The 69676-nt window shown below is 38.5% G+C and overlaps 9 protein-coding genes, 1 non-coding gene and 2 pseudogenes across 11 annotated transcripts; 5 read left to right on the top strand and 7 right to left on the bottom strand.

Annotated features, from left to right (window-relative positions):
* Nucleotides 1–9003: 9003 nt before the first annotated feature.
* Nucleotides 9004–12603, top strand: LOC143538044 (cysteine-rich receptor-like protein kinase 42). The gene is made up of 8 exons (XM_077031684.1): nucleotides 9004–9365; nucleotides 10068–10480; nucleotides 10690–10812; nucleotides 10914–11029; nucleotides 11128–11338; nucleotides 11517–11748; nucleotides 11823–11976; nucleotides 12244–12603. Exons 1-8 carry the CDS (start codon nucleotides 9004–9006, stop codon nucleotides 12499–12501), a joined length of 1869 nt encoding a protein of 622 aa, XP_076887799.1. The 3' UTR covers nucleotides 12502–12603.
* A 1195-nt stretch (nucleotides 12604–13798) lies between these two features.
* On the top strand, nucleotides 13799–18432 carry LOC143538043 (phospholipase D delta-like). Its single transcript, XM_077031683.1, has 11 exons — nucleotides 13799–13964; nucleotides 14044–14801; nucleotides 14879–14995; nucleotides 15078–15272; nucleotides 15354–15662; nucleotides 15746–15814; nucleotides 16010–16154; nucleotides 16308–16456; nucleotides 16548–16700; nucleotides 17347–17547; nucleotides 17619–18432. The coding sequence occupies exons 1-11, from the start codon at nucleotides 13799–13801 to the stop codon at nucleotides 17913–17915; spliced, it is 2559 nt and encodes an 852-aa protein (XP_076887798.1). The 3' UTR covers nucleotides 17916–18432.
* On the bottom strand, nucleotides 18184–18522 carry LOC143538082 (putative pentatricopeptide repeat-containing protein At3g11460, mitochondrial pseudogene; annotated as a pseudogene).
* A 17831-nt stretch (nucleotides 18523–36353) lies between these two features.
* Nucleotides 36354–40322, top strand: LOC143538081 (thiol-disulfide oxidoreductase LTO1-like). The gene is made up of 7 exons (XM_077031717.1): nucleotides 36354–36443; nucleotides 36607–36877; nucleotides 37568–37824; nucleotides 38544–38656; nucleotides 38751–38898; nucleotides 39549–39686; nucleotides 39793–40322. Exons 1-7 carry the CDS (start codon nucleotides 36354–36356, stop codon nucleotides 39913–39915), a joined length of 1140 nt encoding a protein of 379 aa, XP_076887832.1. The 3' UTR covers nucleotides 39916–40322.
* Nucleotides 40323–40339: 17 nt separating this feature from the next.
* Nucleotides 40340–40492, bottom strand: LOC143538093 (U4 spliceosomal RNA). The gene has a single exon (XR_013136192.1). It is a non-coding gene; the product is annotated as a U4 spliceosomal RNA (small nuclear RNA).
* A 1009-nt stretch (nucleotides 40493–41501) lies between these two features.
* LOC143538016 (uncharacterized) lies at nucleotides 41502–42268 on the top strand. Its single transcript, XM_077031656.1, has 2 exons — nucleotides 41502–41941; nucleotides 42043–42268. The coding sequence occupies exons 1-2, from the start codon at nucleotides 41556–41558 to the stop codon at nucleotides 42266–42268; spliced, it is 612 nt and encodes a 203-aa protein (XP_076887771.1). The 5' UTR covers nucleotides 41502–41555.
* Nucleotides 42269–45035: 2767 nt separating this feature from the next.
* On the top strand, nucleotides 45036–46242 carry LOC143538042 (UPF0548 protein At2g17695-like; annotated as a pseudogene). Its single transcript, XR_013136181.1, has 3 exons — nucleotides 45036–45165; nucleotides 45245–45582; nucleotides 45661–46242. The product of XR_013136181.1 is annotated as a UPF0548 protein At2g17695-like (transcript).
* LOC143538040 (GDSL esterase/lipase At5g37690-like) lies at nucleotides 45998–48063 on the bottom strand. Its single transcript, XM_077031681.1, has 5 exons — nucleotides 47797–48063; nucleotides 47422–47570; nucleotides 47124–47348; nucleotides 46809–47049; nucleotides 45998–46221 (listed from the first exon to the last, which is right to left on the bottom strand). The coding sequence occupies exons 1-5, from the start codon at nucleotides 48056–48058 to the stop codon at nucleotides 45998–46000; spliced, it is 1101 nt and encodes a 366-aa protein (XP_076887796.1). The 5' UTR covers nucleotides 48059–48063.
* A 390-nt stretch (nucleotides 48064–48453) lies between these two features.
* LOC143538041 (cation/H(+) antiporter 1-like) lies at nucleotides 48454–51739 on the bottom strand. Its single transcript, XM_077031682.1, has 3 exons — nucleotides 51098–51739; nucleotides 49052–50973; nucleotides 48454–48977 (listed from the first exon to the last, which is right to left on the bottom strand). The coding sequence occupies exons 1-3, from the start codon at nucleotides 51251–51253 to the stop codon at nucleotides 48722–48724; spliced, it is 2334 nt and encodes a 777-aa protein (XP_076887797.1). The 5' UTR covers nucleotides 51254–51739; the 3' UTR covers nucleotides 48454–48721.
* A 115-nt stretch (nucleotides 51740–51854) lies between these two features.
* Nucleotides 51855–53898, bottom strand: LOC143538039 (uncharacterized). The gene is made up of 6 exons (XM_077031680.1): nucleotides 53743–53898; nucleotides 53541–53673; nucleotides 53338–53441; nucleotides 53105–53276; nucleotides 52877–53017; nucleotides 51855–52601 (listed from the first exon to the last, which is right to left on the bottom strand). Exons 1-6 carry the CDS (start codon nucleotides 53820–53822, stop codon nucleotides 51948–51950), a joined length of 1284 nt encoding a protein of 427 aa, XP_076887795.1. The 5' UTR covers nucleotides 53823–53898; the 3' UTR covers nucleotides 51855–51947.
* Nucleotides 53899–55256: 1358 nt separating this feature from the next.
* Nucleotides 55257–56147, bottom strand: LOC143538080 (uncharacterized). Its single transcript, XM_077031716.1, has one exon. It carries the CDS (start codon nucleotides 56145–56147, stop codon nucleotides 55257–55259), a length of 891 nt encoding a protein of 296 aa, XP_076887831.1.
* Nucleotides 56148–57840: 1693 nt separating this feature from the next.
* LOC143538078 (uncharacterized) lies at nucleotides 57841–58665 on the bottom strand. Its single transcript, XM_077031715.1, has one exon. The coding sequence runs from the start codon at nucleotides 58663–58665 to the stop codon at nucleotides 57841–57843; it is 825 nt and encodes a 274-aa protein (XP_076887830.1).
* Nucleotides 58666–69676: the final 11011 nt, after the last annotated feature.

Raw genomic sequence — 69676 nt, 5'->3', positions numbered from 1 at the left:
AGTTACAACATTAAAGGCTATGCTGAAGCGAAGAAAGGGATTATTTGCTGGATCTATGATGAGCAGTTGAGGCTCTTCGTGATTAAAAGGTATGACGGTGTTCAGTATTTTAAAAGACTGTTAAGATCGTTTAATACACTGCCGGAATGTGAAGTGAAAGACTTAGCCAGATTGGGGTTAATCAATCGAAGTGACGATAATATGGCTAGAGTTATTGGGAAAATTGTATGGAAAGAAAGTATAAAAGAGAAGAAATTTGAGCTGTTAAAACCACAGAAGGGAAAACTTGTTGAAGACAAGGATAGAGGTTTGAGAGCTGATGGAAAGCCTTGGATGATTATGAAGTATAAACCGATCCGGTGTTTGAAAGAAGTACCGATGAAGCTTATGCCCAAGGATGTGCTTAAAGACCTAAAGTGGTGGTTTGTAGATTGTGAGACAGCTGAAGCCGTGATGGAAGACGAAGACGAACAAGAAGTGCTAAGAGTGTATGATCCGATGCATCCTGTTAATTTATCTAAAGCTGATCTGCAGGTGTTAAACGAGAAGAAGATATTCTATATTCCTGCTTGGAAAGGCGAAGCGAGGAAATATCAGCGAGTAGTCACGGTCTGTGTAAGAGAGGGAGTGCATGCATGAAGATTACAAGACAAGTGCTTAAAGATAAAGATATGAAGCTACTGCCAAGGGGGAGTCTGTTGGTGCATAATGTCAGTAGTTCATAGTCTAGTGTCTGTAATCCAGTCTGTAATGTTAATTGTGTTTTGTTTATGTTTAAGCGAAGTTACTGACAAGTTCGCTTATCAGGCGAACTTGTTAGTCAAGCGAAGTTAGCAACAACTTCGCCTGAACATATCAGGCGAAGTTGTCGTGTATTTATACGCTAGGTCACGGCTTGTTTAGAGTTTTTAAGGTAATCGTATACAGACGTGTGTGAGTCGAGAGACGTGAGAACCAGAGAGTATTGAGTCTGTATTCAGTGATTATATCACGTGTTTCGGTTATAATATAACGTGTGTTCGTTTATTCGTATCGTGTGTTTGTTTGATTCGTGTTCTACGCTCGTAACAACCTACGCAGGGATTCCGCACCTGTGTAGATCGAGATATCCCGTGCAGATCCATCCAGGGAACCTACAGCTAAAACAACAAACAACTAACTAGTGAACCTCCTTCTACGTTTTGCAAACGTAGAGGGACACCACGACCTGCGTTAGGCTAACCTGAACCCTTGAAGCCTCTTAGCCTAACCAGTCCATTCACTATCATTGGTCTTATCTTTGTTGTAGCAACAGCAAGTGTTTAATAATGTTAGAGATATACATATTATTACCCACGATGAGGCCAACGAAGAAACACTAAGCTAACCCTTGGTAGGCTTAACCTGATATCTCAACCGAAGATGGATTAACACCAAACCAACTCCTGGTGGGGCTCGGCTTAATGTTTTCTGGTAATACTTAGCTGACGACGGTTTCGAGCTCCAACTGTCGTGACCTGCAATCGAATACCGTGAGCTCGTTACGAAAAGGGGATTAGGGGGTCTTCTCGTAAGTCGTAACCCCAATCCGGCGCGAGAATCAATATGATAAGTGCTGAGTATTCTTATCGGAAATGAGAGAGTGATGATCCTTTTACCGTTGGTTCTCATGTAGTATTTATAGCCGAAGGGAAGAAGAATGATTGGGCCAACTGTCCCACTCAATGTAACATTCTATTCTCATGGTTGTGCATGATAATGGCTCCTGATTGGTTGGATAGTTTGACGTACGGAAGTCCTTGTCGTGGGCAGGTACCGCGCTGGCCCTTTCTCATTGGTCCATCATGCGTTCGTAAATAGTATAGGGATCCCAATATGTGATTGGTCTTTCCCTTGCCACATGTTAGCTTGTGCTTCGTCACGACAAGTCTTCCGTTGAGCCTATTAACTAATAACTTGTCAAGTCTTTCTTCCGCGAGAGATGTCTATCTCTCTCTGCGGAAGGTATTCTTCTTGCGGGTGGATATTCGCGGGGGGGTCTTCTGCTTCACAAAGGATCTACCATTTGTTATATGGGTTATCTGGTACCCTCCCTTCACATATATTAACTGAGTTCAAAGTAACATTAGCATTAGGCCATTAGCATTATACATTGTTTGATACTTTGATCTACTTATATCTTTAGATGTCAACAAGATCATTAGATCAAGTACCAAACGTAGAAGACGGCGACTACAAGTGCAAACAGGATCAAAAGCAATCGATTGGGCTTCAGCCCACATGAACATGCAGCATATTGGATCAATACTAAGTAGTTGTAGCTTGTAAATAGTAAACATTTTTAGACAAAAGGCTATTAATACCAAGTTTAAAAAAAAAATCTTAACATATTGATATAATGATATCTAATTAGATATTAGTCAATAATGTACTAAATGTCTAAATAAAAAATAGATTAAACCAATTTCCACAGCATACAACATATATATTATTGTTTCTAAAATGCACATGTTATGCGCAATAATATGACAACTGTTAAGATACTTATAAACCAATGTGTGCATTCATAATAAACAAAAATGTGTGGAGAACTCACATTATAGTATCTTTGAGGTAATTTAAATTTTATTTATTTAACTTTAAACTTTATGTAATCTTAAAACATTTACAATAAATGATTACTTAATTACATACTGAATAAAATTAAATTGATTATAAAAATAAATAAGTTAGTTATATCTTTACATAAAAGAAAAGGAAAAAAAAGAAAAAGAAAAAGAAAGGGAAGTATGACTCGTTAAATGACAAAAGAAAAGGTCTACAGAAATTTACAGATAATTAATATATATGTTTTAAAAATATATATATTGTATGAGATTCAACACATCGTTTTCCAGCAGGCCATTGAACAATATATATTTTCTTTATGCCGACCCTACCAGTACATAGAGGTGCACAAACCGGTTTTTTTTAAAAAAACCGGTTTGTGCAAAAAAACCGGTTTGTGCACCTCTATGTACTGGTAGGGTCGTGGACCGGTTTTTTTTAGCCCGGAAAAAAACCGGTTCGGTTAATAACCGGACCGGTTAATAACCGGTTTTTTTCTGTCAAAACCCTAACCGGTCTAACCGGTTAGGACCGGTTAATAAACCGGTTTTTTTTATTAACCGGTTTTTTTTTTTTTTTTAAATTTCGCGGTTTCAAATACGAATATTTGTTTTTTATATTTTGTACTTAATGAAGACCATTATTTTTTCACAGTATAAACAAACCGGTAACTACAAGGCAAACCGGTAACTACAAGGCAAAACGGACTGACTGAAGCCATTCTTTGCTTTCGTTGTTAGGGTTCTTTGCTTGGAAGATGAGTATGAGTGTGTGTTGGTGAATGTGTTTTCAACAAACCAAAGATTAAAAACACATAACTTTCATTTATAGTTTTTACATTAAAAATACAAACATTAAATCGTTATCGCATATTCGTAACTCAAAAATACAAACATTAAATCATTAACACTGAAGAAATCTCTGCCAAGAACTGTTGTTCATGATTTAACTCAAAAATACAAACATTAAATCGTGAACTAGCAAATGCTCCTGTTGTTCCCAATCGCAGTTTGTTCATGATTTGCCTCCATGTTTGCTGTTTCTTTAACTAAATTAGAAAAATCCAAATCAACAAGTAAATAAGAGCACATATTAGGAAAAAGAATGCTTAGACACGATTACATGAACAACTTGCTGTTTCTTACTCATGATTTGCCTCCATGTTTGCTGTTTCTTTAACTAATTTTCTTCGCTACCCGATCCCGAGCTATTTCTTAGGTAATCGTCGTACGCGGCTTCTTCATCGGTCATTGGTTGAGTGTGTCCTTCATTGACCTCGTCTTCATACAAGCCCGCTTCATACTCCATTTCCCCCTCGAGTGAGCGTTGATGTTGTGCCCTATCTAAAGAGTCCAAGTAATCCTTGTAGCAAATCGACATCTCTATAGCTGGTGCAGTGAGTCGAGTCCTCCTAATCGATATAACCCTGCCAGAAACAGAAAAAGCAGACTCCGAAGCTACCGTGGAAGCTTGGACCGTTAGTAAATTTTTGGCCATGGCGGCGAGGATCGGAAACTAATCCTCCTTACCTCTCCACCAAGCCAGCAAATCAAGACTTCTAAATTCATCCGGAGTCATGTGTTTCACAAAGTTGGTACCACCATACCTTCCAAGTTCACTGCTTGGGGTGTTTACCCTTTGACGTTTACCGGCGTCTTCCCAAATCATGTAGTACATCCCCATTTCAAGGTCGGTTTGGGATTGGGATTGGGCAACAGCTCTTAACGAGTCATGAATTTGGGAAGACGACTCGTATTTTGTAAGGTAGACATCATACATGTTTGACAAGGTGGTGTTGAAAGCATTCTTTAAAGTTTGGCTATAATAGGGGTTTTGATCGTCGTTTAACCCAAGCTCATCACAAATTTTTTCTATTAAAGCTTCAACACCACCAACATTGATGCAAGGGTTTAAAGCAGCAGCACATGTCAAAACAGCGGGTAGTTGTTGAAAATATTTTCTAAATTTTTCTTTCATTTTTACACCCATATCAAAATAAGGTGCACCCATACAATCAAGTTCACTCAACTTTGTGCACATGACAGCAATTTTTGGTAAAGCAATGTGGCTTGTTGGATAGTAAACCCCGGATAAACTAGGTGTGCAAGATTTAAAAATTTGAAGGACCTCCGTAACGATCTCAATCAATAACCAGTTTCTAGGATCATATGGTGCACATTTACCCCTACTTGACAAAATTTGATGAAACGCAATTAATGATTCTTTTTGTTGGATGGCTTTCTCAAACATATTACAAGTCGAGTTCCATCTTGTTGGACAATCCCAATTTGGCCCCAACCATTGACAATTAGCTTCTACACAAAATTTTTTGTATCTTGAAAATGTTTTATTGTTGCTAAAAACATCTCATAACATTCTTTTAAAACTGTTTCTTTGCGTTTCGATCACGTTTAACCCATCTTGCACGGCCAAGTTGATAATATGTGCAATGCATCGGCTATGAAAAAACGCTCCATCACAAATAGGTTTATACTTTAATTTTAAATGGCCAACCGCGGCCGTATTGTTGGACGCGTTATCAAACGAAATTGAAAAGATTTTATCTTCAATTTTGTATTGTCGAATGACTTTATCCAAGATTTGAAAAATATTTCTACCCGTGTGCTGGTAATCAAACAATTGAAACGCAACGGTTCGTTTCATCATTTGCCACGACTCGGGGTCAACCCAATGAGCCGTCACACAAATGTATGAGTCGGGCGAACCATGAGGTACCGACCAAACATCCGTTGTTAAGTTTACACCAGTTTGTAAGTTTGAAAAGTATGAAATTAGTTCGGATTTAGCGTTTTTCCATGCTTTAAGACAATCTCTTCTAAGGGTCGAACGACTTACGTGTTGGTAGCGTGGTTGAACATAGTTTTGCATCATCTCCGTGAATTGAGGGTTGTCGAAGTGGTTGAAAGGAAGTGTTTGTTGAATCACAAAGTTTGAAAACTGTTGACGTACCGCTTCAACGTCGTACGTAAACACCCCTCCTTGATTCGTCATCTCCGGCTGCGAACTACTTCCCGCTTCGTCCTTCAAGGCCTTGCAAAAGCGCTGTTGTATATGCGCTTTTAAAGTGGAGTTTGCATCTTTGGCATAGAACTTCAAACAGTGCTTGCATCGAGCTTTTTGGCGACCGTTAGACAGTTCGCATAGGTCGAAATGTTGCCACACATCTTGGTTTCGTTTCGTGGGGATGATCCGAACGACCGTTATGTCTGTGTTCGAGGCACCCATGTTGACGGATGAAGCAGCACTTTGGGAGGCCATGATAATAAGAGCGTATAATCGAGTATGAAATAAACGAGTACGAGTATGAAATAAACGACTACGAAATAAGAGCGTATGGAGTGGTAATGTGGTATAATTGAGTGTGAGATAACAAAATAATCGCGTATGAAATAAACGTTTAGAGCTAGTAGAGTTGTATAATCGAGTGTGAGCTAACCTACCCAACCTAAACTATATATAGTTGTTTGTGGGGGTAAAATGTTAAAAAAAACGGCTAGAAATCAAGAAAAAACGGGCAAAAAAGGACCCAAACGGTCATATGGCCGTTTTATAACGGTCAAAAACCGGTTAACCTAAAAACCGGAACCGGTTTTTGACCGTTAACCGGTTAACCGGTTTTTAGGTTAACCGGTTTTTTAATAACCGGTTTTTAAATTTAACCGGTTTTTTTACTAACCGGTTCAATAACCGGTTTTTGTCCACGAATGAGTAACCGAAGTACTAACCGGCGGTTCAATAACCGGTCTAACCGGTTTTTTAATAACCGGTTTTTCTATTAACCGGTTTTCGGTTAAACCGACCAAACCGGTTCTATAACCGGTTTTTTTGAACACCTCTACCGGTACATATGAAGCCAGGTAGGTCAATTGGTCATTGTTTATATATCTAGCCATTTTTGGGCTACCAACTAATTTGTGCATAAGAGCGTATCTAGTGGATGGAGTATTTATGAGGACGTTTTGCCTCATATGGTGTCACGTCATCATAACCGATCATTACCTTATTATTTTATTATTATTATCAAGAAACAAAAACAAAAAAAAGGCATCAATCACATCCCCCCCCCCTTTCCGATGCTTCCCACACAACGCCCATCACCAAATTTCAACCCAAAGCGCCCCGGGTGACGGTGTTCCCGGGCGCTTTGGGGCTTTTTTGGTTCGCAAAACGCTCCACTACACCCGGTCTAATGGTGTAAAGAACTAAAACCAATACAAATATGCATATAAATGATAAATAGTAAAACTCATTTTTGAAAAAGATTCGTTTTATAATTTGGTTAACGAAAAAGGACGAAATTATAATTCCCCCCTCCTCCCCACCACCCCTGTTGATCTAAAAAACAGTGAAGGTGGTAGCCATGGATGGTTGAAGGTGGTGGTCATGGGGGGCGATGGTGGCTGTGGCGTTTGAATCTTTGATGATGGCGGAGCATGGTGGATCAATGGCGACAGTGGCAGTAGAGGTTATGAAGATGAAACGTGCTCTTCCTTTAGAGTCTTTTTTATATATAAATTAGCTTTTATCCCCATATTGCGAGGGATTTACATTATTTGTTTATAATATTTATATATATTTTTGGATTCTAATTTTATTTATTGTACAAAAGTTAATAATATTCTTAGTATTTGATGATGTAAATGTTTCATAAATAAATGATATGTTATAACCCAGTGTAAAAGCTATTTGGGTTGATGAGACCCATGAACTGCTTATTTGTTTTTATTATAAATTTTTTTTTTTAATTATCAATAGCGTATGTCTTTTTTTTTAAGAAATAAGATATTAATTTTTAATTTATCTTATAGGATTTTCATATCAAATATCTGGTGAGATTAATTTTTAATCTAATGAGATGTTATAGCCCGTTTAAGGAATATCTGGGTTTAGTGAGACCCATACCCGTGAATTTGGGTCAAATGCATGAAAAGCTTCCGTTTACAAATAAAGCAATTTGGTGACTTGAGAAAATAGGAAGCAACCAGAGAGCTTTTAAAGCTTTCGTTTATATATATTATTAGCTTTTACCCCCCCTCCCCCGGTATTATGAGGGTTTTTCATTATTCGTTTATGATATTTAAATTTTTTTGAATTTTATTTTTTTTTATTTTACAGAAGTTAGTAATATACTTAGTATTTTATGATAAAATAGTTTAACATATAAATGAGATGTTATAACCTGGTTTAAAAACTATTTGGGTTTAATGAGACACATCATATATTAATTATAAAGAAATCTGTATTAGTTTTTAGTATATCCCTATTTTTTAGGATTTTCACATCAAATATTTTGTGTGATTTTTAAATTTAATGAGATGGTATAACTCATTTAAAGAATATATGGGTTTGATGAGACCCATACCCGTGAATTTAGGTCAGATGCATGATAAACCTCAATTTACAAATAATGCAATATGATATCTTGAACGAATGTAGGCAACAACCAAAGAGTTTTTAAAGCTTTCGTTTATATATATTATAGAATATAAATTGTTTTATAGTTATCAAGAATTCAAGTTCCATTTCTTTTCGTAACCCGTCAAGTCAACATTAAACATATTTTCTTCTCTACCCACCCATTATTTATTTTATTATTATTTTTTTAAATTTAAATATCATTATATGTCACGACCATTACTTTCAAGTCCAAGTTCCACGCCTTACATGATTGGACAAACCACAAATCTATGTGTTCTATTCACAAGTAATAACCATAAGTTAGGCAAGCCTCCATGTTTTTATTCACAATAAGATAGTTCTATATATGTTCTCGCTATGATCATTAATACGGCTGTCCTGGTTGCGCCGCTTGTGTTATTATTATCCAAGCCAATAATTTCACAAACAACCGACCATGATAACAACACCAGCGTTCTCCTTGGGATGTTTTGCATGTGATCGTAACGCTGTGACAAATCTGTCAACGTATCATAACTCATAAGTGGAAATTGAACTTGGATCTTCAATGAAAACCTCAAAGTGAAGGATGCACCAAATTTTATTTGTTTGCAATAAGCTTTTACTTTTATTTGTTTGTGTGACTTGAATCTAAGACCTTCTTATTTCAAATCCAAATTTTTAAAAAGTTTTGGCTTAAAACAATGAACCACCATGTCATTGGGTTATATTTGGTGAAGGTGTGGTGTGGGAATATAAATAATACAAAAATAATTTGTCCCTCCAACGTTTTTCTTTTGTTTTTTATTTAAACACGACTATGTGCAAATGCATGTCACGACCTTTGACTTTTCAGTCCTCAACTTCACACCACCATGATTAGACAAACCACAAATACATAGTATTTTTTCATATCCATAAGTTAGGCAAACCTCCTTGTTTCTCTTCACAATAATATTGTTGTTCTAGCTATATGATCATTAATTAATAAATATTAATATGGCTGTCGTGTTTGTGCTGCTTGTGTTAATGCTATCTAACTCAGTACTTTCACAAACAAACGACCATGATAACGTTCTTCTGGGTATGTTTTGTGGTCGTAACGCTGTGACAAATGTTCCAAACTATATGAAGAACCGCAACGCCGTGTTTAATGATCTTAGGATGCAATTATTGAGCAAAAGGGTGGTTTACGCAAGAGCGCAGGATTTAAGTGACGGGGACTCGGTGTTTGCAGTCGCCCAGTGCCGGAACTACCTTTCGATGGATCGGTGTGTGGCTTGTTTTGATGCTAGTGTTTCTGGTCTCACCAACTGCACCAATGCAAATGGTTATATTATTTACGATAACTGCTTTATCAGGTAATTATTGCATGGTTTCTTCTATTTTGATGGTAATATTATTTATAAGTGAAAATTACATAACTAATCCTTTGACTAGATAAGTGTATGTGTGGCCAGATGATGTCCTAGGCCACGATATGATTAATGCTGGAGCATGTGGATGATGTTTCATATATATGGTCCTTTTCTATTATAAAACATATAAGTTCATTTTTATTTGTTTTATTCATTTATATGCCTACCGTTATTTTCATTTTTCACTTACGATAATATGTAATTTTATATTTGAGAATAAAATTATTTTGTAATCATAATTATATTTCTCTTCCTGACTTTCCTAACTTTCTTCTTATTTTTTCCATTTTTCATGTAAATCGATATATACTTCACGAATTTAGACAAAAAAAACCCTCATGGAAAAACTGGGGGAATATACATGGTGTTCCCACCATCCCATGATTCCCATATTGTCCCTTTTTTCCCATTTCTCCACGGCCAAACTCCGTGTGCATTTACTATATGATTAAAAGTTAATTGCTGATTAAAAATGTACAACAAGTTATATATTTCCGTCATTGTGCTATGAAAAATATGTGTAATTCATTAATTGGAAAAACATTCCTCATAGAAGATATTATGTTACATACCAAAATGTTTACAACATATAGAAAATATTTATACTTCATATCCGGTTTAATTTTCAATGGTCTTTGTTCTTAGGTACGAAGACTTCAATGAGTTCTATAACGATCCTTATTTCATGACAGATGGGACCGGCCTTCAATATCTATCATGTGGCAATCAATCAGCATCTCGACAAACAACTTTTAATCAAGCTGTGGATGGAGTTTTATCAAATGTCAGGGACGCTACTCCTAAAACCTCTAATTTCTATGTCGCATCCACAAGAAAAATCATAAGTGAAAATGTGACTGTGTACGTGACTGCACAGTGTATTGAAAATATAAATCAAGACATTTGCCAAACTTGCATGAATACAGCGTATGGCAAGTTAAATGATTGCCTACCGAACACCGAAGGAAGGTATTCCGACATGGCTTGTTTCACAAGGTACTCAGATACTCCATTTTTCAATGACAACCAGACAACGGATATCACAAATGTCTTAAAAGGTGAGGCTGGCCACATTAGATTGGGTGAAACAATTTCATAACTATAGTAAAAAAGACGATATTATTTTTGTAAAAAAAAAAAAAGAAGTCAAGGCTGTTTTGTTAAACTAATATGTCAAGACCGTCATTTTGATGATCTTCCATGAATTGAATGTTGGCAGGCTAACCCATAGAATTTGATAACTTTCATATGATTATATATATGATAGGACATTCAAGTAAGCCGGTAGCAGCCATAATTGCTGCAGCCATTGGTGGTGGTGTTCTTTTCTTCCTTATCCTGGTTTTCTGTTTATTGTACCGAAAGAAGAAGTTGAAGAAAATTGAACAAGGTGATTATATATCCATAGAATTAATCTTCACATAGATAAGACTACCAACACTTGTCACGTGAGATCTCGTATATACTAATAACATCCATGTTTTGCATTAGGCTCGCGGGATTTGAATGGGGTTATATACTACAATTATAAAGATTTGAGATCGGCAACAAATAATTTTAGCCAAGAAAATGTTTTAGGGAAAGGAGGGTTTGGTGAAGTGTACAAGGTAATTATTATACTTATTCTTCAGTAATTCAAGCAACCACCTAGAATATTTATTTATTTTGGTTAGGTGACTATATATGTTTCTGAATGCTTTAATAGGCTACCCTTGATAACAATATCACGGTGGCAGTTAAAAAACTCCAAGTATTGCATGCTGTAGCACAACAAGAATTTGAGAATGAAGTGAAACTAGTAAGTAACATTCAGCATCGAAATCTATTGTGTCTCCTTGGATGGTCTAGTGAAGGATCTCACCTATTTCTGGTCCTAGAATATATGCCCAATGGAAGCCTTGACCGATTCTTATGGGGTAAGTTGGAGCTTCCAAACTACTTTAAGATGAAATAGTTAAGGGTGCGCATGGGTTGGTTTTAGATTCTGTTTTTTCAGTGAGGATCTTTTTTTTAGTTTCATGTATACCCCTAGAAATAATCATGTTGATATATATATGCTGATAAATATTTATATGTTGATATATAATAATGGAGGCGCTCAAAGGGGGACTCTGAACTGGAGCCAACGATACGAAATAATATTAGGAATCGCCAGGGGTCTTGCTCATCTTCATGATGAGTTCCATTTCAAAATCATTCACAGAGATATCAAATCAAGCAATATTCTTCTTAGTGATGATTTTAGACCAAAAATAGCGGATTTTGGGTTGGCAAGGTTTCAACCGGAGGGTCAATCTCATGTTAGCACCGGGTTTGCTGGGACATTGTAAGTTTGTTTTGTTAAGTAACCTTACAATTGTGTGCCATTGACATTGTTTTTGTTTTACAACACTATGGCAGGGGATACACGGCGCCAGAATATGCAATTCAAGGTATTCTGTCGGATAAAGTTGATACTTACAGCTTCGGGATTGTGGTTCTTGAAATCATTAGTGGCAGAAGGAGTACTGAATTGAGAAGCCACAGATCATCAATAGGTTTCCTCCTGGAAGATGTGAGATCTCACGTTCACACTCTCACAGTTCTGTTTATGCTCTTTTAGAAACATTACTTGCAACATTATATAAGTAAGGGTAAAAAAACATAGGATGCAGATATACTTTAAAAGACAAACAAAACAAAGATACAATAGATATTGAAAGAACATAGGATATATATATAATCATGACTTATGACTTTTAAGATAATTGAAGATAAAATATTGAACTATAATATTAGACATGAAGATCGCACGCTGATCAGCTAATTACTTGGTAAACAGGCATGGGAGATGTACGAGAACACAAAGAAATATATAAATGTTATTGATGAAACAATGAGCTTGAATGGAAACGAACAAGAACTTGTGATGAAGATCATTGAGGTTGCCTTGTTGTGCACCATGTCACCTGCTTCAGATAGACCGGTCATGTCTGAAGTGGTTTCCATGCTTCAAGAGGGCAAGTTATCGGGGAAAATACAGCTGACGAGGCCTACTTTTCTAAGGAATGAAGATAGGAGGGTTCGTAACTTCGTATAAGTCATGCGATTTAATTTAGCCAATGGACATAAAAAATGCAGACGACAAATAGATGTCACCAAGAGTTGAAGGGAATAATATGTATTGCATATATGCTAGCTATAGTTTTGATTTTTAATAGCTTGTTGTTAAATCAGTCCTTCTAGTTTTGTTGGAGATACAAGTAGTTGATTTTGTTAATTAATAGATATAATGTTATATATTGATACATGTAAACTCTCCAGATTAGAGAGAAGCAAAAGATATTGTGGTAGAAATACAACTATTCAACCTGTTTGTGATCGATCGATGATGGGTTTAACAAAACAAAATAACAAAAAATTTCGCCCTTCTAAAAAAAAATTAATTACTTTGTATTTGTTAGTTAGTTTATAATAGTTTTATATTTGAAAATATTAAATTATTTTTACTTGGGGTTGGTGTCAAAATTTTTACGGGGTTAACATATGTTAAAGCTTCTTGAAAGCGGTGTCAAATTTCATAATAAAAAATCAGCCGGGATTAAATAGATAGTTAACGTGGTGTGGGTGGCCCGTGTTGCGCATGCCTAAGTCCGCATCACTTTGGTTACTTAAAATGCTCAAGTCCGCAACGGCTTTGATTAAGTAAAATCGAAAGTATGTTACTTTATTTAATAACTACAAACTATTATATTTTTTCTGATTCTACTCTTCAGTCTTGACGTTTACATTTATTCTTAGGTTTCTTTCATAACACGCCTATTGAATGTTATAAGTAGTTATAACTTTAAGGTTTACATATATATTCAAAGCTTTAATATGTAAGTAGCATCATGGAAGGAAGAATAATCACAAAGAAGAAGGAAACTATTAGAATATTTCAACTTTACATGTTGTAAATGTAGGATGCCAAATAAAGGAATCAAAGTTATCCTTTGGACAAAGCACACACATTTGCTATACCAACATAATTAATTAGAACGCACTTAACCATATATTATTTGTAATAATTTACAGCATTAGATCCTTAATAAAAAAGATGCTTAAGTCTTATTAGTTGTTACTAATATCAAAGCCTTTGCATTGATAAAAAGAGTCTCAAAAAATTATTTCATGATGTGAATCAATTAGAGTAAGTGGTAACAAATATATATATAATAATATAATTTAGAACTCTTAATAAAGGTATCTAGTACTTTAGTAAATAAAACATAAAATAGCAAGCACAAAAACTAAGGGTGTTTTAGTAATTAAGCTGAAATAGCTTCCTATAAATACGAACTGATATTGGCGCCATCAATCAGCAGCAGTTAATTAGTTAAGAACTGAAAAAATTAATGGCGGATATTAGTCCTTCCTCAGATAAGTTGGTGTTGTTACATGGTGATCTGTATCTCCATATAATTGAAGCTCGTAACTTACCCAACATGGATATAGTCGCCGGCCACATCCTGCGTTGCATGCGGTTCGATGCCTGCCCAGAAGACACTCCGGACACCACCGGTATTATTATATATATACTCTTACCATAATTAGTTAATTATTTCATTATGTTTGTTTCCTTGTATTTATTAAATTAAAGGCTCCGGCGATCTGAAGCTCCGTTCCAGCGGAAGGAAGATCATCGCGAGCGATCCTTACGTCAAAGTCTCAGTGCCTCAAGCCGCGGTGGCACGTACACGCGTCTTGAAGAACTCCAAACACCCTAGATGGGACGAACGCTTCAATATTCCCTTGGCTCATTCGCTGACCTACTTGAAGTTCGAAGTCAAAGACGACGACATTTTCAGCGCCGACTTGCTCGGGACCCTTCATATTCCGGCTGCGGCTATCGCCACCGGAAACACCATCTCCGACTGGTTCGATTTGAAAAATTCGCGAAAGGATGCCGCATTAAGGCTCGAAATGAAGTTCACACCGTGTGAGCAAAATCCCATCTACCGGAATGGAATTCCGGGAGATCCGGAACAAAGAGGTGTACGGGGTACCTACTTTCCGGTTAGGAAAGGCTCTGAGGTGACGTTGTATCAGGACGCTCATATTCAGCCGGAGTCTAAGATGCCGGATAATATTCATTTGGATGGAGGTAGGGTGTACGAGCATAATTCGTGTTGGGAGGATATATGCCATGCAGTATCAGAGGCTCACCATATGATATACATTGTCGGTTGGTCCATCTTTGACAAGGTGAAGCTGATCAGAGAGCCGACGAGGCCTTTGCCGAGGGGCGGGGACTTGACGCTCGGTGAGTTGTTAAAGTATAAGTCGGAGGAAGGGGTTAGGGTTTTGTTGCTGGTTTGGGACGATAAGACTTCTCATAGCACGCTCTTCATGAACACGGTGAGTGAATACTATCTGACATCAAATGCAGTTTCAATTATATTGTTGCTGAATCAATTAATGGTGAACTGGTGCAGACTGGAGTGATGCAAACTCATGATGAAGAAACCAGAAAGTTTTTCAAGCATTCATCTGTGAAATGTGTGCTTTCACCTCGTTATGGAAGTGCTAAACTTGGCCTTTTTAAACAAAAGGTAATTAAGATGTGCTTGTGGTTTATCAAGGGTTGGACATATTCATCTATTTAATTTAAATGTTCTTGTTTTATGTTCTCAGGTTGTTGGAGGTGCTTTTACACACCATCAGAAATGTGTACTGGTGGACACACAGGCACGTGATAATTACAGAAAGATAACAGCTTTCATAGGCGGCCTTGATCTCTGTGACGGTCGATACGACACGCCCGAACATAGGTTATTTCACGATCTCGACACTATATTTAAAGACGATTATCACCAGCCAACAATCCCTGTGAGCATGATCTATATCATCACATCTTCTATTACAATTTATACCACTCAAATTCATAATTTTTAGTTCTCACCAAAATAGGCAGGAACAAAGGGCCCAAGGCAGCCATGGCATGACTTACATTGCAAGATCGATGGTCATGCTGCTTATGATGTCCTGCTAAACTTTGAGCAAAGATGGCGAAAAGCTACCAGATTTAGAGAATTTGCGTTAGTTGCAAAAAGGATAGCCCACTGGCAAGACGACTCGTTGTTGAAAATTGACCGAATCTCATGGATTCTTAGTCCTACCTATCCTGTTCCAGCAAGTGGAAATCACACAGAGGTTCCTGCAGACGATCCGTTATTGCATGTTTCCAGTGAAGATGATCCTGATAACTGGCATGTGCAGGTCATATATCCTCTCACCCCCATCCAGTGGGCCCCTTTAAATACACGGATTAAAGAACTTTATGGGCTTTTCTTGTTGTGCAGATATTCCGGTCTATAGATTCTGGATCTTTAAAAGGATTCCCCAAAACTGTGGATGTTGCTGAGAAACAGGTTAATAACCGAAACTTCCTTTATACTATTTTAAGATGATTTTTTTGCCCGTCTGACCCGTTCATCTGAGACGTATCCTTTTAGTTGAATCATTTTGTTTTAACCAATTTGACCCGTTAGAGATACATCATAACATAAATTGACCCATTTATCTTGATTACAGCATATGTTTTGTTGACATTGTGGTTCTTGCAGAATCTTGTCACTGCAAAAAATATGGTTATAGAAAAAAGCATTCAGACTGCATACATCCAAGCGATCCGATCAGCTCAGCATTTCATTTATATTGAAAATCAGTATTTTATCGGCTCATCATACGCATGGTCGTATGAAAATGCAGGTAACAAATTACATCCTACCTTCATAGCATGCTATATATTTCCACTACTATTTCAACTAGAATGTACGCTTTTCAAGTTAAAATCAAAATATTCTAATGTGAAACCAATGAAATTATTTTGAGGCTAGTGTGTGCTATCTTGCCAAATTTTAGGAGCTGACAACCTTATACCAATGGAGCTGGCTCAAAAAATAGCAAGCAAGATAAGAAACAATGAGCGATTTGCAGTTTACGTTGTCATACCAATGTGGCCGGAGGGGGTCCCCACTTCTGCTACCGTGCAGGAGATTCTCTATTGGCAGGTGTCTTATTGTTTTATAACCCACACAACCATTTTCAAAAATCTAGCGAACCATATCATGATCACGCATAATATAATATTCTACTTTACAGAGTCAGACAATGCAAATGATGTACAATGTTGTTGCACAAGCAATAAAGTCCATGCAACTAGATGCTCACCCTCAAGACTATTTGAATTTTTACTGCATCGGAAAACGTGAAGACGTACCATTCAAAAGTAATCAATTGTTTGCAGATGAGAAGGTATTTAGACGATTACAGTCATATTGCAGTTAGGCATGTAAACTAACTAAACGAGACATGCTCATATTCATTCATTTAACTTTAACTGAACAAACGATCGGACACAAAGAATTAAACGAACAGAGTTTTCTTGTTCATGTTCATAGTTAAGAAAATGAACTTGCCGAGTTCATTTATGTTCTTTCATTAACAATATAATGAGCAATTCATGAGCATAAACGAACAAGTATACTGAACATAGATGGACAAACATATTTGAGCCAGCACCAGTTTTTCGAGTAAAAGTGAACATTAATCTGCCGTGCCTAAAAACTTGATAAAAATTAGACTAAATTGTAATGGACCTGAAAGATTTAAATGATTGTTCAAACAAACAAATTTCTACAATAGTACAGTAACTAACATAAATGAACAAACAATAAACCAACACAAAATGAATGGATGTAAAGAAAAGTTCATGACCGTAAATGAATGAACAATAAGCGCATATGTTCATTTGTTTAACTAAATGAACATAAAAATGCTGTCCGTGTTTGAACATTAACAAACTTCCAGCCAAACGGTTCAATGAAAGTTCGTTCATTTACAAGCCTAATTGGAGTTATTTACAAGTTCATAGAAATTAATATTGAATTTGCGTTTATAGATTTCAGATTCTCAAAAGTTCAAAAGGTTCATGATATATGTGCATGCCAAAGGAATGATTGTGGATGATGAATATGTAATTGTGGGATCTGCAAACATTAATCAAAGATCTATGGCTGGTTCAAAAGACACGGAAATAGCTATGGGTTCATATCAACCACATCACACTTGGGCTGCAAAGAAGCAACACCCGCGTGGACAGGTTTGACCCCTTTGACCACCAATAATTTCACATAACACATGCTAACAAATCACATCCGTGCATAATTTCAGGTCTACGGTTACAGAATGTCATTGTGGGCCGAGCATCTTGGGGTGCTAGAGAAATGCTACAAGGAACCCGAAACTATTGAATGCGTGAATAAAGTTAACAATTTAGCTGAAGATAATTGGATACGATACACAGCTGATAAACACACAGCATTAGAAGGCCATCTTTTAAGGTATCCATTACAAGTAGATAGTGACGGGAATGTGAATTCCTTGCCCGGATATGAGAATTTCCCGGATGTTGGAGGTAAAGTTATGGGAGCCCATTCGCCCACCCTACCTGATATTCTAACCACATGAGTGATTGATTTCCAGCCTATTTATTATACATGCATATATGTGTGCGAGCGTGCGTGTGCCATTATCACGAAACAATGCGTGTTGTAAATTTAAGAAAAATTGTAAACGTAATAAAGTATATTTTAAATAAATTATATGTTTATTAGGGAACCCTCAATATATAAAACAAACAGAAACAAACCTAACTTGGACTTGTGTGCTAAACATAATAAAACCCTGATACTAATAATCTAATATATATTCTACAAAACAAAATATATCTAATCTATTATGTTGTAATTACCCTTCTTGCATATATCTTTTCGGCTAATCTCTCGGCTACTTCCACCTTCCCGTGAGTCTTACACGCAGCCAACAACGCGCCCCATAACGCATCATCCGGAACGGCATCCATCATCTCCACCATTGCCTCCGCTTCTTCAACCCGCCCTGATCTCCCCAGCATATCAACCATACAAGTACAGTGTTCCAAACTCGGTGTCAACTTAAACCCATCTTTCATCATCCGAAAATACTCCTTCCCTTTATCAACCAACCAGTTATGACTACACGCGGTCAGAATTGCGGTAAACGTCATCCCATCCGGCTCCACCCCACCCTCCACCATCCTCTCAAACAAACCAAACACCTACTCACATCTCCCATACATCCCATACCCACTCATCATAGCAGTCCAAGTAACCACATTGGTTAGCTTTCTCTGAGACATTTCATCGAACACCTTGCGTGCACTTCCCAAGTCACCACATTTAGCTTACATAGTGAGCAAAGAGTTCAAATTGGCGACATCTGAATGAAACCCATTTGAGAACACAAGCACATGTACGTTTCGGCCAAACCGTAGAGCCGGAACAGCAGCACAAGAATTAAGAACCAGTGGTAGAGTATGGCGGTCTAAGGGTTTAGCGGCTCGGAAGATGGTGAGAGATTGGTGGAACTGGTTGATGGAGGAGTAAGCTCGGATGAAGGAGCTGTAGAGGAATGTGGATTGGCGATTGGTGACATTGAAGATGATGGATGCTTCGTGTAACTGGGCGCAGACTGAATATGACGGATGAAATCGTGATGGGAGACTCCGGTGATAATTATTCGGGCGTGTAGGTGTTTGAGGATACGCAGGTTTCTTGTGGAGTAACATGAGTCGAGCAGTTTGGAGAATAGGAATATGCTTCCTCCCTGAGGCGTTGTGTCCATGAATATGATTTCTTTCACTCGACTAAAAAGTCAACTACAAAATAGAATTTAGGTAAAAGGGTCAACTTAACACAAAAAGAACCCAACCAGACTTTTGAACTGGAGTTCAACAGGAATAACTGAAGTACTGGTCCCTATTGAGAGTTTGGAACTATGCACTTTATGGCCCATGAATCCATAGCCGATAACGGACAAAACCAAGCCAAACCGACACTACCTAAAAACATTTCAATTATGCTTACGGTTATATATGCCTGGTGAAGAAACACTAAGTGACCCGGTGCAGATTATAGATAATCTGGGGGTTAAGTAATGTTTCCCACGAGAATGAGGTCCAACAGAGACGGTTGTTCTTCAGGGGACCTGCAAAACAAACACCGTAAGCTCGTCACTGAGAAGGGGGGGGGGGTTCCTCCTTGTGACCACCCTCCGGCGTGAGAATCAGACTAGGTTGCTCTGAATATAAGTGTATATTGAGAGATTGCTAGATAACAGGATAGCAGATGATCTTACCATTCCAAGATGTTGGAGTATTTATAGCCGAAGGTAGGTTTCCTAGAAGGTACAGCCGGCTGAATAGTATTCCTGTTCTACCAACAGTGGACTATGCACAGGCCATACTGGTTGGTGGATAGGTTACGGCCAACAGTAACTATGTCGGCTGCACTATTCCTCCAACTGTAGATTATGCACGTCCTACCTACTGTGGATTATACGCAGGCCATGCTGGTTGGTGAATAGGTTACGGCCAACAGTAACACTATTTCACCAGCTGTAGGCTGCGCACGCCCTGCAGTAAGGGTTGGTGAGTAGGCAGCGGCTAATAGTGAAACAGTACTAGAGGGTGCTCCTCCTCGTACTGTTGTCGGTGAGCTGTCACCCTGTGATTGGCTCATGGGCTGTTCTGATCAGATTGTCTGTCCTATCCATACCTTGGTAGGTATAGTACAGATCTTTCAGAATCATACGGACTGGCTCACTTTGGCTGGATTGTTCCCGCCTTGCTCATTCCTTCATGTGACTACTGAAGTATCTATTGTCTTGTGCGTGTAGCCCTGCTGTCTGCGGGTAGCCTTCCCTGATGGCTTGTATCCGCAACTGCGGGAACAGGCGGGGTACTTCACCATTGGGAGGCTTTCCCTGCGTGTACAGCTTGCGTACTGCGCGTAAGGTTCTATGAGCATGGTGGGTCCTGCGGAAGCAGATGGCCTTTGCGCAGACGTCCCTGTTCAAGGTGAGTCTTGCGGGACCAACTGGGCTCTGCTGGGACCTACCTCTTCAAGTCCCCCCAGTCCAATGTTCTTCTCATGAATGTTTAATAAAGTGAGGTGAACTTTTGGACTTTGAGCAAGGGGTTTTGAAAAGGGTTTTTAGTTTTGAGGTTCTCCGTGGGGATTCTTCCCGCGGGTTTCCTAATGTCACTTTGCAAAAATTCCCGATTTTTTTGCTTGATCTTTGGGTATGATGCGGGTAGGTATGTAACCTTCTCGCAAGGCAGGAACGTTGAGTCTTACTTGTATATAGTCTCCATGAGGTTCTGGTGGTTTTCAACATAGTGATCAATTATGCTAAGACCACCAATTCCATTACGGAGTTTCAAACAATATACTTCTCGACGTTCCCGTTATGCGGGGATATTATTCCTCTATCCGCAAGCATTGCCTAGAAGATCCTTCTTGGTTTCAATTCTTTGCGGGTGCTAGGTATGTGAAGGGTTTTGCCTTAACACTGTACCCGCACCTGTCTTATAGTTACTTGATTGCCAAGGTATTCTTGGCTTCAATTCCCTGCGGGTGCTAGGTATGTGAAGGGTTTTGCCTTAACACTGTACCCGCATCCGGCTTATGGTTTCTTGGTTGCCAAGGTATTCTTGGCTTCAATTCCCTGCGGGTGCTAGGTATGTGAAGGATTTTGCCTTAACACTGTACCCGCATCCGGCTTATGGTTACTTGGTTGCCAAGGTAAGGGGTGTTTTCCCGCTTACTTTTGAATCTTTTTTGAATTTTGAATTTCAAAATTCGAAGAGTTGGTAGAAAGATAGGAACAGTCCAAACGTCTGAAACGTCGTGTGACGGTTTCTTCTGACTGTGTCAGGACGTGCAGGAAGTTATGGTGACGTGACATTATATGGTCATTCCAGTCTCTTTTTCAGGCGCGTGGGCGCGATTTTTCGGGCGCGTGGCCGCGAAATTACTGGCACACGTCCTGTCAACAGCTGTTGCCAGCCTGCTTTTTGCCACGTGTCATAGTTTCATTGCACCCTCGATTTCTCTCTCTTCCGCATTAAATTCACCGCATTAATTGCGATTAGTATATAAAGGGGGAGAGGCCTCTTTGTAATCCACACTTTCACCTCTCTTCTTCTTCTTAGTGATTTCCGGCAAATACTCCCCTTTTCAGGCAAGCATTTTCCCGAAATCACTTTCTTCTTTCTGCAAAATGTCTTCTCGTGATGCTGAAGCTGTAGCCGACGATAGGAGTACTGCTGGCGAGTGCCAGTGTGCTCTACCTGTCGATCAGTACCAGTACATCGTCAGGAAGTTCATGCTTGAGTCTCTCGAGCCTGAGTTTCCTGAATCCCACCAGACTGTGTACGATGCCCCTAGTGGCAAGATCGGGGTATATGCTGCATTCTTTGTTTATGGGAACCTTAGGTTCCCATTGACAAAGTTTGTGTACCGTGTCCTGGAGAGGCACGGTGTGCACCTGACCGAGGTGCATCCGATGGCGATTGCCAAGGTCCGGCACTTCGAGTGGGTGTGCCGGATTCTGGGTATTGAGCCGTACGTGGACCGCCTGATGACCTTCTATACTTGGAGGTGCGTCCATGGGTGGTACACCCTGACAACCCGTATTAAGGGTTTGAAGATCTGCGTGACCGAGCGCAGTCTCCGATCGTGGAAGCGGGAGTTCTTCTACATCTCTGCCCGCGCCATCCCCATTGCCATGAAGTTCAAGAAGGGTCAAGCGCTTCCGAGCCTTCACGCTTCCAGCTACCAGGAGGCGGAATGGTTCGCGAAGATATCCCGGGTCCAATCTCCGGTTTACCGGTTTGCGGAGTCCGGGATGGTGCTGCTGGGGATGAGCCGGGTATGGAAGGAGGCGTCTCGGTTTCCCATCCTTCTCGAATATGGTTTGAACTCTATTCCTTATGGTATGTCTTGTCTTTCTTGCTGATATTAGTTTATTTTCTAACTGTTTCTTTTCTTTCAGAGGGGAATAATTTGGAGTCGCTCCTGTTCCCGCGGGAAGCTGACGGTCCCGTGCGGGTGGGCACTCGTGCTCTGGACGACAATGAGTTGCCCATCCTGGAGCAAACGGCGGATCGGTTTGTGGAGGTCTATCCACCGGGCCAAGAGATCCTGAGCCACCGGCGGCCAGGTAAGGCGATATTCTATCCTCAACCCCTCAATGCTGTACCCGCTGCTGGAAATCCTTACATCCTGTCTTCTTCTGAGGAATCCGCAGATGGTCCTCCCCTTGTGCGGAAGAAGAAGGCTGCCGGAGGGAAGGGAAAGGAGAAGGTGGCCTCCACGGCTGATCCGGTGCTTCTATCTGACACCGAGTCAGATAGTGAAGAGGTGGCGGGGAACCCCGGTGGTGAGAAGACCACTGCTCCGGAGGCTACGACTGTTACCTCCGAAGCACCAATGACGACGACGGTGACCGGCGTCAAGAGACCGGCCCCATCGGGCTTGTCCCCGCCCCTCCGTACATTCAGGCTCAAGAAAACCCGTAAGTACAAACATTCTTTTTGTAGATTTATCATACTTCATAAATTAACACTTATCTTCTTGTGCAGGCGTGGATGTTGACGCATTCCAGGGTGAAGTACCGAGTAGTACCTCTCCGCCGATGACGGTAGGCTCGGTCAGCCTACCTGAGGCGTCGACCCAGGCACCTTCGCCTGCTTCCGCTGGTCCAGTTGCTCAATCTTTTGAGCCAACTGTTCCAGCCGAGATGACGTCACCGCCGGCGGTGAGTGCAATTTTTACAGCATCGTTCACCGAGCCGGCGGTTACTGTTGCTGCTGACTCTTCGGCGGCGTCCGCGGCGGACACCATGCCTCCGCCATCGACTGCGGCGGTAACCATGCCGCCTCCGCCACCGGCCTCGACGGCTGGACCTTCAGGTACGCGCGGGACTTCTCGCCGATCTTTGTTACCTTCCCATCTGCCTGACCTTTTGGATGGATTTCCCTTAGGTTCAGGTGATGGGTTCGGTGGCTATCGGCCTGTGATCGACCCTACAGGTGCGTAGGGTTCTTTTGTCCTTTATGTAATTTTTATCATCTTTTCCTAACTGCTTTGTTTATTTTGCAGTGTCGGATTCCAATGAAGTGTATGTTCCAAGATGGAACATACGCCGAGGAACAACCCTTCGCACACCTGTGGAGTGCGTGGACTGGGCTCGCCACGCTGCTCCCCATGGTGCGTTGGGGGAAGCCATGGTTAGCTACCAGGAGGGTAGGCTAACCAACGAGCTTCGGGTTCTCCTGGCCCGGATGCAGCCATGCGTCGAGCTGCTTTGTCGTGAAAACGACAAGTTGAAAGCAGCTCGCGTTAAAGAAGTATCTCAGGCGCGTGCTCTCCGGGAGGAGAACCAAAAACTGACCGCAGTATCTGCGGAGAAGGAGAAGGCCTTCAAGGCCCTCGAGGTTGAGGTTCAAGCGCGACTCGAGGCCCGCTCCAAGGCTGCCCAAGCTGTTAACGAACAGCTTCGGCTAGCTAAGGAGACTGCGAGGAACGCGACCGAGAGGGCCACCAAGGCTGAAGCTGTTGCTGAGCCTCTCCGCCTGGAGAATGAAGAACTTAAAGCTAAGTTAGAGGCTCTTCAACAGGCTCATGATGCTTTGGCTATGGAGGATGCGAAGAAGCTTCAAGAGATCCTGGACCAGAGGGGTGTGCTTGCGCACACCGAGCGGAGGCTTAAGGGCGTTGAAGAGGCCGCTGCAAAGGATGTGCTTCTCGCCAATCTTAATAAGAACGAAGCTGAACGCGCCTGCACCCAAGCTCTGGCTGCCCAGGAATGGCTTCTTCGAGAAGCGTTGCCTCAGGTATTTTAGCTTTATGTCGTCACGCTTTCCTTTGTAGAATAGAAGTTCTTATACTTGTACATTTTTTGTAGGTTGTGCATCGGGTCTTTTCAGAGACATCTTACGACGATGCTATGAGCGCAGCCCTCAACGCTTCTCATGAGGATGGGGAACGGACCGGCTTCCTGCTTGGTCTAGGGTTTGCTGAGAAAGGCGTCCCGCCTTCCAACTTCCCTTTGTATAACGCGGATACCGAAACTATTTATGACCAAGCAGTGAACCAGTATGCTGCCTTCCCGCATCCGGTGGTGGAGAAGGTAAATGAAATTGCTGCTGCTGATGATGGGCTTGCTGTCGTTAGAGCTTTCCTTGAACCGTCACCCTCTGCTGATGGTGCGGGTCCAAGTGGGAGTGGTCCTGAAGCATGATCCAAAAGATCCCTTTCCGCCACTAGCGTAGATATTTGCTCTTGTACTTCTTTTGTATGCGGGTATATACCCAGCAATGTTTGTAATATTCAACTTGATGAAATAAAGAATGTGTTTGTCCTTTTCTTTGTTTATTTTACGCATGTTTACACTTAACAATTTCTTTAGTACTTAGATAAGTTAACTTTTTGACATGGTAAATTATAAGTTTATTTTTGCTTCCTCTTTCATGATTGTGCGGGTAGGACCGTCACTTGCACTTAGTAGGATGGCTAAACTTACATTTATCCTGCGTGGAAGTTTTCCTTATCTTTTCCTTGAAATTTTCTAAGTGTTCAGAATAAGTTAACCTTTGAACGTGGTAGATGATAGGTTGAAGTTTTGCTTCCTTGTTTGTGATTGTGCGGGTAAGACCCGTCACTTGCACTTACAAGGATGGCTAAACTTTACTTACATCTGACCTGCGTGTAGGTTTTCCTTATCTTTTCCTTGAAATTTTCTAAGTGTTCAGAATAAGTTAACCTTTGAACGTGGTAGATGATAGGTTGAAGTTTTGCTTCCTTGTTTGTGCTTGTGCGGGTAAGACCCGTCACTTGCACTTACAAGGATGGCTAAACTTTACTTACATCTGACCTGCGTGTAGGTTTTCCTTAGAACTTTTTAACATTTTTAGCGTTGTGTTTATGCGGGTTTTGCCGCCTTCCACACGCAATTACTTACTTCTTCACGCATTGGTGCGGTGAATACCGGCACATGGGAAGTTCATAAGTTAAAGGTTAGGCTATCAACACATTGTGTAAGGAGAATCATTTCCATTAGAAGTGGCTCTAGGCCTTTTCTTTACAAGTTTGGAATTGATCTACATATAACATTTGCGTAATTGAGCTCCATTCCATGTTCTTGGGATAGGAGTGCCATCGAGCCTTTCAAGCCGGTATGCGCCTTTTCCCAGGACTTCTTTGATAATGTATGGCCCTTCCCAGACCGGGGCCAGCTTTCCTGGGCGCTCTTGGTTTGAAGCCTCGTTGTTACGCAGTATGTAGTCTCCTTCATTGAAGTTGCAGAGTTTTACCCGCGTGTTGTAGTACTTTTGCATTTGTCGTTTGTAATTTTCTTCACGCACTGCGGCTAAGTCTCTGCGTTCCTCGGTTAGCATAAGGTCTAACCGTCTTTCCGCATCATTGTCTTCTGGCTGGATCAAGACCCTTGGTGAGGGTAAACCAATTTCGACTGGGATCATGGCTTTAGTGCCATAAGTGAGACTGAACGGGGTTTCCCCCGTACTGGCCTTTTTCAGCGTTCTGTTTGTCCAAAGGACGTGCGGGAGCTCGTCCACCCAGCCGGATCTGTGTTTCAAGAGTCTTTTCTTTATGCCATCGACGATGCTCTTGTTTGCTCTTTCCACCTCACCATTACCTTGCGGGTGTGCCACTGAGGTAAAGGTGTGGGTGATTTGAAGTTCTTTCAGCCACTGCTGTAGCTTCTTGTAAGCAAAGTTGGTGCCGTTATCGCTCACCAGATTCTGTGGAAGTCCAAAACGACAGATAATAAATTCCCAAATAAATTTTTTGATATGTTTTGCGGTTGTTTGGGCTAAAGGTTTTGCTTCTATCCACTTGGTGAAGTAATCGATGGCTACCACTAGGAACTGAACATTTCCTGCTGCTGTGGGAAATGGGCCTGTCACATCGATGGCCCACTTCTGAAATGGCCACGAAGAAGTGACTGGAACAAGTTCGTTCTTCGGGCGATGCGTGTTGGGTGCGTAAAGCTGGCAAGACCTGCATTTTCTAGTGTATGCCAGTGCATCCATATGCATCCCCGGCCAAAAGTATCCCGCATTGTTCAGCTTAGCCACAACAGCGCGGGGTTCTGCGTGGACTCCACAGATGCCCTCGTGTACTTCCCTTAAGAGGTAGTCAGCATCTTGGTTGTTCACGCATCTTAAAAGTGGGCCAAGAAAGTTACGTCTGTAAAGGTTGTCATTGATGAGTTGATAATTTAGTGCTTTACAGCGTAGTTTTCTTGCCTGTGTTTTTGATTCTGGTAGTGTTCCTGCTGCAAGGTAATTTATTATTGGTGTCATCCACGTTTCTGTACCGGTTTGGATGACACAAATTTCCTTGTGCGGGACTGATGGTGCTTCGAGGAGTTCAATGCGGATGTCCTTTCCCAAGTGGGTAAAGGCTAGTGATGCAAGCTTGCTTAACGCATCCGCAGATTTGTTTTCGCTGCGCTTGACATGTATGACTTTACAATCATTAAAATCACGCATAAGGGTTTTTGCCTGGGCGAGGTACAGGGCCATTGTGTCGTTCACAGCCGTGTACGTCCCATTTATTTGGTTGGCCACCAGCATGGAATCCACGTTGGCTTCCAAGTTTTTCACTCCCATTTTACGTGCAATTCTCAATCCGGCCAAGAATGCTTCGTATTCGGCTTCGTTATTCGTACTTGGGAAATCCAACCGAATAGCGTAAGTATATTCTTGGCCCGCTGGGTTGGTTAATTTTAACCCCGCGCCTGAACCCTCGTTGTTGGCTGCTCCATCAGTGTAGAGTCGCCAGATATCGTTGATGTCTTGTGCTGGGGAGGGTTGAGCCTCCTCCTGGCACTCTTTCTCCCGCGTAGCGGGGACTTCTGCAATAAAATCGGCCAGGACCTGGCCTTTTATGGCTGGTCTTGGCTTGTACTTAATTGCATATTCTCCCAATTCAATTGCCCATTTGGCTAGACGTCCCGATAATTCGGGTTTGCCTAGAACGTTTGAGAGTTTGAAGTTGGTGAGAATGGTGATTGGGTGGCCCTGGAAATATCGTCTTAACCTGCGTGAAGCGTGTATAAGTGCTAAGACTAATTTTTCGAGGGTAGAGTACCGGGTTTCTACGTCTGTTAGTACACGGCTAACATAATAGATTGGCATCTGGATGCCTTTTCGTTCTGTTAGCAGTACTGCCCCGGTTGCTCTATCTGTTGCGGAAAGGTATAGGATTAACTCCTCTCCCGCTTGTGGTGCTGTAAGTGTTGGGAGTTCGATCAGGCGTGACCGAATCTCCCGAAAAGCTGCTTCCGCTTCTGGTGTCCAGCGGAAGTGCGTTTTCTTTAAGCAGTTTCTTAATGTTGACACGAAAGGAAACGACTTATCTGCATGGTTTGTCAAAAATCGATTAAGTGCGACTAGTCGTCCATTCAGTGTCTGAGCCTGTTTGATGGTGGTAGGTGATTCCATTTTAACAATGGCTTCGACCTTTTCAGGGTTCGCTCTGAAGCCATCTTTAGTAACAATGACTCCCAAGAACTTCCCTTCTTCCATCCCAAATGAACACTTGCTCGGGTTGAGCTTCATGTTTATCTTTCTGAGCGTGTTGAAAGTTTCTTCAATGTCTTTCAACATCGCTCCTGGCTCGGGGCTTTTGATGACCAAGTCATCCATATAGACTTCCAAGTTTCTCCCGATCTGGGCATGAAACTCTTTGTCCATCAGGCGTTGGTACGTGGACCCTGCATTCTTAAGTCCGAAGGGCATCATTTTATAACAAAATGTACCATCGGGCGTCCGAAACGCGGTTTTGTCCTGGTCATCTACGGCCATGTGGATTTGATGGTACCCCTTATACGCATCCAAGAAGCATTTAAGGCGAAATGGTGCCAACGAATCCACCTTAAGATCAATTTCTGGTAACGGATAACAATCTTTGGGGCATGCTTTGTTCAAATCTTTGAAATCTATGCACATGCGCCATTGTTTGTCATTCTTCGGTACCATTACGGGATTTGCAACCCATGTTTGATATCTACTAACGCGTATGATGCCCGCGTCAAGGAGTTCCTTGACTTGGGTTCTACACGCGTTAGTTTGTTCAGGCCCCATTACTCTGCGCTTTTGTACGACTGGCGTAACAGCCGGATCGCACTTGAGCTTATGCTCCGCCTTACTTCGGGGTACACCAGTCATGTCAGCTGGTGTCCACGCAAAGATGTCAGCGTTTTTCTGCAGTAGGCGTTTGAGTAAGGTGCGGGTGGGATCAACGATTGTTGGTCCAATGGTAACGGCCTGGTCGGGGTATTTGCCATTGAAGGCCCATTTTTCCGGTTCGGTGATGGTTGGTTTGGCCATTTTTGGTTTGGGTTTAGATGAGACAGATGCGATGCATACCTGGGGAATGCCAGTGATCATCGCTACACCCTCAGCTGTTGGCCATCCCATCATGCCGTGGACTGAAGATACCACGGCGTTGAATCTTGCCATCCCGTCTCTTCCGAATAGGATGTCGTACGTGTGGTGTGGCTTTCTCATCACGACAAAATCCACGTCCTCTGTGCGTGAATGATTCCCATCGGTGAGAGTAACGGGGAAAGATAGGATACCCAGGGGGGTTTCTGTGCTGCCATCAAACCCTTCCATTGAAGCGTAGACCGTTTCCAAGCGTTCTTTGTCTTCATCATCCAGCTTGTCAAAGAACTGCCTGTACATCACCGTCGACGAAGCGCCGTTGTCAACAAGAGTGCGGGAAGTGATGTAATGCCCCAGCTGGCTTTTGATGACGATGGGGCCTTCTTTGCTGGGGCCTCCTGGCACTCGCGGGAAGCGCACCTCAGCTTCCTTCCACGCGCATGGTTCTGTCGCTCGTCTTTTTCTTCCTGCGACTTTGCCATGAACCATGTTGATGCTGATGTCGACGGGCTTTCGTCCGTTACCTCTGTACCGGTTGTCATTTCTTCCTCCCTTCCTGATTGATGCCACGAGATGTGCAAGTCTTCCATCCTTCACAAATGTCTCAACAATATCCTTCAGGGATGTGCACTCTTCAGTACCATGACCCTTTGTCCCGTGGAAATCACAGGATTTGCTCTGATCCGCATTAGGTTTCTGCCGGATCAATGGGGCTTTTGGCCATGGCAATTTCTCCGTGGCAAATATCTCCGTGACGCTCTTGGTGAGTGGCGTCCACCGGTGTTTTCGGTTTGAAGGGTGTGTGTTGTCCCTTCCACCAACAAGAGGGCGAGAGCTGGATGAGGTGTCAAAGTTTACCCTTGACTGCCAAATACCCAGCCGCCTCTTTTTGTTCTGCCGGGCGGTCCTAACGTTGTTCTCCCTTGTCCTCTGCGTGTAGAGGTGAGTACTCTGGGGAAGATCTCTTCCCAGCTGCTTCTCCGTCTCGGCAAAGCGCTTGGCTGCCGTCATGATGGCATCCCATGTGGATGGCATGCCGTCCTTACCCGTTAATGTGCGTATAAGTTCTGGGTACTCGGCGCCCTGGATGAAAGCGGCGCGAACGAGATCTTCACTTACGTTGCCGAGACTCAGTTTCTTGGAGTTGAAGCGGGTGATGAAGTCTAGTAAAGATTCATCCTCCTCTCTCACGCAGTTGAGGATCGTCCACTGCTCTTCAGTATACTTCCTCTGCTGGCTGAAGTGCTGGCTGAACTTATTCTGAAAGTCCGCCCAGTCATATATGTGGTGGACCGGTAAACGATCGAACCATGCCCTGGCTGCTCCGACCAGAGTCATCTGGAACATGTAACACCACGTGGGCTCCGTCCAGTTACTGACGGTAGCCCCTGCAATGAACCTGTTCAAATGGTCGTCTGGGTCGGATAGACCATCATAAGTGCCAATGTTGGACATTTGTTTGGCACTTCTTGGGGCAATTGCCTCCGCAATGTCCCTTGCAAATTTCGACTTTCCTGCATTCGTAGCAGTTGGTCTAAAGGTTTTGGAGAAGTCACGCGGGTTTTTCTCCGCATTTGATGGTTTAAAGGCTTCCCCAAAATTCCTCTTTGGCTGGGAGTCCGCTTCCTTACGCTTCCCTTTCGCCTCATGGCGAGGGTTTGCGTCGGTATCGGACTCCTCCCTCTCGTCTGAGTACTCGCCCTCGCTGTTCATAATGAGGTGTTGGCGAGTACTGCCGAATTCGTCAGCCTGTTGAACTGAACGCAAGCGTTCGTCCAACTCAGCTTGGAACTCTTTCTGACGTTCTTCGGCCCACGCCTTCACTTGATCTAGTGTTTGGCGAGGGACCCTCGTACGTTTTTCCAGCTGGGTATCGGTGAACCCCAGTGGAATATTTACTCCACTTGCCCCGGCTTGGGTAGTCGGGGTAGTGTTCGTAAGGATTGTATAACCGCCGGTGTTCCCCCCAGTTGCTGGGGTTGTTACCGGGGTTTCTTGGTCGGTTACTGGCCTTTGGACCGGAGTAACGTTAACCATTTCTTCAGAAAGTTCGAAAAAACTAAATTAGTTCTAGCTTTTATGCACGGATGGCGCCAATGAAGAAACACTAAGTGACCCGGTGCAGATTATAGATAATCTGGGGGTTAAGTAATGTTTCCCACGAGAATGAGGTCCAACAGAGACGGTTGTTCTTCAGGGGACCTGCAAAACAAACACCGTAAGCTCGTCACTGAGAAGGGGGGGGGGTTCCTCCTTGTGACCACCCTCCGGCGTGAGAATCAGACTAGGTTGCTCTGAATATAAGTGTATATTGAGAGATTGCTAGATAACAGGATAGCAGATGATCTTACCATTCCAAGATGTTGGAGTATTTATAGCCGAAGGTAGGTTTCCTAGAAGGTACAGCCGGCTGAATAGTATTCCTGTTCTACCAACAGTGGACTATGCACAGGCCATACTGGTTGGTGGATAGGTTACGGCCAACAGTAACTATGTCGGCTGCACTATTCCTCCAACTGTAGATTATGCACGTCCTACCTACTGTGGATTATACGCAGGCCATGCTGGTTGGTGAATAGGTTACGGCCAACAGTAACACTATTTCACCAGCTGTAGGCTGCGCACGCCCTGCAGTAAGGGTTGGTGAGTAGGCAGCGGCTAATAGTGAAACAGTACTAGAGGGTGCTCCTCCTCGTACTGTTGTCGGTGAGCTGTCACCCTGTGATTGGCTCATGGGCTGTTCTGATCAGATTGTCTGTCCTATCCATACCTTGGTAGGTATAGTACAGATCTTTCAGAATCATACGGACTGGCTCACTTTGGCGGGATTGTTCCCGCCTTGCTCATTCCTTCATGTGACTACTGAAGTATCTATTGTCTTGTGCGTGTAGCCCTGCTGTCTGCGGGTAGCCTTCCCTGATGGCTTGTATCCGCAACTGCGGGAACAGGCGGGGTACTTCACCATTGGGAGGCTTTCCCTGCGTGTACAGCTTGCGTACTGCGCGTAAGGTTCTATGAGCATGGTGGGTCCTGCGGAAGCAGATGGCCTTTGCGCAGACGTCCCTGTTCAAGGTGAGTCTTGCGGGACCAACTGGACTCTGCTGGGACCTACCTCTTCACCTGGCTAACCGAGATCAAGTCAATTTTTGTTTTATTTTCTAGCCTTTTAAGCATCTAACCGACTTTTACCCACCTAAAATCCAATATTTGAGATCTAATCGTTGGTTAATGGCTATATCATTGTTTTGAGGGGCTTTTTAACCTTCATTTAGGTTCTTTTTACCCTTTGCTAATGTGTGCTTGCATAAATAGGTATCGTCAGATGTGTTGGTTTAATCACAAAACTCAATCACTCTCCATTCTTTAAGTTTTAAAAATGGTATAATTTTTGTTGGTGTTGAATTTCGGTCAAGCAACTTATCTTTTGTTGTGCTTTCGAAAGGGTATGCTTTTCCAACACCTGCAAGTACAATTTACCAAATCTATTATAATATCACATCTTCAAATTTAAGCTAAAAGCAATAAAAAAACCAAGTTTATTATAATATCATATCTTTAAAAAAGTGGGATTAGTATCCAAAAATTAGATGAATTGTAAACAATCAATTTCTTTATGATTTATGTTAAAATTCATCTAATTTTTGGATACTAATCCCACTTTTTTAAACAACGAGCACGAGGCTCTGATACCAGAATGCGGAAAGTCTGTTATGCCGTTAAGCAATTTATAAATGTCTATTATGTCGTTAAGCAATTTATGAATGTTTGTTAAGCCGTTAAGCAATTTATAAATGTTTGTAAACCATTTTTTGAAAATGGGTTTTATATTCAACATGTTTTGTTTATGGAATTCTTTATCTATGAAAGACATAAAAAAGTCTTTAAATGCATGAAAGTTATCTGACAACTCGTTTATTGATATTGTCTTTGTAAGAGACATGGCTAAAATTTTTTAATTGAAAAGTTTTTTTAACAACTCTTAACAATTCTTTGTTTATTAATTTTTGTAAGACATGTGTATATGTCTTTAGATTCATGAAAGACATGAAGTCTTTATTTATTTTCTTAGGTTTATTAGGTTCTCAATGAGAAATCATTTAGTTTCAATAAAGATTAATCGAGTTTTGTTTTGAAAAATCAAATTTTTGTAAAAATGCTTAAGGAGAGATTATAATAAATACTTTTGAAGTAAATTAACAATCATAAAATAAATCATACCTCTTCTTCTTATCCAGCTAAGAGAATCTTTTAAAATTTTCAAGTGACCAACCCAACCAATTTGTTCCCTACGGCCTCTTGCCTCAACGGTACTCTTATGGCTCCAGAGCTCCAGGTTTTGCAAAATTCTTAAAGATGAACTGGATGGATAATAAGAACTGATATATTTATTTCACAACTGTTCTTCCTTCTTAGTACTTACATAATACTCTCCTTTAGCAAGGATATTACTCACTACTACACATGATTACAAGTAGAGAAAAGAAAGATAGGTAACAGTGCGACTAAGAATGAGATGTCTAAACTTAAGAATCGTTCTCCTTTATATAGGAGGAGAAGATTTATACAATGGACAAAAATGCCCTTCTTAATTTGTCATGCATGACGTTTTTAATCGACATACCCATGTGTTGGGTCCAGTTCCCTGGTGTCTTCATCCGAGTAATAGCTGTAAAGTTGAGAGCTATTATCTTCTTTTGTACTGACTGGACAATATTCGCAATTATGATTTTCATAAGTGCGCTGAAGCTCCTGGACATAGTCTTTCTTTTGTGACTGGCTCTACTTCTACTTTATTAAAGATGATTCTTTGCTCAATTTTTTCTAAAGCTTCTTTCTCGTGCTTTGGTAGTGGAAGACTACTAAAGATGGTAATTACATAGTGGTGACTGTAATAGTTTACTTTATTAAAGTTTCCAGCTTTTATTTTTTGCAAGTTTTCAAGTATTTTTAGAAAACTCTTGACCCTTATTTCAATCCAATTGCTCGGATCTTCATATTTTTCTTCCATGACTTTGGATGGATTTACGGTTCTTGTTTTAGCAAGACCGATTTCCAGATGATGGTAACTTTGGAAAGTATTTCCTTGATGCCAATCTGGGAGTGTAGAGGTACACTTGATGAAGATGTTAACATCTTTTGCTGCTGCAATCTTTTTTCGAAAGTTTTTGATAGCTTTCTTCATTCTTTCGGCCATTAAATTAATTTCTTGTAAATTACAGGAAGGGTAAATATACTTAGCTAAACCAGCAGAGAATGCTGAGGAGATAAGTTCTAGGCTTGCGCCTGGACAAAAGACAATTAAACTTTTAGTAGCTTTATCTTCTGTGTAAATGTGCTCGGTTTTAAAGTCAACTTGACTTAAGGACCGCGCTTTAGACCATAATGATCTAAATTCATCAAGAGATACAATCTCTGAGGATTCTTCTTCTTCTTTTTTCTCATAAAATTTTGTTTTTGATAGAAATGGTGAAGCTTTTCTAAACTCAACGGTTCTTTCTTGTTTTCCTGGTTTTAAAGGTTCAGGAAAAATTGTTACCTTCAAAGGTATTTCCCTCTTTTCAAAATTTGCTGAATAGCGGGTGGCTTCTTGTTGGGCTTGTGCTAACATCCCAAATTTTTTGAATGGATGGCTGCTTCCATCTACGTAACTTTTGACTGTTGACCAGTCTTCGTATATCTCCCTATGCTCACCGTAAAAAATGACATAAAACCTTGTTTTGGGATTTTCTGGTCTCTGGGTAATTTGAGAGTAACTTGGTCTTAGTGAGACCTCTTCAGTTTTTGACAAACTGTCAGCCATCAACGGATTTGATTTGTCTTTACCAGAGCCGTTTGCTTCTGGACTAGATGAAGATCTTAGTTCTTCATTAACATTTCTTTTGCTTTTTTCCAAAGAAACAGGAGTAAACGGACTTGTTTTTTCCATATGCTAAATTTCCTTGTACTGCTCCTAAAAGAGCATCTTGTCTGTTAACAATTCTATTGTCAACTAGAGCCTTTTTTATAGGAAAATTAATTCCATCTCTAAATTGTGCTTTTAGAAGAATTTTTACAGTTCCTATATGCACCATGTTCATGGTTCTTCTTAACTCAGGTTTCATAGTCAAAAGTCTTTTTGCTATTTCTCCTTTAGTTAGAAGAGGTAGATATACTTCTCCTGAGGTATCTTTTATATCTACTGAAAATTCTTCAGTATTGAAGCAGTAGAAAATCTTATTTTTTCTAGAGAAAGCCCTTGAGACTAAACTCTGTAAGTGATTAGGTTGATTAAAAACCGTTTTTGTGTCAAGCTTGAATTTAAGCTTGTTAATTTTTTCTAGTTGATTAAAATTAATCATATAATCTGAAGTAAAACCGTTTTCATTTTCTCTAAAGTTTATTACTTGGGTTATTTTTTGATTGTTTGATGTTTCACAATCAATTTCTTTATGATTTATGTTAAAATTCATCTAATTTTTGGATACTAATCCCACTTTTTTAAAAAACGAGCACGAGGCTCTGATACCAGAATGTGTTGGTTTAATCACAAAACTCAGTCACTCTCCATTATTTAAATTTTAAAAATGGTATAATTTTTGTTGGTGTTGAATTTCGGTCAAGCAACATATCTTTTGTTGTGCTTCCGAAAGTGTGCTTTTCCCACACTTGCAAGTACAATTTACCAAGTTTATTATAATATCACATCTTCAAATTTAAGCTAAAAGCAATAAAAAAACCATTGTATACATCTCTATTTGTGCATTGTAGCTTCAAGTTCCTCATATACATGTATATAAGTTTATAAATGAAATATAGATGGTTGGTAACGAAGATTTAGGAATTATAAAAAAATGATATTTTGAGATAAGATATATTTGACTATTTTGCTATTGCTTGTCTTTAGATAACTTTTTTTAAATTAAGAAAAAAGAATACGAAGGAGTAAAATAACATAAGCAACAAAAACCATCCTTAGACTTAGAGAATTGTGTCAAGGGACGTGAATATAAGCAGCAAAAACCATCCTTAGACGTGAATAGCATAAAGATTATGTTATGGTTATAGATGTTGCCACAACTAGTCATTTAACACAAAAGACTTTAACATGTTTAATGTTTGAAAACAATGTGCCTAACGTGAGTTTCTTTCTTGTTTTTTTTTTGAAAGGTGACTTTTATAGTGGTTGAATCTTCAGCCACAGCTCTCGGAGAGAGCCCCAACCGTCCCACTCAGGTCAAGACTATGTTGTCTTAACCGAGCCCACGCTTGGTTCCACGAGAAAATTTCGAGCCCCCTGCCACCTGACATGAGTTGTCTGCCCACAAGAGCAAGGTCTTTGGAAAGGGACACTCAAATAGAAAACTCGTGTCGCCATCAAGATTCGAACTTGAGAGGCCAACCGGCTTCAAGCTCTTACCCATCATTTGGCTGGCCAGTTGAGTGGTATGAGTTTTCTGAGTTTGTTTCTTGTAGGCTGTAGCTCAAATACAAGCCATTTTAAACGAGTCAATCAATTATATTATCCTTCCATTTTGATATTTTAATTGTTATTACACAACACACTGATTGATATTGATGACTGATGAGAAAGGAAAAAGAAAAGAAAAGAAAGTAGCAAACCGGCGAGAATGGCGACGTTCATCAACCTCTCATCTTCGTATGTACTCTCCCGTCGAAAACACAGTCCTCTAGTTTCTTCTTCTCACCAACTCCTCAAGGTATTCTCTTCTGGTAGCATGAATAATTCGATCCAGCTGTGGAATTATATAATATTACCCCTTCCAGCTCCCAAACCATTTAATACGTACCATCTGATTGATTAACTATTTTGGTTTTAACTAATTGAATACTTGACCTAACTAATTTGGTTTTAAATTGAAGAGTCATTCGGGGGGTTACAGTTACAGGAGCAGACTTACACTTAAATGCTTGAATGATCCCACTACAACAGATGATGATGATGATGCTGCTGTCCAATCTCAACCCACTTCTGCCTTTTCCTCATACACTTGGTCTGCAGCTCTTGGAGGCTTAGGCTTGCTTGAAACTGCTTACTTGACTTACTCCAAACTCTCCGGTTCCGATGCCTTTTGCCCCGTTGCTGGTGGTTCTTGTGGCGATATCCTTAATAGTCATTATGCCCTTGTTTATGGTACTTTCCTGCTCTATCTTCTCACTTTGTTATAATTCTATTGTTTACAATCATGATCATACGGATGTCTATCTTAATATGGCTTCATATGAATCTCATCAAAGTGAATGGAGTTTCTATAACAAAGTAAAGGAAATCCTCTTCAAAACTTGAATCTAACCACTTGTAAGGTAAAAATAAACATAATCTCATTTGATTGTATTTGGAAGGTTGTTTTCAATGCTGCTATTATGTATCGACTTGGACATAGATTATTAGGATACCCCGCTAATTCATTACAGACGGCTATTACCAAATTAAAAGTGGTTAGCAAAGATTCTTGTCTCTACAACGAAATAATAAGATAATAAAAGTTTACACATTGATTCTACTGAAGATGGAAAATCAGACATGCCTTCCACTTTCTGGAATTTTTCGTATTTAGCCTGCCTATCAGACCTTCAATTTCTTGATTTCAAGTCACATATCTATATATGAGTACAACAAGTTACTTTGGCCTAGCTATTAGACCTGAATTTCTTCATTTGAAGCTTCAATTTCGCAAATCAAGATTTTCCCCCAATTTCGTCAATCTTTAATACTTTTCTTTTTAGCTTAAAACACGTAAATTATTGATTGGCATAATTTATGGTTTAAAAATGCGTAAACCTTTTATTCGTCTATGGTTTGGCATAATTTTGGGTTTGGCAGGTATTCCTCTTCCCGTGATTGGAATGGTTGCATATGGGACCACAACATTTCTTGCATTAAAGTTGGCTTCAAAGGACTTCCCTTTTGGGATTGAGGAAAGTAATGGTGGATTAATATTACTTGGAACAACTACCGCAATGGCAACTGCAAGTGCATACTTTTTATACATTTTAAACACACAATTTCCTGGAGCTTCATGTTCTTATTGTTTAGTATCTGTTTTCTTGTCATTCTCGTTGTTCCTCACTACTGCAAAGGTACATCCAATTTAAATTCCAGTTTCACAAAGCAATATATCCACTTGAATTATATGACGTTTCTTTTGATTTGTTTTTTTTTTTGCCTCATTGTTTTGTTACAATTGTTGGTTGAAAAAAGGTGACATGTAGGCTTGTAAACGAACCGAATGAACACGATTGGGGCATGTTCATGTTCAATCGTTTAGCTTTAACCGAATGAACGATTAGACATGGACAGTTAAACGGACATGGTTTTCTTGTCCGTGCCCGTTCGTGAAGTAAATGAATGTTTCATGTTCATTCGTTAATAGTATGAACGAATGATATTCACGAACGTGAACGGACGAATATAAATGAACATAGATGAACGCATCTAAACTAACATAGTTGACAAACACCGGTTAAAACTAAACAAGAATATCAATCTGTTCAGTCTAAAAAGTTAACAAGACTAGATTACATTGTAACGGGCATAACAAATTGATTGAATAATTGAATACATAAACAAACATTAATGAACGAACTAGAGATGTGCTCATGTTCGTTTAACTAAATGAACAAAAAGTTTTGCTCATATTCGTTTGTTTATTAAAGAAACGAACTTTCACGTTGAATGCCTGTTAACAGTTCACGGACAGTTCACTGAACATTAGCTTCGTTTATAGGCCTAGTAACATGGAATCATTGTTATTATCAGTATAGTTATGCAGATATTTTTTATCTGATTATTTCTGCAGACTTTAGGGTGGCAAAAGATCCGAGACGAAGTCGGTTTACTGTTATGCATAGCGGGTCTCGTTTTTGCTGCTTTAAGCAACTCGTATAGTGCAACTATTACTCCACCTGCACGGTATCTTCATTGCTGCTAAATAAACGTTTATCTATGCGTCTCTTATGAAGAATTTATATCATATCATTCTTTTATTTATCTTTTATATGTGTAGATTTGGGGAGAAATTCTTGCCGTATTTTCCAACTGAAATCAAGGCTCAATCGAGTCCCTTAGCTCTTAAACTTGCAGCACACCTACGTTCGGTTGGAGCTAAAATGTATGGAGCCTTTTGGTGCTCACATTGTTTAGAACAGAAAGAGGTACACAAAAGACATTTGATTTTATTTAACTGCAGCTAAATTTGTATCTAGTTGTGATATGTTCAAAAGGTTATTGACACGCTTTTTACATCAATCTAAAACCATGGAAACGAATAAAGTCGTGATATGCCCAAAAGAATACCGACACATGTTTTACACCGATCGTAAATTATAACTTGTCTACCGATGTTGGTGTTCAGTTCTTCACAAAATTTATACCAGAACGCCGAGAAAACAAAAGTAAACATACACGTGTATTTAGCTTTTCAAACATCAGATTTAGAAAGTAAAAACTTTGTGGCTGTACTTCAAAGTACAATTTTTTTTGTCAAATTATAAAAATTGAAACTATGCTAAAGACATAACTTTTGTGATTGATTTATAAAAAGAGAAAACTATGAAAAGAACTTTGTTTCCAAACTTTAAAACAAAAAAAAAACTTTTGTGGTCAATTTGGAAAAGGAAAACTTTACTATTCATGCACAGATTTCCCATACACCAATATTAATATAAATATGTAATTGAGTTTAATTTTATTTAAGAATTAGGAACTTCTTTTTTACATATGGTCATGTGCTAGTTTTCTTGATCCAGTTTATTATTCGTGTTGGAATATTAAACGTGATTTCTGGTTTCTTGTACATGTGTAGATGTTCGGTCATGAAGCAGCAAAGCTAGTGGACTATGTGGAATGCTTCCCAGATGGATTCAAAACTGGAACTGATTTAAGTCAAGAGTGTAAGAAAGTCAAAATTGAAGGTTTTCCGATGTGGATTATCAATGGTCAGGTGAGAATGTTAACTTAAATAATATTCGGTAGAGGATATAATTATGGATTAAACATTTGTATATAAATGTTAATAATTCTGGGCATTACTTGTTTTTGGAGATAAGACATATAAAGGAATTCAAGATTTCTCAGAACTTGCAAAAGCATCTGGATTTGAAGATGGTGAGTTCAGTAGAGAGCTAGCAGAGATTGCTAAACAGTCTGCTGAGGCAGACATGCAACCATGATGTATGTTAGGTATGTTGTTTTGTGCTCGATGTCACTTTACATGCATGCATACATGATATTATCATGGGGCTTTGTTGAGTTGAAAAATTCCAACTTTGTTGTAATGTGCAACATCAACATGTCCTGGTTGTGTTGCACTGTTGTAGACATTTTAGGTATTAATTTACAGGACTTCATTAGAAGAATAAAGATTACGTGTATTCATAATAAATCGGTTTCGTTTTACCTTTTGGTTAAATTTTGTAACTAATTTCTGCTCATCATGTAACTTTAAATGTTTTTGTTTTCAATAATATAGAACTAATTTCTATGCGATTATAATAAATAATGTAACTTTAATATTCTTGTTTTCAAGAATATAGAACTAATTTGTATACGATTATAAAACAATCTAAAGCTAAATATTTATACTTCAAATTGTAGGACTTTACCCTTGAAAGGGAGTCCTTCCAGAAATTCTCGATGGCTAAGGGAGACCCAAAGCCAAGGAGGGGGTTTGGAAATAGTTTTCAACCAACAATTGACACGCCTCGGTTATTACCTCATTAGCTGCGTCATTGCCCCAAGCGCAAAAATGCCTTAGCCCTTATACAACCCTTCCTTTTATACACCACAATACCCACTTCGTTTTATATCCACTCCCGATGTGGGATCATCCACAAATTCCACTTCCCAAAATTTCCCAATGATATTCAACATGCTTTTCACAACTCTATTTTATTTTAATTTTCAACTATCACTGCATTACCGGTCACTTTTACATCATCGTCATGTGTTTTTGCAATTACAGCCATGATTATATTCTCTGAGTGTTTCACATAGACGTAAAGACATGGTGATTAAATTAAGGAGACACATGATTAAGTAAAATGGTTGGTCAAAATGTTTTTTGTGAACAATGAATCTAATGAGTCAAAATGAGTTCACGAATGTAATCGAGCATAAACAAAAACCGAACATATATGAACAAACGTAAACGAACACACTTAGATGAATGAGTTAAAGCACATAAAGGAAAGGACATAAGGAATGTAAATAAACGAATGAGTAATGTATGTATTGTTGCTCATTTGTTTAATTAAAAGAACATAATTTTTGTGTATATTTATTCGTTTGTTAAACAAACAAAAATAAACAAATTATGTATCTAACCGTTGATCAGACATTCGGTTCGTTCACACGTCTACTACCTTTCTATTATCCGATAGAAATTATATATAGTATAAAACTCTTTGTATGTTTATTGTTATTGTTAAACGCACATGACTACATGAGTGATTGACAAAGTCCAAAAACGTTGAAGCCCATGATTAATGAATTAATAATAATCCATACCTAAAATGAAGGGTCAAGATCCATCCGGCACACACATGTATGTAACTGTAGTAACCCGAACCGGCTCCTTCCGATCCATTATAATCTATTCGGTCAGAGAGAGAGAGAGAGTTACTGGAGGAAAGGAATATTCCATCCGCATATCCGTCGTCAGATGATATTCATTCCCTCTCATCATTATTATTATTATTATTATTATTATTATTATCCCCTTCTTCTTCTTCTTCTTCTTCCCTTGTATAAATAATAATCATTCAAACCCTAACTTCATCTTCATCTAATCCTAATCCAATATCCGATCACAATGGTTGAAGAACAGCCGCCGATTGATGAAATCAAACTCATCCACAAGCTCGGTATCTTCAAAATCAAAGGCCGAGACAAACAAGGTCGTAAAATCTTACGAATAATCGGAAAACACTTTCCAGCTGCAGCTAAGGGTAGTTTGAGCTTGGATCTGCTGAAATCGTATCTGGAAGTCAAGATTTTCCCCAAACTTGAACGGGCGTTCGTCGTGGTTTACGTTCACACGGATGTTCATAATCTCCCCGGAATATCCCTTCTCCGATCTCTTTACGACGCCATTCCGGTCAACGTTAAACAATATCTGGAAGCGGTTTACTTTGTTCATCCGGATCTGCAGTCCAGATTATTTCTCGCTACTTTTGGCCGCTTCATCTTTACCGGAGGGTACGTACCTACCTTATTATGCATCACAATTTATAGATTCTTTTATTTTATGTCATATATTTGAATTTGTTTATAAATGTAATCATGATGATGTTATGTAGGTTATATGCAAAGGTGAAATACGTGAGCCGATTGGCGTATTTGTGGGAGCATGTAAAAAGGAACGAGATTGAGATCCCGGAGTTCGTGTACGAACATGATGAGGATCTGGAGTACCGTCCGATGATGGACTATGGCTTAGAGAGTGACCACGCTAGAGTTTATGGTGAGCCCGCGGTTGATTCCGTTTCCTCTGTGGCCACCTATTCCATGAGGTGTATCTCATAGAATAGAATACGTTTTTGGTAATTCGGTGGCAATACAAATGAAAAGGTTTTAAGTTTCAACTCTGTTTTTTCAGTTTGTTTGTATCGATGGTTGTTTGTATTGTATTGGTAAAAAAATATTTGTAAATATTAATACTACCTATATAACTTTACAAGGCCGGTGTCTCTTTTATCACGTTAAGACTCATTTGCATTTGATCCAAACCGTAGCGATTTCATGTGTGGGATAGATACATAGTAGTCCTCACACTTGCTTTTCCATCAATTTGCTCTGGAATAGAATAAAATCCTAGTGTGAATCCATTCCACTTCATCAACAATAGCGAAAATTGTTCGATCGTTAACAAGGTGGTGGTGTGAAAACTACTCTTAGTTTCAATTAGTAAGCGAGCCCGCGCGTTGCGGCGGAACTTTGAACATCGATGTGGTTTTAAGTTAGCATCCGAAGTTTATAACTTGTTAGCATCACCGCAATACTAAAAAAGTTACTAATAAAGAATAAGAATCAATAGTCCCTAAGTATATTAATAAAGTATATTCACATGGTTGTATAAAAACGACTTTCGTTACATCAATTGAGCAAAGGAACAACTTCTAATCTTGTTATAATCTGCATAAAGAAACTTGTACCTTGTCGTAGGCAATTTGACCCATTGAAGCAAACGGGTCAATTTCGGCTATACATTGTTCTAACAGGTCAAACAGGTAAACATGAGAATTTTGACCTGCTATAAACGGGACAAGTTGGCATCTGCAAAGTAAATAGCAGAATTAGGATACTAATATAAATTTCTAAATTTAAAGATTGATTCAAAGTACCTTATATAAGATTCCAGCCTTATATTACAGTATGTTTGACCATCATGAGGTGCAATCACCCACTGAATTCCATTCTAAAACTTCTCATAGATTGAAGCACTTACTCAAGTATAGTCATACACCCAAACTGAATCATCCGAGATTTTGCAATGGAATTTGTTTATTGACCCAAAGCCTCAATCGTTGTCAACTTCTAGGAAATAAAATATCATAATTTACAAAAGCAATAGAGACTATAAATGTGCTACCTATGTAAAAAAGAGGTAATAAACAAACAATTGTTTGCATATTAGAAAGAGGTTAATTACCTACCATGCTCACATAGAGGTATATCAGTTGTTCGAAGTGAACAACTAAAAATATGAGAGCAGAGATATTTGCAAACTAACATAATGTTTCAACTCATAGTGCTGCAGTATTGCACCAAGTGCATGTTGGAATCCAGGTTCACATGTTGGACCACTTGGTTCAACCGATTAACATCAAAGTTAGACGAATCATAGGAAATATAAAAGGGGGAGAATGATGCACACAATCTAGCCCAACCCTTTGGTCGTGCCGTCGTGGGCCTACTTACTTCGACACCACTAGAAAATCATTTATAAACATAATTAACTTGCCATTAAAAACTAGCCGTAAGCTTATTTATACTTTAACAAAATAAAATCCCAGAACTTTGAATATAAATTATTATATAATTTATTGTCCCCCCTGTTTGTAACTTCTATTTGAGAAAATCTCAGCCCTTTAAAATCATCAACTTTTAATCACAGCCATTCAAACTCTTAAAATTCAGCGAAGTTACACTCTCTCTCTCCTGAATTATGTTCTCCCTCCCAGTGTATACAACCTTGCTTTTACTTATATTGCTTATGTAAATCGACAAAGAAGATGAAGAGCGGGTAAAACTAATAAGAGTTACTATTATTCCAAGGATACGATTCAGATGTCAAATGGATGCTTTTTTTAGGAATATCTTAACCTATCTGATCAATTAAATTGAGCAGTGTTAATTTGTATTTCTGATCCCCACGTCTACGACAACCTCCATCGTTGCTTTACGGTGTTGGAGCAGTAATGAATTGCTAATGTAATTAACTAAATTTCATTAACTTCTTTCTACTCTCGATCATATGAAAGTCTACTTTGATTGAAATTTCAACCCTTCTTTTTACAAATATGGTTCGTGTGAATTGGACCGATTTGATTAACACAGACTAGTGCAATCCGTTTGAGATGTAAGTTATTGCAATTACATCCGCCAACTGCTTGATGTAAGTGAACTTCAACACTAGATTTTGCTTGAAAAGACACTTCTTTTTCCACTTTTGATCTGATCAATGTTTATGTTCTTTCTTATCTTTTTTCTTAGTCCTACATTGAAACTGCAATGAAAAATAAAATACTCAGAATGATGTATTAATAAATAAAAAGGGAGTGTTACATTTCTTTAAAACCACATTGAAGTTGAAAGAAAAACTCTTAAATCTCCAAGACTACGTCGAATTGTCGTTTTAATGAAGTCGGTTATTTGTTTTACTGATAAATTAAATGAGATAAACTTTTATCTTAAACATGTACTATTTTGGTTTAGAATGCAAAAAAAAGTTGTCATTATTACATTAGACTTCCCGTCCACCGGACGGGTATAAAACTAGTTATATATGGTTATTAATATGTGAATAATATCTTGAAATATATTGAAAATGTTGTAACTTATGGGTCAAACTATTTTATCCATGACCTATGGATAACATGAATTAAGGAGAAGAGAGATTAGAAGATTGGAAGAAAAATTTATGCTAAGATTAAATATGGTTAGAACAACTCAGCATTATTATTTTTGTTTATTAGTATAGTTAGAATTTAGATTAGATTAGATTAGATATTTGATATGGTACCCATTTTTTAATGTGTGGATAACTGGTCAATGACTCGATGTATTCTTCGTTTGTTTACCCAAACAGAGTGGCCGACAGTGAATGAAAAACCTCCCTCAAAATAAACGAAAGTTGGATCGATGGTGTTGTTATCTTGGACTCGTCCTTCTCCCAAAGACCAGAAGGATTGCATTAACAAGTAAGTTAGTAAGTAAGCTTATCTATATTGTATTTCGTATTATTATTATTATTATTCACTCACTCAATGAATGAATCAGGTCAGGTAGCTTTAACTATGATATCAAGTACAGAGGAGCTACATCAAACCCATTATCAACCAACATCTGACGGCTTTTTAATCAACCATTCCAAAGTCATCAGGCTCTCATGCCTATCAAAATGCCAAAACCGCTCTCAAATCTTGGAGGCATTTTGGATTGATTTGGGCATTTGTTGATCCAAACACACCTATTCAAAATGGAGTCAAGTTCTGTGTTTGTGTCAAAGAGTTTCTTCCATGGCTCAGGATGCCGTTGCAAGTTGTTTATGTTAATGAAACCAATAACCATAAAGCGTCTTTTGCTTTTGGCGGAGGCACTCTTCAAGGACACTTGCTGGTTCGTGCTTCCTCCCTTATAAACTTAATAGTAATAATTGAGGTTGTAGTTTCTGATTCGACTTACGTTTTTATTGCGGCTGGAGAGGAGCGGTTTTCGATTGAGATGGACGAAGACAAACGAGTTTGGTATGAAATACTTTCGTTTTCCAAACCAGCACATGTTTTATCGGTTATAGGATATCCATATATATTCCTTAGACAAAAGTACTTTGCTCATCAATCTACTGAAGCCGTTAAAAAGTTTGTGTCCCCTTAATTTGTAATTTCAAATTCCATTATGTATTATTATTGTTATTGTTACATTTTATTGATAAATGTTTTCAAAGTGGTGACAACCAGGATTTGGTGTGGTTTATTTTGGGACAATACAATACATTTAGTACACAATGATGCATTTTATTATCTTTTCAATTCAAGCTTTTCTCAAACTGCCAAAGTTTATTGGGGAGATAAAGTTTGGATCTTGGCTAGAAACTAATGTGGAAGCTGCCAATTGGGAGGCTTTTTGAGACGGGTGAAACACGTCCCAGAATAAATAATCGTCCCGCTTCTCGCAAAGGGGCACTCCTTCCTTGCAATCACCTTGTCCTTGTGGAGTCTTTTCGGCACAACATGCTGATACCACATCTTTGAACCCTGAAAATGTGCCAGTGTAATGTAAACATGTGTTTTTGGAGACTAGAGGTGGCAAAACTGGTGGGTGGGAATGTGGGATAGCCGGTCAAAACTGGCCTGGTTACTAGTCGTGTAAACGAGACCAGCCCTCGGCTGCTTTTGAGCTGTATTTCCAAAGCTCAAGCTTGGTCTGTGAGTAATTTTTCAAGCTTGAGTTCGGCTTGGGTTCATTTCGTTTAGTGTGAGTGTGTATATATATCAAAGTTTTGTATATGTATTTATCTTTATAATTTTCTAAATGGCATAATATATACTTTTTAGTTTCTTTTATCGTAATTATATATAATAATAAAAATAAAAATGTTGTATATATATTTTAAATATTTTATTATTATTATAATATATATATATATATATATATATTAGATTTTGGGCGTACTTTCGACACGGTTCACCCATTCTGACCTTGTTTTTCCTATATGTTTTACAGGTTTGATCTCTTTATCAAACAAATCCAACCTAAATTGACATGTTTTCGTACAAAAGTAGAAGGGTTGATCATGGGAGTTGAATATATATGTAAGGTAAAAAAGAAAACTTATGGTTACCAAATTTTGAGGTAATGATAGTCATAGTCATATTGTATGTGTTTGCAATTGAGTACTTGAATCCTTTGAGTGTAGAGCTCATGTTTTCCAACATGACTTCAAACGAGTCATGACACGCTCTAGACAAAGTGTTTGTATCATTGGCACAATTACCACCTGCGAATCCACGTGCAATTGGACAACACCCGAGTGGTGGAATACTTATTATCCCAAACTTTCTTGCCCCCATACTATATAAGTTCTGCCAATTCAAAATACACAAAATTAGTAACAATCCTTTTTTCGCAAACAAATCAATTTAGAAGTAAATGGAACCTTTAGGTGGATGGCATAGGTGTCAGTAATGTTGATCACAAACTGCTCGGGAGTCATAGGTTTAGTGAAAATCATGTATTCCATGATGTCGTTGCTTCCGATGCTGAAGATGTACATGGACTTTCGAAGGAAACGTTCACCTTTAGACCCTCCAAGCAATGCTGATATGTTTCCCCGAACCGTTGCAAATTGTTGGACCTGTTCCTCCATTGATACAACTTGCCCCTATATGTAATTTGTTATTTGTTGTGTGTGAAACAGTAAAAACATACATTTTTCTTCTAGAAATGAGACTTACATACAAACTTAGCCCGACTCCTTTCACAAGGCCAGCACCTCCCGAAGCAAAGTTAACTCCGTTAAGTATCCCTCTCGTGAAGTTGGAACCACCCTCAACGAGTGCAAGATATGGTAGCGGGCTGCGTTCATAGCCACCCAAAAGTTGAACTGCACATGCACGTAACTCTTTTCAACATGATTACAACAGGAGTTATATTTTTTCAGTAACAATATAGTGTTTTCTACAAAAGATATCCCAAACCTTTTAATTGATAGTTTGCTAGTACTTTGGGGATGTTTTTTTTTCATTATCTTAAGTCACATTTATATATTATCTAGATTATTAATATTTTCAACTTGCTCGGGAGTTGAAATTGCATTATCCTCAACCTACCGATAGTGTCAGCAGTGTTGAGCCCGTTGCTAAACCTCCCGGTTGCTTGGTGGCCGGGATAATCTATCCCGTAGTATGGGTGATCGGCCCTTGCGCTGCAGTTATCGACGAGGTTGTTTGTGCCGACATCCATGGTTGAGTCACCAAATATGAATATCGGGTAGTTGGTTCGACCACCCTTTGCGGATGCTGCAAACACACTGAAAATGGCTACATAGATCATTAGGAGCATGGGTTTTGGAGGTCTGAATTCCATTGCCATATCTGTGTGTGTGTGGTAAGTTTGAGGAACAGCAGAGAGCAGTTACTTATAGAAAGGTAGAGGCTGTTGGAATCAAGATAATACAAGGGGAAAAGTCTGAGATTGTTTGCCTAGTTTACTATGATCATCCTAGTTTATGACCAACATGTCTGTCAAAACTTGTTTTTACATTATTAGTTTTTAGTTTCTTTTTTTGTTTTCCCCTTCATTTTTATGATCGATAACTATTTTCAATTATTATTTTTACAAATGATTCAAACGCATATCCTCACAGAAGCACCAAAATTGAGTATCATATTTTATTTTTTTAAAGTATTTTGTTTTCATAATATTATTTATATCAATAATAATAAACAGTTAAAATCAAAATATTAAATAATTTTTAAAAGAGTCATGTCTACAACTAATGTTTAACAGCAATACAGGACTACTCTTGTCATTTCTATTTGAAACATTCAATTTTGAAAGCCTGCATCTATACATCACATACATATATACAAGTTTATATAACACAAAACCTATACATATAAACTATCACATTTCTGCCCGAAAACATTCTCCTTCCTAAACCGTACAATCTTTCAACCGGCCCGATCTTGTGCTGGATACAATGCTATCATTAAAACTGGCTGTCTTAATAGTGTCTATTTGTTGTGATAAAATTCATCTATGTTGTTGAACAACTAAAACCGAACAACTATCACCAAACTCACTAGAAGCCAAGAAATCGCCCACTGCACCAAGCTCCGGGCACTCTTCCCAGTCACTAATTCCAGTTGTTAAAAGCGAGTCGCCCCTGCCACCTTTCCCAACTACAAACATCGAGTATGTTTCCGCCATGTCTCTCAATATCGATCCTGTTTGGACCCCATCGTCCACATATTTTTCAACAAACCTCACCTTCCCTGATGTCACATACCTGAAAATGAAAATACAACTACTCAGTAGTTTTAAATTTTATATAAAAAATGATTAAAGCATTGCACACACTACCTGTGATAAAAATTAGCCAATGCAGACCTATCGGCCTCTTCAACTTCGGTTTGTTGATCTTGTATTGTCACTAAAACATCCTCCTCCTTCTGTGCAACATCTACCCCACCGTTAGGACCCTTTGCAGATGTCGGTAAAAACCTAAACACCGTAACACTCGAATGATGATGCGTGCTAAGCCGTTTGCTAAACCCCAACGCCTCCCGGTCATCCGGCCCACCAAAAAACAACATAGCAATCTGCTGCAAAGATTCTGACCCTGCAGCCTGCGTCCCCGTTGTCGTATGACCACGGTCAACTAGAATCGCCACCGAACACTGAGCGTTTCTCAACACTTTTTGATTCGTTGTTCTGATACTTTCTTTGCCGGTCTCAAACCTCCCGTCAATTCTTTGATGTTTATGAAACGGAAGAACGATAAACGATGTTCGTTTATCACCAGCAAAGTCACAGACATCTTGATACATTGTTGAGAACGGCGATACTATTTTACCTTGCTGAATCATCAACTTTGTTTCTTCAATGAAAATATCGACAGTTTCGTTTATTTGCACCGCGTCGTTGCTGACGTCATTTTCATCATCGCTAGTGTCACCTTCTTCTTGTTCGTAAATGGACGAGTTGTTTTTTTTGGTTTGTTCTGGAAGCTCGACTAAGTGGACTAAATATGGGGAGATTGGGACGTTGTCGGACCCACGAAGTGATACGATGAGGCGTACCATTGAGTTGACCGGGTGGCTGCTGTGCACACACGCGACTAGTTTGAGTTCTGTATCGGGACTGTGATATTCCATTGGTATGTGTTTGATTCCAATTGTGTCTTTTTCTCTTCTTACCAAGAAACCGATTAGTGCCGCTGAGATTAGGGAGCTGATTACTACAGCTGAAACCATTAAGTTGTAGAATACTGAACTGTTAATCACCTTATTCTGTATAGCTGTGGTCAAAGTCAAAATGTCCACATGCCCCTTCATATTCATCAAAAAAGCAAGCAGAACACCTTCATTTAAAGGTGTCTTCAAATAATAACAAGCAGCAAGTGTCCCAAATATCTTCCCTCCAATACTCAACACAATCACCATCAAAACTATCCCAATCCTTTTCAACTCATTCAAATAACTCGTATCCGCTTTAAACCCCGTGTACCCAAAGTAAATAGGAAATATAAAATTATGAACCGTATACGTCAGAATCGCCAACAACGTCCGAGCCGACTTCCCACCTCGTGGGAACATAGACCCCATTAAGAAACAGGCTATAATACTGCTAAACCCCATAGTTTCCAAAGTCATTGCAGCAACAAGAATAACCGAACATAATAACATCACTTCAACCGCTTGAAGATTCTTTTTGTTCCGGTTTCTATGGTTAAGCCAGTTAACTAAATATGAAGTGAAAATAATAATCCCAACTAAAAGCAGAAGCGAAAAGAACGCCATGAGCGCCCACCCGCTAAACGTTCGTTTATTTTTCTCAGCCGATATTATAACCAAAATAAAAACCGCGTACATATCCCCAATTAACGAGGAAGATATAGCCAATCTTCCAATATCAGAAGTTGCAAATTTCAAATCAGTGGCTAACCGAAACACAATGGGAGACGCAGTGTTGGCTAAGATTACCGTGATGACTAGTGCTAAGGTGAACCTGGACCCACGGGAGCCGGTTTCTTCATATACAAAGAAGGAAATGGTGGAAGCGAAGATTGTGCACATTAAACAACCGCCACATGCGATGATGCTTGCGGGGCGTAGGTTTCGCATTAAATAAGGGATGTCCATTTCAAGGCCTATGAGGAACATGATGCTTATTCTGCAGTATAACGCCATGCTTTCGTAGAAGTCGACTGCAAAGTTTTGGAAGAAGAAGACGTGTATGGATGGTGATCTTGATAAACCTGATGGGCCTAGCACAAATCCTGCCTGTGGTGTGGTGAAATAAATAAGCATGTAAATATGTAATGGTAAAATATGAAAGACATGCAATTGAATGTAATGTAATGTAATGGTTACTTAGAAGAGAAGAGAAGATATGAGACATACTTACGAGCATCTGAGCGAGGGGTGCAGGTTGGCCCAAGGGCTTGAGGAAAATCTGGAAAACATGGGAGAGAACCAGAATGGCGGAGACCTGCGTCGTCATGGTCAATGCCGGGTTCATCATGTCGTTGTCAGGGCACGATAACTCCGCCGTGTCATCCATCGCTGCTATTCTTCTCTTCTTTCTGCCTTAATGACGACGAGAAATGGGTTGGAGGAGGTGGAGAAAGGAGATTTTGTTCAACATCAATTTGGAATTGGAATTGGAATTGCATGCAAGGAGAAGCAACATCCTACAAATTTCTCCTTTTTTTTCGTTAATGGCCTCTATCTGTTCTTTTTTTTTTGTTTTATTTACACACAAACATAATTGTTTCTAAATATATAATTACTTTTTTTGTATACTTAAATCTATTTGACTATCATCTAGCTGGTAGGAACGGGATGATACATAAATCATTCATACTGTATTTTTCAGTGAATTATTACTAATACCTTAGCAGGGACAAGGGTTCAGTGAATAGCATACAAAACGCATTTAAGAGCGTTCTAATGGGACATAAACAGGTGATGCGAGTATGTCATGTGATTTCTTTCAACATACGTGTAGCCGGGTTAAAATGACTACTACAATAAATAAAAAAAATGCAAGTGACAGTAAACACAGTAGCAAAATAATGACTTTGAAACATACCATATCTTTTTATACAAATATGTAACAAACATATACCGACACTTAACCAATTCTGCCAAATCAATCTCGTGCATATAGATGGATATTACGAATAAACGACTTATCAAAGTCGAAAGAAGCAACCAAAATAAGTTCCACTATCTAAAACAACCACCCTTTTAGCCTAGGATCTGTGATGCTTGAGAGCTTCAAAACGAGCAGCAAGTGTATCATAATCTGGCAGTTTAGGATGAACCCGCTGACCATGTTTCACATTACCTGAAGTAGGTGCAGGCGGTGCAGGCCGGTTCGGTGGACCACGATTCCCGTCAGGGGCACGGTCCATCTCAATTTCTTCATCATAGTCAGACTCCGACTCATCAAACTTAACGGATGAAGTTACTGGTGCATTGTAGGTGTGTCTTCTAGACATCTTATTATAATCTATTTCAACTTGTTCATCAGAATCTGACTCATCAAATTTCACACCAGAAGCATTGTAACTGTGTCTCCTTTGACCCGATGAAACATAGGACCTCTCAGAACTCGGCTTTGATGTTTTGTTTAAATGAACCGGTGAGCTGTTAGAAACCGAGTCAAAATTGTTGGCGTTTACAGAACCAGTTGACTGGCTTGACTCTTTGCTTGCTAAGTATGCAGCAGCTTCTGCAGCAGCAATTGCCAGTTTAGCTGACTCAGCAGCAGCTTCTGCAGCTGATTTTGTGTTGTCAAAATGCATCATGTTATTTTGACCGGTTTCTGAGTACCCGCTTGATGGTGGGTTGTTTGCCTTATCGATAGGCATGGTTGAAGCGCTCACAAAGGTTTGTGGTCCGTCCTGTATAAAAAAGACAAACCGAACTATAAGATACTAATTTCAGACAGCAAGCACACACATACATGTAAGGGTGTGCAAGAAACCGAACTGTAATAAACAACATGACCGAATCCAATAAAAACCGACAGTTTGGTTTTAGGTTTTCCTATGAAGTTAATGCAGAAAACTGACCCAAACCTACCTATGCACACCCCTATTGATCATTTTGATACAGTATATGCATATATCATAACATATATAGTGAGTGATATTAAAGATTAAAAGTTGAAACGCACAATAAGTTTTTCAGGCGGTTTGAGAAGTTCTGTTTCAGACTCTGTGGTGTCCCAATCAATCTGGTATTCTTTCGCTATTTCTTTCAAGACTTTCAACTTGAGTTCACCAGCAGGGGTTCTAACAGAGAGTTTATCAATAAGCTGTAAACACAATTCTCAACAAATGAACATTCTTATTGACCAACAAAAGAGGCATAATTCAATTATAATTATTATGAAGCTACTGACCATTCGATTGACACCACAGTCAGGCCTTAGATCAGTAGCTGCGGTAACAAAATCTTGACCATATTTCTTCTGAAAGATATCTCTAAGTGCAACTAATTCTGGGATTTCCGAACATCTTGGAGCTGCAAATATTAAACTTGATATCCCTTCTTTTAGATCTGCTGGACACGCCCTGTGAAATAAAAAAGTGAGCGAGGGGTTTTAATAATTTTGTAGTAAATGAATTAATATACCTTTGTTTTGCAATGATGGTTAGTCGCTGCACAATAAGTTCACAAAAGAGCTCGATAAACTCGTTTGCAGCGAGAATGTTTTGTTCCCTCATCACATGTTCAACCTTAATATTAATTATTAGTTAGTAACAAGGAGTAAAAAGAAATGGTAAATGAAAGAAAGAAAGAAAGAAAGAAAGAAAGAAAGAAAGAAAGAAAGAAACCCTAATTCTGGCAGTGGCATCTTGACCGGACTGAAGAAGCATGGCAATGTCACGCCTCATCTGCCTGACAACCACCTGCCTCTTGTTCCTCAGAAGCTTGATCCTGGCAACCGCCAGCTTGGCCGCCGTCTTGCTGTGGTATAATTAGTGCTCAAAAGAAAAGAAAAGCAAAATGAAAGATAGATGGTAAGTAAGTAAGTACCATTTGGAGGTGTTGAAGGAGGTGAAGAAGAGTGATCGAGTGAGCTTCTTCCAGTTGGATTTAGCTCCGCTGCTGCTCATGGTGTATGCTATGTTATCTAACAGACAAATTCTAATCTTTATGGAATGGAATACAGTAGTCAGTCTATGCTGCACAACGGTCGGCAACAACAAATTAATTAACATCTTTAAAACAATAACAATAATAATAACGGAAACAAAAAGGAACGTGGCGTGGTGTGTGAGTGGGTCCCACGCTAGTACTGTCCAGAGGTCTCATTACTTTACAACCCATAGAAAAGGTATATCTGTCCATTAAAGCCCAAACAAGAGAAGGAGATCCATTGACTTATTAGGGTCTAGGGACAATTATAAACTCAAAATTTTCTAACTCAAAATGTTATCACACAATAAAGGGGATGGATAATTTTTAAATCAGTTGACTGACTACTCTTATAAAATTTATTTTTTAAATGTTATTTTACATATGTATTGTAAGTAGGTTACATTAGTCTATATAGATACAAAGAAATAATGCATGTATCAACTTAGGATATAAGTTTCTATGTTAATGTCGTTACACCTACGCAAATTACACTATACAAAGATATACTTAAACGTTTGTTACACCCATTTTAATTGTTTATCCATATTTTCTTTATAGATGTAACCTACCTATAATCTATATAAAAAAATAATAATAATTTTGCTTAACGGAGTTCTTTCACAATTCATTCACGTACACGCATTTGCTCGTGCGCGTGTCATAACGAATTGTTGCAATTCTTTATTAAAGGCATGGTATGTGATAGTTATAACAAATGGACTTATACATCACATGGTTAGTCAGATGGTACAGTATGATTGCCAAGTTGCAACTAATACAAGTCACCACTTCCTGAAATTAGTAATACTCGCGAGTGGAGCTTAGTGGCTACTGATACGTAGTTCCCACCCAAGTTTAAGGGCCTACCACATCTTATATTCTTATTTGCTTCTTAGCTCATTTAGTACCACCAAAATAAGTTGCTATCACATAACAAAGTTACTATCGAGCTTTAATTAGCTACCGACCAACAAGCAACCATAACCAAGTAACTACCATTAAGGAACAACTTGCTACATATGTCCAGTAACTCTTGAAGATCATTTCTATAAAACATTTCACAACCCATGTTGATCCGATGTATTCTCTATGCAACACTTCACTATATCAAGCGCAACCCAAATCAGGGGTGTTGTCATAGATATGATGTTCCTTAGTATTGAAGCCATAATAAGGTTCAACAAGAGTACGCTCCACACCTCCTAAATCGCATCAACAATTATTACGACCTCTCTATCGGTTTACAAGTAAATCACGATTATCAAAATAACCTGATGACACAAAGATCACCAACATAGATTTTCATGGGAATATGTGAATAACTACAAATATATAATGGATAATGTACATATCATAATTTCTATTTAAATTCTTTAAAAGACTAATTAACTAAACAGACGCCTTGATTTTTACTGGGAGATGATATTAAGAAGTGAAACTCTAGTCTGAACCAAACACCTAAATATGCACTCTAATCCACCCTCCATGTTTTCAATCTGAGCCCCTAGTCTCTCCAAACTACATTCTACAATCTGCACATTTCTCGAAAATCCGAATTTACATAATACTCTCAACGCAGCACCACTTCGTTCAAACTCATTCCCGATCCCATTTTCGTGTTGATATTCACATGCCACAGTCACTTTATGCATCAACGTTGACACCACAAGTGACCACCTGTTTGGCTTAGAAACTGGTACACAAAAGAACATCAACAAAGACTCAAAAACCAAAATAGTCATTTCGGAAACTCCTATTACCGCACTGATCACTGCCGCAAGCTGGTGGTGGTTATGTGAATCAACCACCATTGGGTCACCATTATTAACTTGCTTCAAACTTCCAATCAACCTTTTAATAACTTTTTTCATTTTCCTTGTAAAGCAATTGTATTTCTCCATGCTGTTTTGAAAAGTCAGCCCCCCCTGCTTTCTCCTCCTTAAAGCAGACACAAGTTCTCTATTATGTCCTTTAACTTCTGACAACATATCACTTGTGCTGCCACAGATATCCAACAATTTAACGGATTCGTCAACGAACCCATCGACCCAATTCTTGTTTTGTTCGCGAGACATGAAAGCTTTTGTAGTTGATGAAGTTAGGAGTTCATCCATGCATTTGTACAATCTTGAAAGCTGGGATAAACCACTGCAGATTGTGTCTGCTGATGCCGCTTCTGCTGCTGTTGTTTTGATCTTGTTGAGCAGTTCTTCAATTTCGAAAGCGATTGGATGCGATCTGCATGGTAAGCTAATGGATTTAGTTTGGAATCTGATGCTAAGTTTTGAAGCAGCAGCCATGAGTGTATGTGTATATACAAAAGCTTTATTTGTTTTATTGTTATGGTAAGGTTATCCACTTTGGTTCAATATATATACTTGAGTATGGTTCATTAGAAATAAAATATAACAAATATTTCTGGAAATGTGTTGGTTTTTGGCCAACACAACTGTAACTATCAATGATATACACCACTTTGATTTTTAATTAATTGTTAAAAGGGGTTTGTGAGGTGCATGTTACCAGTTACCACTTTAGTTTTCCCTTACACGTGGCAGGTAAACATTGCATCTTTGTAAATTGATATCTTTGCACTTTATCAGGTATATATAATTGTTGAAGATTTTGTCAGACGAACAATGTTCTTTTTCTAGAAATATTGTTTCAAGATGTAGTTGGTCCACGTATGATGGATTGAATACATCAATGCTTCATGCTTACGTATTGAAGTGAAGACCTAATTGATCCACGTATGTGCTAGCTTTTGACCCACGTTGGTGTGCCCATGTTTATTCATACCTTTTTATGTTGGGTTGCATTGCATATATAATATGAAATTTGGTCCAAAACTGGCCACGTCTACACACTTAATTATAATATATCTTGGAACCTAACGGTTAGTTCTATATATTCTAGTTACTTGAATTTGGTCTATTTGGTTTCTTGAATGTGTCGCATCACACTCTAGAATTTGGTGGGATTTTAACAAAATATATTAATTATGGATAGCAGTTGAGTCAAGGATATTGAGATAATAGCTTTACATAAGAAGTTGGCGACAATGATTAATGATTTAGGCACTTCAAAATGTTATAGTTGTATGCACTTGACTTTCATTACAATTTCAAATTTTTTGTTAATGACGTCATAGGGGGTGTGTATGAGAAGCATTAAGCAATAATTAATAACCAAATGAACCGATTGTTGGCCACTAAATCATATTCCAATTAATGGTTGAAGTTTTCACCATCACACCTTCATGATTAAGGTATGACAATTGGGCCAAACCGTCTGTGGCTGTATGCCACAAGGTTCGGCTTATCGATTCATTTCTGCTGATTGGTAATGGACTTCGTAATTTCACTTGTCGTCTAAGTTATGCTTTTTTTAAGTTTGGGCCAAAAATACTTTGTTTAATCCTATCAAGTATCAAGATGGTTCATACGATTAGCTTCAATTACCTATACCTACTCTTTGGTGTGACAATCTTGGTGCTACATGTTTATCAATAAATCCAATGTGACGGGAATGTGACGGTGCTACATGTTTATCACCATCACATTCACATTCCCAACTTAAACTATTACCGAAAATATACAGTAAATTAATTTGAGAAATTAAACTTGAAATTAGGACCAATCAAGAATTCAAGACAAATGTATATGTTTATATACTTTTATAGCTACAAATTCTGTTGAATGTACATGATCTATACTCGAAAGTATAAGCATATCAGCTGAAAGGTACGATGCCTAGGAGGGTTCATTAGAAACTTTCAAAAGCTGGTGCATTTTCCTTTAGTAGATATCTTGAATTTGAATATTGTTTCACTGGTTTCCTATCAAAATCTCTTTAAGGCTACCGCCTAGTATTGATGTAGTCCCGTGACTTATGACATGATAAATCTAGTTACTACTGGGAAACGATATTAAGAAGTGAAACCCGGGTCCGAACCAAAAACCTAAATATGCACTCTAATCCACTCTCCATTCTTTAAATATGAGCTCCCACACTCTCCAACCTACATTGTACAATCTGCACATTTCCATTGTTATTAATAGTTCCATATTTACATAATATTCTCAATGCTGCATCAATGCTTTCAAAATCATTCACACTCCCATTTACTTTTTGATCTTCACAGGCCACCATCTCTTTGTGCATTAACTTTGACACTACAATGGACCATCTGTTCGGCTTTGAAACCGACCCAGAGAAGAAGGCGAAAAGAGACTCAAAAACCAAAATGGTCATCTCAGAAACACCTATTACTGCCCGAATCACCTCTGCAAGCTGGTGGTTGTCAGAATCAACAACCACTGATCCACCACTGGAAAAGTTATCAACTTGCTTCAAACTTGAAGTCAAGCCTTTAACATGTTTTCTCATTTTCTTTCTGAAACAATTGTATTCCATGATGCAGTTTTCAATGATAAGATGATCACAATTTCGCCTTCGTAGAGCACAAACAAGATCTCTGATATGATCTTTAACTTCTGACAGGATATCACTTATGCTGCCACAAATATCCAAGAATCTGACAGATTCATCTACTAGCTCATTGACCCATTTCTTGATTTGTCCACTAGACATCAAAACTTGGATGCTTGATGAATTTAGAAGATTGTTCATGCAGTTGTACAATCCTGTCAGCTGTGATAGACTACTGCAGATTGCCTCTGCAGATGATGTGTCTGCTACTGTTGTCTTGATGTTGCTGAGCAGTTGTTCAATTTCCAAAGTGGTGGGATGTGATCTGCAAGGCAAACTAATGGATTTGGTTTGGAATATGATGCTAAATTTTGGAACAAAAGCCATGGTAATATTATTATGTCTGTGGTGTAGTATATATATACTTGCATTTGGCATCATTAGTTGTGTTGGTTGTTTGGTGAACAGAATAATATAGGCAATGTATGCTGTTTTATTATTGGAAGAGGGTAGTGAGGTGTGTATGTTACTAAGTGCCACGTTAGTATTGCTTTACATAGACGTGGCATCACTAGATTGAATCTTTTATAAAAAGATAAAACTTTTCAATTTAGTATGAGGTTGACGTGAAGATATAGTAATGAAATGGTGTTCCTATTGTTGGTCAAGGTTGAGACCTAATTGGCCCACGTATGGGTTTGTCAATTGCCATCACATGATCAACAAGTCATTATGAGGCTTTTTGAAGATGAGGTGAATGGTTTTGAATGATTCAAGATTTCTAGTTTTTAGAGCTAATATTCTTACCCGTGTGTAGTTGTGGGACCGTTAAATCACAAAAATAACGCATATAAAACTGTATATCAAAATTCTATATTGAATCGATGTTAAAAAAGAGTAGTCTGATCAAAACAGCCTTTATTGCAACCCGTTTATGAAATTAAGAACAAAATAAATAAAGCTTCAAATCCTTATAATGGTTCATACAACATGAAGAGATTTTTAATCATCAAATTAACCTAAATTAATAATAAAATATTAATAGATGGTCATGAGAAGTTAGAAATATTTGGAAAGATTGATGAAGAGGTGTATGTTGCTCAACCTCCAGGTTTTGAGGATCCAAAGTATCCAAACATGGTGTATAAGTTAAACAAAACCCTTTATGGATTGCATCAGGCTCCTAGAGCATGGTATGATGAGCTGTCAAATCATCTTCTTGAAAATGGTTTCAAAAGAGGAGCCATTGACAAGACACTCTTCTACAAAAGACAGTGATCAGACTTGCTTCTGGTACAAGTGTATGTGGATGACATCATCTTTGGTTCTACAAATGAACAAATGTATATGGAGTTTGAAGGGGTAATGAAGTCCAAATACAGCATGAGTTCTATGGGAGAAATGAACTTCTTTCTAGGATTGCAAGTTCAACAGAAGGCTGAGGGGATTTTCATTCATCAAAGCAAATATGTGCAGGACATCTTGAACAAGTTCAACTGTCAAGAGTACAAGACTGCTTCAACTCCAATGGACACCAAAGAAAAGATGATTGCAGATGAAAAGGGGGAGCCTATAGATGAACATGAATATAGAGCCAAAATTGGATCTTTGATGTATCTAACTGCAACAAGACCAGATATCATGTTTGCTGTATGTGTGTGTGCAAGATTCCAATCAAGTCCAAAAGTCTCCCACATGAATGTTGTTAAAATAATATTCAGATATTTGAAGGGAAGACCAGACTTAGGGATTTGGGATCCAAAGAACCAAGCTTTTGATCTGATTGCATATACAGACAGCGATTATAATGGCTGCAACATGAGCAAAAAGTCAACCTCAGGAGGATGTCAATTTTTGGGTGAAAGGCTAGTGTCATGGCAATGTAAAAAGCAGACTACAGTTTCAATCTCTACTGTAGAAGCTGAATATGTTGATGCATCTGCCTGCTGTGCACAAGTTCTATGGATTCAAAATCAGATGTTGGACTATGGTTTGAATTTCTTGAGCACCCCTATTCTTATTGACAATAATGCTGCATATTTTACTGTTAAAAATCCAGTTCAACATTCCACAACTAAGCACATTGAAATCAGACATCATTTCATCAGTGACTGCAGTGAAAAAGGTTTGATTGAAATGCAAAGGGTTGATACAAGTGACAATTTGGCTGACCTATTCACCAAACCACTTGATAGATCCAGGTTCAACTTTCTTCTGAAAGCCCTGGGAATGATCAACTTTGATGAAATCTGATTAAGGATGTGTGCCTGGTTGTGTGTCTCTCTGTGCTAACTGATTATTTTGACAGAGGTTACACCTTATGAATGTTGATTGAATATGTTTTGAATATGTTTCAACTGAATGTTGATTGAATATGTTTTGAATATGTTTCAACTGAATGTTGATTGAATATGTTTTGAACATGTTTTAACTGAATGTTGATTGAATATGTTTTGAATATGTTTCAAATGAATAATAACTGAATATGTTTTGAATATGTCACTGGTTTGAAGTTAACTGATAGGTGCTTAAGTAAATATATGTGCAATTTGTTTGAAATTGATGATAATTTTTGACTATCAAGTTACCTGATCTGATGTTATGATAAGTAGTTTGATATGTTTGGGTGAGATTGAATGCTTATCTGATGTCATGAGTAATCACATGTTTATGGTTACTTGAATATGTTATTTATCTGATCTTCTGATGTTGTTAAGATAGGATAGACATTGAATGTTTATATAGTATGTTTCCTTGATGATGTTAAGAATGATTAAGATTTGATTATGTGATGCAACTGTTTATGTCAAAATGTGTTTTATGTCAAAATTAAGTGATTCAATGAATTTTATAATGAATTTTGCATAAATACTTTATTTTGGTCAAAACATGAGCAAGTTGATTAATGGTGTTGAGATATGATAAGATTATTCAGTTCAAGCTTTGAAGAAGCTTAAAAGAAGAATTTTAAAGAAAAGACTCAAGTAGTTATTTTTGCTGAAAATTATGTCATTTGCCCAGTTGGAAGGACATGCACTTGTGTATGTTTGGTCCTTAAATCTCTATAGATTCAAAGGATAGCCATTGACCTGAAAACTGAATGCATTTGGGGCAATTATAACTTGTTTCTTATTCCTTCACTTAAAACTATGTCAATAGCTCTGACTTTGAAAGGACATATATTCACATGTATGTTTGGTCCTGATAATCACTTGTGGTCAAACAGGATAGCCATTAACCTGACAATGAAGAGATATTGGGGTGATTGAATATTAAACTGTGTTTTTGGGAAATGATAGTACATTGACTACTTAGCTGATCATATGGAATTAATAGGCTAAAAAGATCTTAGTATAGTCATTAACATGTATGGTTGCTTTCCCATGATGATGTAAAATCTAAGGTGATATAAACATAATGAATATGCTAATATTTATGTGGAGATACATAGTTGTCTTTGCATGTCTCAAGATAAATCTCTCCGAATGATAGGCAGAAAAGTGATTACCCAGTCATACACGAGCCTGTTGTTATTTGGTCAACCAAAAATGAAACATCTTTAAATATGACAAGGAACATACTTTAAGAAAATTTGAGAAAATATCAAAAACAAAGGGAAAAATGAATAAATCAACCAAAAGTTGATAAGTGTTTTAAATATTTTATCAAACAAGAGGGTTACAACAAGAACTACAAAGATGTTGGCAAAATCTGTCTCATCTTGAATGAAAGGCATGTTGCTAACTGTAAGTCCAACGTTCAACCTCTATATATGTTTGAATCTAAAAATACAAAAATACAATAAGTTCTGTCATACAAAAACTATTTTTGACCAAATACAGGAGGTTGGAGTCAAATTGGGGTGATCTGGGGAAAGCCAAATAAGTTATGAGCAGAGATATGAGGCATCATAGCACAGTGTTGACCATTAATGCATTATGCTTTAAATGAACCTAAATCATATCACCAAAGAGATGAAATTCATGCTAAGTTTATACCTGCTGTTAACCTATCTATGTTGTCATAATAATGCTGAGAATGAAGTATTGAGAAAGCTACTTAGTCAATATGATCCCATTCTTGAGATCTTTTCAGAAAATGGAAGAAACTGTTTTGAAGAGAAATATAACTGAAATTTGATCTCTAAATGCACCATTTGCTCTTAAACTATGATTTGAAAAGAAAAATATATTTTGACAATGTGGTTTAAGTCAAAAAGTGTTGCATTTTGCCTAAAATAGGTTGAATATGTAAGTTCGGGTAAGGTTTGATGCCTTATAACCTTCCCGGGCACAAACTGTTTGAATATGTATTTTCGGGTAAGGTTTAACGATTTACAACCTTTCCGGGTACAAAATAGTTGATTATGTGTGAATATGTTGTTTCGGGTAAGGTTTGATATTTTTCAAACTTTCCGAGTAAGCTTAGTCATTTTTGACTAACTTTATGATTTTCGGGCATGCTTTGAAGTGTTTACACTTTCCGGGTAGAGTACACTGTTGTACTCATTTCCCGAGCAAGCTTGAAGTCTTGAGATGATTATGTGTTGTTATAGCTAGCTTTTAACAGGAAATTCTTGTTTCGGGCAAGCTATGAATGTTATATGCTGATTGTTATTCCAAGCAAACTTTGTGAACTTAAGTTAGTACACCGAGTAAGCTTTGTAATTTGTATGAATATGTTGTTAGGAAAGGTTTGTTAATCTTTCCGGGCACGCTTAGATATTACTATTTAAGTTTGTCATTTTTCGGGTATGGTTTGACATGTTGAAATCCATCGGGTAAGGGCATACCTGATGATTGAATGTGTTTATCCTAGCAAGCTTAGTGCTAACATAGGATTTTCGGGCAAGCTCTATGAAATTTTAGACTATAGCACACTTAAATGTTTATGTGTTTTAATTTCATTCCGAGCATGCTCTGTGATATGTGTGTGTATGATTTCTTTGAAATTACAAGTGTTTTCAGGCAAACTTTGTTTTCCGGGTACACTTTTGTTCCTTCAATATACTTGGTAATTTCAAAACTTAACTTTCCAAGTACACTGTCTGCTAGTGTAACACCCCGCAACTGCAGCGGAAACGTAAACGGGATGCAACAGACACCTCTGATATCAACCACATTGTTTATAAAGAAAACCGAATACATTAATATACTTCAAATTACATTATCTCATATTTCATTACCGTATAGGTGATACACACATCATACAATACGATACATAATTCTATTTAATATAATGTATCGTAACATCCCGCACACAAATCTTACACACATCAAGCACTTAGAATGTAAGCAATCACTTCATCTTAATCGTACCTGAAAAGCATGTGAGAAAACGGGTCAACTACGAATAGTTGGTGAGTTTCACAATTCGAGTAAACCATGATAAATCAATATCATAATATAATATTATCGATGTAATTATGCTGAGCCCACAAGTGAAACCTCTGACTATCCACATACAAACCCGTGGCATACTCCGCCCACGAACCTGCCCCAAACCGCTATGCCTAACATTACATAGCAAAATAAATAACAACAAAATAGACATGTGCAACTGGCTGGGAAACATCAGCAAATCCATGCCGGACCAGTTGGGTTTGTCAGACCAATAGTACTATTCACACTCTACCGGCTTTTAGCTAATCACTCGTGTTACGGGGCCTTACAATGTTAGCAACTCAGACAATTACCATCTTAGTACATTTCCGTACGATACCCGTACAATAAAATATATATAAATACACGCAAATCAATGCGTTCAGTATGTACTTAAACATTTCAATAGTAACATGCTTTCCACCCCGGGAAAATATTTAAAAACAATTCAGAAAAAGGGGCTCGTGAAACTCACCTTATCGCAAGCAAGTAGGTAACACAGTACGCAAGCTACTAATCCGGATCTGTAATACGATCCCTAAGTTCGTTACTATACAATCATTATTAATATAACTTTAACCGTGTTAACCGGTACATCTGGGGACACTGTTAACCCAGTACTGTACCCGTTCCGGGGGCAATGTTAACCCAGAAACACTTCTCCGGATTCAGATTGTGATATCGTTTAGAGTTCAGTAGTCAAAATTACTATTAGTTCGTTTTTCCCGTTTTGCGTGCCTAGCACGGTTATCCGTTTTTACGTTTCAAAAATGAGTTTGGTCACACACGACCCGAAAATAGTTGTTGACTGATAATTTAATTAAAGTTGTGAAATTAGAGCTCGGTTTAGACGCCCCGATTGGCCGCGGGACCCGTTTCCGTCTTTAGTGTACCGGAAACTGTTAAATCGGATAAAATTACTCAAATCATCCGAATTATTTTCGGATGATTTATTTTTACTTGTTTAACTCAGTTATATGAAAATAGTTCATTTTTAGGGTTTTTATACACCAGTCAGCTCATTTAGGCGAACTTTACCCGTTTACGCGTTTTAAACCTTAAAAGTTTGTTTTGCACAAATAATTATCCGTTTAATATCGGATCTTGAAATTTTGCACAAATCACTTTTTGACAGTGGGGAATTTTATAAAAATATTTCCAGAATTAATTTTTATATTTAAAATTTATTTATCTATTTTTTAAACACCATTTAAACACTAAATATGTCGTAAATACCAAACGACCTTAGAAAAATCCCAAATTTTTCCTGGATGACCCCTGCCATCCCCATAGTCCCCTGTAATTTTTCTAGAACTAAAATCTCTTTTTACATTCCATTTTCACTAAAACCGAGCTAGAAAACCCTAGAACTCGTTTAACCGAAAAACCTACTTAGACTTCTCCAACTGACCTAAAATTTTGTGTGTGACTTTTAAATGTTATAAAAAGCTTATCTGAAATTTTCCTGAATTTATCATGATATTTAAATATTTTTCACCATTTTTAGCCAAAACCGAGCATTAAATTCACCAAATATTCATCCTTTGTCCAAAAATTACCAAATTTTCACAGAACTCATATTTTCATGTATTTAACACCTCTGTAAAATTTCATGACCTAACTCTAAACCTTTCACAATCTGTCCAAAAACTCATAACCGAACATAAACCGAATATACCTTTTGTTCTCCGCCACTACAAGCTACAAACTCGTCTTTCCGCCTTATCTACCACTAAATACAGAACCTACAACCAACATACCACAATACCAAGCAAGTTACACTCACCATCAAGCCTCTTACACTATAGTTTCGGTTATTGTTTCAAAACTAAAGTTTAAACCGTAAAAATTCATTTTTGGTTCGTTTAACTCCTTTCTTGGACCAAGATCCCTTGTATAACCCGTATACATCACTTGATCATGCAAGAATCGGTTTTCATCTCGGGTTTTCACCCTTTTTTACTTGAAACCTCATTTTCTTGCAAATAAACTCAAGAAAAGAAGATGAAAACGTAAATAACTCGATTTTTACCTTGCTTTTCTTGCTACAAATCCGGGTTTTTGAGTGATAATGTGGAAAGAGTTGAAGAATAATGCTATGGTTGCTATACAAAAATGAGAGGCAATGGGGTATAACCCCTTGGTCCGATCGGAATAAAGGGGGAGGTGGGGTGGGGCCCACCTTTCCATTCTTAGCCACTCATTTGGATTTTGGAAATCCGGATAACGTTTTGGATAATCTGGTTCAGTTCGTTTTTCGGTTAAATGTTTAATTCAGCTTAAAACGAGGCTAAAACGGTCGTTTTCGGCTTAAAAATGAAATTTATATAAAATCGATTTAAAAACTTTAAAAAAAAACTTAAACCATGACATTTATTAACTTAAAACATCATATTATTAATAGTTGCGCATCTTTTTCGGCTTGATCGATCGTCTCTTGCTCGGTTTGGTATTAAAGGTTTCGTTTAACGTACCGACGTACCATCAAAAATTCTTTTTCTGTGCTTTAATTCACTTATCCCGAAGCTTTAATACTTCGTAAACATCACTAAATATCATATATCTCGTCTATAATGTAATCCTCGATTCATTCGGGTTTCAATAACTATCGATCGATTAATCGCATATTCAATACGATGAATTATATATTCACGTACAATCAATACAGTGAACCATGTATTCTCGTATAATTACTATGGTAATTCATGTACCCGACATTAAATATAACGTAACTATTGTCTACCGGTTAGGGTATACCTGGTTTCGTCGGAATCGTTACAGCTAGAAATCCTTTTCCGGGCACACTTTGTACTATATGAAGGTTATTCGGGTATACTTTGTATTAGAAGTTGTTCGGGCACACTATTCTATTGAATGGTCGCTCAGGCACACTATGTTTTCAAGTATGCTTGATTGAATATGGTATTTAGTATGATAAAATTGATTATGATTTTTTTTTATTATTAGGGTTTATGCTAGATAAGTTTTAATTTGAAATTGAGAAATCTATATGGGTGTCTTAATTGATTCCTAGTAAGGATGTTTATTTAATGATTATACTTGATTATTTGCCTTGTGATTAATTTCTCAAGAAATCTAGTATTTCGGGTAAGCTTTCTTCGTTATGTCTTAATTTTAAATTAATTTGCTTGATCGAGCAAGGTTTATAAATAGACGAATTCGGGCAAACTTTGTATATTCAAAAATGAAAATTTTCCAAGCAAAGTTTGACCGGGTAAGGTTTGTAAGTGGAAGTATACCGAGTAGACATTGGATATATTAATCTTTCGAGTAAGGTCTATTGAACTTATATGAAATTAAGCGTTTTTAATATATCAAGTGGATAATGTTACTGTTTGACAGCTAATAATTCACAAAATGACAAAAAGCATTTAAAACCCACTTTTAAAAGGTATATAAGAGGGAGTTAGGCAAATTTTTCAACATTATTTCCCTCTCTCTCTTTCCACTGCAAATCCTTACTCCCAAAGAAACCCAAACCGACTTATCACATTCTATTATTCCTAACCCTAACTTTTATCAGCCCTCTAATTCCGACTCGGTAAGCATTAATAATGTGTTTTCCGATCACGATTAAACTATAATGGGCTTTGATTATTTTCTTGATTACTAATACTCTGTTTATGTGTTTAGGTTATTAATTTGTCGAAGACCAGGTTCATGAAGATTTCTTTCTTTCTTCTTCATTTTTATAACTTGAAATTATCTAAAGTATTGAACTTTATGACTAATTTCACTTTGAATATGCTTGTTTATGTGTTTCAGATATGGCAGAAGAAGAACAACCAAAGTATTTCTTTGAAAAGAAACATAATATGTGTGCACTTCTGCAAGTCACACCTGACAATGAACCTGTGGCACCAATGATCAGATGGATGACTCGATCAAATGTCAACTTTGCTCTTACTGAAAATCCTGTCATCTACAGAAATCACTCACTTGATTTCTGGAGATCAGCAGAACTTGTAGAAGACATCAATGGGAAAAGAATTGAAGCATCCGTTGCTGGTCAGGAAATACATGTGACAGAAGGGATGATTAGAAGATGTTTGAGGTTAAATGATGATGATCATAACCATATAGACTTCAAAACTGCACACCTGATGAGAATATTTGAAACTGTGCATGATGGACAGTTTCAAAAGGGGATGTTTCCAATGATGTACAGATTCCTCATTCATCATGTGATACAGGGGTTTGCTCCTAGAAAAGGATCATGGACTTTGATGAGTCATGATCTAGCAAATGCCACTGTAGGGATTATGTATGATCTGTCGTTTAATTTTTCAAAAATGATCTTTAATGGTCTGGTATCAAACTTGAACAAGGCTAAGAAGGATAGATTTTTGTAGTATCCAAGGTTCTTACAGATAATATTCAACAGAGAATTGCAAGATCTACCAACCATTGGTATCACCCACCTACTCCAAAACCCTGATACTTACAAAAGAATTAAGAATCCGGGGGTGGCCAACCGATTCAATACTGATGTACCATTTGAGATTCTGCCATGGCTTCTAGACCATGACTTGGCTGTAATGCCTGTGCCTAAGTTAAGCTTAGAGGAGGAAGGAGGAGATGATGATGAGAGTAATGATGATGGAAGTTCGGATGATGAAAATGGTGGAGATGATGGAGATGAAGGAGGAGCTGGGATAGCTATGATTGAACAACATATTCCTACACCACCACAGTCACCACCACAAACTCCACCACACCAAATTACTCACACACCACCTCAAACCTTAACCTTTAGCCAACCTGAAACATCAACCCACACATCACCAACCCCACAAACACCACCAACTAATAGCCCAATTCAAATTGAACCAATTATTTCTAGCCCACCTCATATACAATCACCACAACCATCTACCTTCCAAACTCACACCACAGAACAACCTGATTATGAACAATTCTTCACAACACCACCTACATCACCACACACTGAAACTGACCTTCTGACCCTAATGAAAGAAAATGCTGAGTTGAGAAGAAGAAATTAGGAAGTAACCCAGGAGAATGTGATCCTGTTAGAGAAGTTGGTGCAGGCAAACTTGAAAATTCAAGCCCTGGAGAAGGAGGTTGAGAAGACCTCAGCTGCCCCAAAACAGGGGGAGAATACGATCTTTGGGAAAAAGTGGTGTGGGGCGAATAACCACATCCGACTGACGGGAAACAATTCAACCGTAAGGAGTACGGTTCACGTTTTCCGATCAATCAACAAAGAAGACGGTGAGTATGGGAGACGCGGTAGCGGGTGCGAACCAAGTTCAACTTCGTTGCAGTATCCGAAAACAAATTACAACACGTGGGTTGTAATTATGGAATCGATCCTTGATGCTCAAGGATTATGGGAGGTGGTGTCCGGTGAAGCCCTAGATGAGAGAAAAAACAAGGTGGCTAGGGCTATTATTTTTCAAGCCTTACCGGAAAAACGTGTTGATGCAAGTTGCAAGAACCCGTGATGCTCATGAGATTTGGGAATCACTATGGGTTAGATTTCTCGGTGCCGATCGAGTGCAACAAGCTCGCTTACGTTCGTTAAAGCGAGATTTTAATCAATTGAAGATGGGAGAAAAGGAATCCGTTGAAGACTTTTCCGATAAGGTAACGGAATTCGCCTCGCAATTTGATAGTTTAGGTAGTCGATGGAAGAACATGAACTCGTAAAAAAATTGCTCGATAGCGTTCCGGACCGTTTTATTGCTATTGTAGCAACTATCGAACAATGGGCCGATCTTAACACTATGGTGTTTGAAGATTGTATAGCAAGGTTAAAAGCTTTTGAAGAGAGAATCAAAGGCAAGGAAGCTATGGCCGAGATGGGAAAATTATTTTATGCCAAAAACGATAATCAAGTAAAAAAGGACACCGATCATGACCGGAAAAATTATGCTCGGGGTCAAGGCTCCTCGGGTTATGACCAACGGGGTCGTGGAAGAGGCCGTGGTCGAGGTTCGAGTAGAGGAAGGGGTCGGTTTAATCAAAGCAAT

The sequence above is a fragment of the Bidens hawaiensis genome, unplaced genomic scaffold, assembly GCF_021521415.1.
Source record: "Bidens hawaiensis isolate Kalapana, Puna unplaced genomic scaffold, B.hawaiensis_p1.1 tig00011466_1, whole genome shotgun sequence".
NCBI lineage: Eukaryota > Viridiplantae > Streptophyta > Magnoliopsida > Asterales > Asteraceae > Bidens > Bidens hawaiensis.
Note: the sequence above shows the minus strand (reverse complement) of the source record. Positions and strands in the feature narration are given on the sequence as shown.

Excerpts from the sequence above, each read along its gene's own strand:
- LOC143538081 (XM_077031717.1), top strand. The coding sequence starts at position 36,354 with ATGGCGACGTTCATCAACCTCTCATCTTCGTATGTACTCTCCCGTCGA. Across the intron at positions 37,825-38,543 it reads TGTTCCTCACTACTGCAAAG|ACTTTAGGGTGGCAAAAGAT; the intron begins GTACATCCAATT and ends TTATTTCTGCAG. Across the intron at positions 39,687-39,792 it reads TGTGGATTATCAATGGTCAG|ACATATAAAGGAATTCAAGA; the intron begins GTGAGAATGTTA and ends TTTGGAGATAAG.
- LOC143538041 (XM_077031682.1), bottom strand. The coding sequence starts at position 51,253 with ATGGATGACACGGCGGAGTTATCGTGCCCTGACAACGACATGATGAAC. Across the intron at positions 50,974-51,097 it reads CACCCCTCGCTCAGATGCTC|GCAGGATTTGTGCTAGGCCC; the intron begins GTAAGTATGTCT and ends ACCACACCACAG. Across the intron at positions 48,978-49,051 it reads TTGGCTAATTTTTATCACAG|GTATGTGACATCAGGGAAGG; the intron begins GTAGTGTGTGCA and ends TTTCATTTTCAG.
- LOC143538078 (XM_077031715.1), bottom strand. The coding sequence starts at position 58,665 with ATGGCTTTTGTTCCAAAATTTAGCATCATATTCCAAACCAAATCCATT.
- LOC143538039 (XM_077031680.1), bottom strand. The coding sequence starts at position 53,822 with ATGAGCAGCAGCGGAGCTAAATCCAACTGGAAGAAGCTCACTCGATCA. Across the intron at positions 53,442-53,540 it reads ATGCCACTGCCAGAATTAGG|GTTGAACATGTGATGAGGGA; the intron begins GTTTCTTTCTTT and ends ATTAATATTAAG. Across the intron at positions 53,277-53,337 it reads ACCATCATTGCAAAACAAAG|GGCGTGTCCAGCAGATCTAA; the intron begins GTATATTAATTC and ends TTTATTTCACAG.
- LOC143538043 (XM_077031683.1), top strand. The coding sequence starts at position 13,799 with ATGGCGGATATTAGTCCTTCCTCAGATAAGTTGGTGTTGTTACATGGT. Across the intron at positions 14,996-15,077 it reads TTGGCCTTTTTAAACAAAAG|GTTGTTGGAGGTGCTTTTAC; the intron begins GTAATTAAGATG and ends TTATGTTCTCAG. Across the intron at positions 15,815-16,009 it reads TGGATGTTGCTGAGAAACAG|AATCTTGTCACTGCAAAAAA; the intron begins GTTAATAACCGA and ends TGGTTCTTGCAG.
- LOC143538080 (XM_077031716.1), bottom strand. The coding sequence starts at position 56,147 with ATGGCTGCTGCTTCAAAACTTAGCATCAGATTCCAAACTAAATCCATT.
- LOC143538016 (XM_077031656.1), top strand. The coding sequence starts at position 41,556 with ATGGTTGAAGAACAGCCGCCGATTGATGAAATCAAACTCATCCACAAG. Across the intron at positions 41,942-42,042 it reads CGCTTCATCTTTACCGGAGG|GTTATATGCAAAGGTGAAAT; the intron begins GTACGTACCTAC and ends GATGTTATGTAG.
- LOC143538040 (XM_077031681.1), bottom strand. The coding sequence starts at position 48,058 with ATGGCAATGGAATTCAGACCTCCAAAACCCATGCTCCTAATGATCTAT. Across the intron at positions 47,349-47,421 it reads GAGTCGGGCTAAGTTTGTAT|GGGCAAGTTGTATCAATGGA; the intron begins GTAAGTCTCATT and ends AATTACATATAG. Across the intron at positions 47,050-47,123 it reads CCTATGCCATCCACCTAAAG|AACTTATATAGTATGGGGGC; the intron begins GTTCCATTTACT and ends TTGAATTGGCAG.
- LOC143538044 (XM_077031684.1), top strand. The coding sequence starts at position 9,004 with ATGGCTGTCGTGTTTGTGCTGCTTGTGTTAATGCTATCTAACTCAGTA. Across the intron at positions 11,339-11,516 it reads CCTTGACCGATTCTTATGGG|GCGCTCAAAGGGGGACTCTG; the intron begins GTAAGTTGGAGC and ends ATAATAATGGAG. Across the intron at positions 11,977-12,243 it reads TAGGTTTCCTCCTGGAAGAT|GCATGGGAGATGTACGAGAA; the intron begins GTGAGATCTCAC and ends CTTGGTAAACAG.